The sequence below is a fragment of the Cnephaeus nilssonii genome, assembly GCF_951640355.1.
Source record: "Cnephaeus nilssonii genome assembly, chromosome: 10".
Classification (NCBI taxonomy): Eukaryota; Metazoa; Chordata; class Mammalia; order Chiroptera; family Vespertilionidae; genus Cnephaeus; species Cnephaeus nilssonii.
This window is the reverse complement of record NC_137081.1, coordinates 83,032,861-83,104,949: the sequence shown is the minus strand read 5'-3', so window position 1 is coordinate 83,104,949 and position 72,089 is coordinate 83,032,861. Positions and strand designations below refer to the sequence as shown.

General features: G+C 40.9%; 1 protein-coding gene across 2 annotated transcripts; it reads right to left on the bottom strand.

Moving 5' to 3' along the window:
- Window positions 1-21,872: 21,872 nt before the first annotated feature.
- Window positions 21,873-49,479, bottom strand: INSIG2 (insulin induced gene 2). Of its 2 annotated transcripts, none has more exons than XM_079781924.1 (6): window positions 49,443-49,479; window positions 40,780-41,159; window positions 30,019-30,143; window positions 25,199-25,365; window positions 24,934-25,033; window positions 21,873-23,855 (listed from the first exon to the last, which is right to left on the bottom strand). In XM_079781924.1, the coding sequence occupies exons 2-6, from the start codon at window positions 41,021-41,023 to the stop codon at window positions 23,814-23,816; spliced, it is 678 nt and encodes a 225-aa protein (XP_079638050.1). In that variant the 5' UTR covers window positions 41,024-41,159; window positions 49,443-49,479; the 3' UTR covers window positions 21,873-23,813. The 2 variants fall into 2 exon arrangements, with proteins under 2 accessions (XP_079638050.1, XP_079638051.1); XM_079781925.1 differs by lacking the exon at window positions 49,443-49,479 and adding an exon at window positions 49,247-49,322.
- Window positions 49,480-72,089: the final 22,610 nt, after the last annotated feature.

Here is a 72,089-nt window from a genome sequence, read left to right as displayed (position 1 = left end):
GGTGGGTGCAGCAGACCCTGAGGAGGACGACCTGGAAGGCGCCAACGTTGAAGAAAGGGCGTAGGAAGCAGAGCCGAGGCAACTGGCAAAGGGTGAGCGGAGAGGAAGGAGGAAAACAGCGAGTGCCTGCCCAAGGAGCCAAAGCAAGCTCAAGGTTAAGGTTTTAGGTCAGACACCAAGAAGTTCCTCCCAACAGAGTCCTGAGTCCTTAAACCCAGGTTTAGATATCTAAATGATGGTGCTGTCCCTTGTGACTCGGTCTTATTTTTTTCCAGCCTTCATTTTCCAAGATTTCCATTTCACTGCCCACTCATTTAGTATGTTTAATTAATTTCTCAATATCTTGGTTTACTCATCACTGCTCCCTGCACACATAGACATAATAGGATGAAGGAGGAGGCTCTGCTGATTGGTATTTGTAATGTGCTGAGGCCGATGAATGAGCCGATAAGCACACCATCACCATCACCAATAATAATAGCAACCCCTATTATGAAATGAGAGTCTCCTCTCTTGTTTATTGAGCAGCTATTATGTACTAGGTGTTGTGTTATGAGTTTTACACACATGGCCAATAAACAGAGTAGAAATGACATTTCTCTTTTATAGAAGGAGAAACTAAGGCCTGAGAAGTTAAGTGAGCAGCTGGAGATCAGACAGTAAGTAAATAGCAATGGGGCTTATGCGTACTACCCACCAAGAGAAGAGTCTTCAGGCAGCCCTTTAAAATGTGTTTGCACCTAAACAACTGACTCTCTTGATATCCTTGCTATGGCTTATGGGGAGAGGAGAAGTTCTGTGTGGGGAGTAAAGAGTAGGGAGGGAGCAGAGCAAAGAAAACAAAGAGAATTAAGTGGACTCGGGTCAGGGCATTACTGCTCCCAAGTATTTTAAGTTTAGTCCTGCCCTCAAACACTCTGCCCCACATAGTCCCTTTCGGAAATGAATAAGCACACGAATGGTTTTCTTGCTTGCCAGAGAGATTTATCCCAAGAAAGAGGACATGCTGAGGCAAAACTTCCTGGCCAGCTTTCCTTAAAGAACACAACTTACAACTCATTTATTCATTTAACAAATCTTTATCAAGCAACAACTGGACGTCAAGGAATGGGCAAAGTCCTAGGCGTGCATGGCGGACATGATCAAGCACACCATCCTGTGTGGGGCAGAAGGGCAGAGGGTACCCTTCTTGAATTGTCTTTGTGGAGGGGACTTGAGGGTTAGAGTGGTTGGAGGGGAGGTGGAGGGCCTTTCCAGCAGAGGGGAGGCTTGAGCCAAGGCCTCTTGCTCTCACTCTGGGTTCTCTTTGTCTTGCAGCTCCAACTTCCCCATAAAAACTTGGGAAGTCTTGGCTGGCTGGAGCTCCCTAGCTGCGTCCCTCTGTAACTTTTGTACGTGTCTGCAGGAGCAGGTATTAGTAGGTAGCCCAGCCTGTGTCCCCTTCTAGTCTGAGCTCTCTGCAGGAAGGGGAGGAGTCATTTAGCTCCGTGTCCCTGGTGCCAGGGCAGAGAAGGTCTTTGATAAACGCAGGGCAGTGCCTATAGCATGCTGGAGTGGGTTTCTAAGGTCCCTTTAGATAGTCCTGAGCAACACGGCCCAATTTATCCACTTCACTGTTCCTTTCTAGGAAGGTAGCTGCGTGTAATAGAAAGATTGGACACTGCATGGGAGAATGTATTTGCCAATGTTATATCCCATAAGGGCCTAATCTCCAAAATTTATAGGAACTCATACATCTTAACAAAAGGAAGATAAACAATCCAATCAAAAATGGGCAAAGGACTTAAATAGACACTTGTCAAGAGTGGACATACGAAAGGCCAAGAGACATATGAAAATATGCTCAAAGTCACTAATCATCCGAAAGATGCAAATCAAAACAATGAGGTACCATCTCACACCTGTCAGAATGGCTATCATCAACAAATCAACAAATGACAAGTGCTGGAGAGGATGTGGAGAAAAAGGAACCCTCGTGCACTGCTGGAGGGAATGCAGACTGGTGCAGCCACTGTGGAAAACAGTATGGAGTTTCCTCAAAAAGTTAAAAATGGAACTCCCATTTAACACAGTGATTTCACTTTTAAGAACATATCCCAAGAAATCAGAAAGGACATATGCACTCCTATATTCATAGCAGCACAATTTACAATACCTAAGCTTTGGAAATAGCCTAAGTGCCCATCAGCAGTGAGTGGATTAAAAAACTGTGGTACATCTACCCAATAGAATGCTATGCTGCTGTAAAAAAGAAAGAACTCCTACCATTCGCAATAGCATGGATGGACATGGAGAGCATTATGCTAAGCGAAATAAGCCAGTCGGAGAAAGATAAATATCACATGATCTCACTCATTTGTGGAGTATAATGAACAACATAAACTGATGAACCAAAATAGAGCCAGAGCCAGAGAACCATTGAACAGACCATCAAACTTCAGAAGGAAGAAGGGGGGAGGGAAAGCAGGGGGAGGTAAGAGATCAACCAAAAGATTTGTATGCATGCATATAAGCATAACCAATGAACACAGACACTAGGGGGGTGAGAGCATGTGCTGGGGGTGGGAGTGGCCCGGAAGAGGTCAATGGGGGGAAAGGGAGACATATGTACTAGTAATACTATATGCAATGCTTTAAACAATAAAGAATTAAAAAAAAAAAAAGATTGGAGGCCAGGCTGTGCCAGAATGACTTGAGTATATCACTTAGGGTTTCGTTTTCCTCTCATCAAAGGCAGGTGAGACCAGCATTGTGGGCTTGGGACTACAGAGGACTTACCAAAGCCCACGAGCAGGATTGTTTGTGCTAAAGCAAGAGCAAGGTCAGCCTGCATCCTGTGGTCAAGATGGCACAGAGAGAGACAGTCTAGAAGGAGAGTGACAAGCACATTTGGTCTTTTTTTTTGTTACCTCTGACCTACAAGGGATTCCCTGGAAGCTTCATTTTTTCAACAAAAACACAGTTCAAAGTGCCTGGCATAGAATTCAATGGTAGCAAAAATAGTATTTGTCAGTTACAAAGAACTCTAATTTTCAAATGGCTAAAAGGATCACCTGGCTCCAAAAGAAAAACGATATAAGAGGTACACTGAGAAACTTGCCCACTCATGCTTGCCTCTGCCCCATTTCCCTCTCCTGCTCTCTGCCCCATGATCACCCATTTCATTAGTTTCTCAACTGTCCTAGTGTTTCTTTATGCAAATACAAGCATGTGTGGAATTTTGTCAAATGCATCTTCAGTATCTATAGAGATGATCATATGATTTTTCTCCTTAGATCTATTTTGATGAACTGTCTTTTGTTCTTAGAATAAGCGGCACTTGATCATGAAGTATTATTCCGTTAGTGTGCTGCTGCATTCTGATTGTTAATATTTTACTTGGGATTTATGCATCAATATTCATGTGTGAGACTCATTCATCATTGCTTCTTTGTACAGCGTCAGTTATCAATGCTATCTTTGCTGGATAAAAAGAATTTGGAAGTTGTTCTTCATTGTCTATCTTCTGGAACAATTTAAATAATGAGCTCATCCGCTCTTAGGCTTTGGTTCAATTTGCCTGGGAAACTTCTAGCCGTGGTGCTTCTTAAAAATTAATTCCTTTACAATTTCCTCTTCCTTTTTCTATGAAAATTAGCTTATTTAGATATTCTGGAATTGGTTTCAGTAAATAATATTCTCCTAGAAAAGTATCCACTTCTTTCAAATAAAGTTATGCAAAATTGTTTTTAAAATGTCTTTGCTTCCTGCATTATTTCCTTCTTGTTATTTATTTATTTGCTGATTTATTGCATTTGTTCTCTCTTTCTTGGTTTCTGAGAATGCTTACCTATTTTACTGATTTTGCTCCAAAGATCCAAGAATTCATTTATTTACTCTGTCTCCCCCAACCCCTATTATCCAACTCATTATTCCTTTTATTTATTTTTGTTCATTTTGCTTTCCTTGGATTTTTCTTTTTTTGCTAATTTTTGAGGTGATTCTCAGTTTCATTCCTTTCATACCTTGTACAACTATTTCTTTTCTATTTTAGCCCATGACATTTTCTATGAGTGTTGCTTTAGTTCTAGCCTCTAGATACAGAACATACTATGTAGTCTTTTCACTATTAATTTAATTTACAGATTTTTAAAATTCTGTAATTTGGATTTGTATTTTCCCTTTAACCCAGAAGTTGTTTACATGACAACTTCCTTAAAATTCTGATTTTTAATTTATTTTTAAGTTGACTGCACTCTGAACAGAAAAATGATCTCTAGTTTTGAAATGTATTGTGGTTTCCTTTGTTTATTGTGGTTGTTCCATAGCACTCAAAGCAAAAATATATTCCCTACCTTCAGGGCACATAGTTTGATTTATTTTCATCACATATACCTTTATGTTTATGTTGATGTTGTCTTTTGTGTCCTTAGTTAATTTAGGTTTCACTGGTCTGAGAGAATGTGTTGCCATCTCCTGAGATGTGGAAAAGCTGAGCAGGAGCCAGTTCCAGGGGAAGGGGGTGTGGAGAAATCATAAGGTCTCTTGGTGTCCATTAGATCATCTCCAACCAAAATTCACTCTTACCGTAAGAAAAGGGCTCCCTTAATTTGACCAAAGTCTATATATTTTTTATTTTTATTAGTATTACTTGAAAGGAGGAAGAATAAACTTTTAATTTAATCAGATAATTTTGTAGTTTTCTAACTTTTTCAGGCATGGATGTGGTTTCAGAAACCATGTTGGAAAAGCCAGTCCTTTTATATATTTCCATGGTTGGCAGGACAAAGTCCTTTCACGGGTTGGAGGGGTTTTAGATGGTGATGTTGCTAAATAACATTTTTACACTTACTGTGAGCTAAGATCTCTTCTAGGTGCTTGGATTATATAATGTCTTAGATTATTTAATCCTCACATCAGCTCATAATATCCTCATTTTATGGGTTAAACAGCAAATCAAGAGGAGATAAAGAACTTGCCCACATTCAACCTGCAATTGAGTAGCACAGTCAGGATCCCAACCTTAGTCATAATGCTCTGTTGCTCTTTGAGAGACCAGCTCATCCAGTGGTTTCATTTTAGAGGTGAACTTAAGTTGTTGAGTCAGCCAACAAACTACCAGCAAAGCTAAAAATAAAACTATATCCCTGATATTTGGACCTTTATTTAGAGCCTTCCCACCATACAGCACTGCCCCTCACTATGCATAGAAGCAATATCTTGTAATTTGCTAGATGATATGGGCTAATCGCTGAATACCAACTCCTGCTTGCCTAACTTCATAGGGCTGCAGGGCTAACACCACAGTCAATGCAGAGATGTTTTAATCTAGTGCTACCTAAATAGTGTATACACTTTTAAAAATAATTTATTTTTATTTTTCAATTAGAGTTGACGTAAGATATTATATTGGTTTCAGGTGCATTCCCTTGTGTGGGCTATGTGCCCCCACCTGTTGTAGTTAATCTTGGATTACTGTTGGCATGTTAATGAGAGAGATTGACCTAAGGCCAGTGGGTTGCAAAGACTGGCTGCAACCACTGTGGAGGATCAGCTGTGCAGAGGCCCATCCCATGGAGTAGGACTTATTTCAGTGGGTCTTTGGTGCACACTGAGTCTGCCCCTTGAGTGTGTTGCTTGTGGAGGTGCTTGGGTAGTGCTTCAATGTGATCTGAAGCTGTCCACCAGGTGCATGGGCTTTGGGGCCTTTCAGGAGGTGCAGGCCGAAGTCAGCCATCCTTTGTGTTCTGCCCGGGACCATGAGCTACAAAGCTATCTACAAATGGCTGCTACTTGTGCTGGGCTTGTAGGTGCCCAGGAGAGGCCAAGCTGCAAACCAAGGCTGGCTTCCACTAGTGCTGGGTCTGGGGCCGCTTAGAGAGGCTACAGGACACATCAAGGCCAGATGCTGCTTGTTTGAGAGATTTGAGGAAAGTCTGAAGCATGCAAGACATGCCATTAGTATGGAAAAGCCACTGGAAACAGCTTGGGTGGGCCCCCAAGTTGGTGGATCAGCGTCTCAGGAAATCACCAGGGTGGGGATAGCAGTGATAGCCAAGTTGATAAAGACTCAGATATGGTGCCCATCTGCTTGCTTTGTAGGAGAAGGGGCTCAGAAGAGAAACAATGGCCCCTGCCAGCATTTCTGTCTGGGAGAAAGCTGCCCCTCTAGCTCTCTCCCTGATGTCAGACATTTCAGTACCTCCCTATATGTCCCTTTTGAGCTGCTGCCCCAGTACTGGAACTCAGGGAGTGAGTTCGAATAAGCCCATGAGTGTGAGCCTTTTAAGAGGAATGTTTGTGACTCCAGCAGCCTCCATCTCCCTCAGCCACAATCACTGCTATTTTTATTATTATTGATTTATTTCAGAGAGAGAGAGAAACAGCATTTTTTTGTTCCACTTATTTATGCATTCATTGGTTGCTTCTTTTATGGGCCCTGACTGGGGATAGAACCCGCAACCTTGGTGTATCGAGAGAACACTCCAACCAACTGAACTACCCAACCAACCAGGGAAGGTCTTTTCCCGGCACTGAAACACTGGGATGAGGGGCCTGATGTGGGACTGGGAGCCCTCACTCCTCAGGGGGTACCTCCACCGATGAAATATCCCTTCCAATTTTTATCTACCTGTTCAGCATCTCCGCCCCTCCTACCAGTCTCCATGTGGCTTCTTATTTATATCTTTAGTTGTAGTACTTCTGTTCAGCTAGATTTCAGGTGGTTCTGAATGACGGTTGTTCTGTAGTCGAGTTGTATTTTTATGTAGTTGAGGGATGATATGAGTACCACATTTACCTATGCTGCCATTTTGACTGGAAGCCAATAAGGTATACTTTTTAATTCCTGACTAAATCATGCAACTAGAGAATAAGTTCACTTTTAATATGATTAAGATGTTAAAATGACAGAAAACTAAAATTCTACGTGGGATTAATCTTTCTTGGAGGCTGTATTTTTAATAGGCATCTCCCATGCACATGACCTTCATTCTTTGTTTATGGATCGTGGGTGTCAGGCGTGGAAACAGGCACTTTCCCAGGACAAGCTGAAACTAAAGATAGCCAATGGAAAAGAACACTAATCAATCCTTAGGGGAGAAGATGATCATTAAAAACCAACACATAAAGGGGTGAGTTTCACATATTTCTTGTATCTAAGCCCAGTTCTGAGAGCCTTTCTCTCTTGCCAAAAGTGATCTAACATCTCCCTACATAGCTTGGCTTCAGATGGCAAGATTTTTTTTTCTTCATTCCATACTTATTCCAGTAATTATGAAAAGAGAAAGTAGTTTATGACATTTGGAGGGAGACTGACCCAGTGTATCAACTTTACTAATAAAGGACATAATGGTGTTGGCAAGATAAGAGAATTTCATTCTGAAATTGTAAAGATGTCTTATCCCAGTGAAATTATTTGGCTTGCCAAAAATCAAAGTTATATAACTTGCTAGAGCAGGGACCTAAGCCAAATGACTAGATGTGGTATTCCCATACAACTCCACACAGAGCCTTTCAAAAACTCAGGTTAGGGAACCTGATTCTGATGCTAGAGTTAGTGTTGTTCCACTGGCTTCATTCATGATGAGCCAGCAAGATGGGGTCAATAAACAGCCCTGGAAACCTGTCCTCTAGTTGTATGGAATCTCTATGAAGAACGAGAACAGAAACACTGATCTTTCTCTCAAATGAGGGCATCAGGGAAAGATTTGTCCCACAAACTGCCTACTTTGGGGTCTGCAGCTGAAACTGCATAAAATGCATTCTTATCACCTTAACGAGCAAATTGATCTTCCAAGCTTTCCAACCTAGAATTTGGTAAATTCCAAATAAGGATAATTGCAGATGAAAAATTGGGATGAATTCCTTGGAGACTTTCTCACCTTTCCCGATTTTCCTAGTTTTCAAGAGACGTAAATGATTTGGTTGTGGCCTAGCTCAGGTTCAAGGGAATTGTTTCAATGGTGTCTCTGGGCCCACTGACTAAATGTTTTTATTTGCAAAAGAAGAATCTATTTAGAAGGGGGGGGGGGGGGGTGCAATTCATGCTTTACAGCATAGGTTATCAGGAGCCTCCTCTCCTACCAAGTGAGAAAGTTGAGCTGGGAATTGTCTCACTTGGTTTAAATTCAAGTCATAAATGACAAGGTATCTGATAAAAGTGATGGAAGTGTTAAAAAGGGTGAATTTTGCATGAAACTGAGTGTAGATATATTCTGAGAACCAAACACCCTCAGAACAGCAGGTTTCCTGGGGCCTCCAAGATCACTGAGTTCAAACCATACATCAAATTGCTCCAAATAATCTTTGAATGCTTTAAACAGGCTTCTCTTCCTATTGAGGAATACAAGTTATCTGTAGGACATCTGTAATTTACATATTACCCAGAATCCATCCTGACCCAGTAGAGGGAAAACTACCACACTATCTTAGTTTTGGTTATTTAGTTAAAAGAACAGAAAACCAGTGAGTTTAAATCCTTTTTTATGGCATTTATTGGAGCGGAAGCATAGGTTTCATGGGAAGTAGGAAGACATCAGATGGTTTTTCTCTCTCTTCTCTTTCCTTATAGTCTCTGATTCTCTCTATAATTAGCAACTTTCTCCTGCCTTTTCAACTTCCACTTCAATATTACTTTTTGGCTCTGATAGAGGACACCTTTATATATATATATATATATATATATATATATATATATATATATATATATATATATATATATATCTCCTTATTTTTTTCATCATATCCTATCTTCTCTGTGGAGAACCACCATGGTGATTGATTTGGCATTGGACCTGACCTGACCAGAGCCAATAGATATGATGAGACTTTTGCGGAGACTACTGAGAGATGGATGTGGATGGGAGAGCATCTGAGGTTGGAGCTGCCTACACCAGTGGTCGGCAAACTCATTAGTCAACAGAGCCCAATATCAACAGTACGACGGTTGAAACTTCTTTTGAGAGCCACATTTTTTAAACTTAAACTTCTTCTAATGCTACTTCTTCAAAATAGACTCGCCCAGGCCGTGGTATTTTGTGGAAGAGCCACACTCAAGGGGCCAAAGGGCTGCATGTGGCTCACAAGCCGCGGTTGCCGACCACTGGCCTACACCATCCTGCCTCTGTAAAGCCCAGACAAATGCCAATACAGCAAACAGAGCAAAGGGATGAAAAGAAGCTGAATCCTGATGTCAGTTTTTACAAACTGAATCCTAGCTATAATGTGAAGCCAGTCCTGCTCTTCAGTTTCATGAGCCAATAACATTCTTTCTTGCTTAAGTCATTTATGAACCAGGGATTCTGTCATGCATAACCCCTAAGATCCCAACTGATAGAGCTACGATAGGTCAGTAGGCTTCCCACTGAGCTAGCCAATCCCATCCCTCCACATGGCCTGTGCCTCTAGTCTCCTGATTGGCCTAGTTAGGAAGGGTGTGGTTAGGGAGGAGTGAAGTTTAATGTGGTATGTAGGACTATCCTTTTCAGATATAATTGTAGGGCAGAGGGAGAGGAAATAATTAACCTCTTGCATTTATATTCATTAATTAGAGTCCCCACTCTGATAATTAGCCTAATCATATTTTTTCTGTCTTGCCTTCATAAAGGTTATGAACTTTAAAATATAAGGAATAATATGCAGCAATTACTTCCAATTTCATCAATAATGTTTGTGATTTTTTTCATATGCAATTCTAATGGGAATTTAGAAAATAATGTGTCTATTTCATTATTATTTTCTTGTGGACATGCTAACAACATTTTAATGTTTTAGCTATGCCAACTTCAATTTTAAAATTGAAGAAGACAGAGTGGCTTGGAAGTTCATATTTAAGTCATAAATGAAAATGTATCTGCTGATTTACATCTTACTTTCTTCATTATGAGAATATTTAACCCAATTCCTTGATTATAAAATAGCTCCACTTTAATCTCATGATGGAAATAATCATTCCCCACACCTCTCTTTTAAGAAATCCAACTTATATCAGCAAAAAATAGTGATTCTCGGGCTCAGAACCTATTGCTTAGCCAAGAGTTGTACAGTGAAGTTGTTCGTTGCTCCAAATGAAATTTAAAATTGCTTAGGAAGGGGAAGGGCATGATTTTCACATTATGTTTAAGCTCCACAGCCCATTTCTTAGGAATAAGCCAAGTTCCACCAACGTCCTCCTGTGCTGACATCACAAGCAGTGCAGGTGCAGCCTGGGGACAGTGCGGGCTGGCTCCCTCCCCAGCCGTATTCTCCTGTGTGACATGGGCAGGTTACGTTTGATCTCTGTAGTTCTGTTTCTTTACATAGAAAGGACTGGCTTTATACCTTTATAATCATATTTACCCCATGGTTTAAATGGGTTATTAAATCAGGTGGTATATGTAAAGCATATAATAGATACTCAATGTTATTTACTAGTTGTAACTTAAGGTAACAAATAATTGTCCTTCATAATAGAAACATTCATAATTCATGAGTGTTCATTGCCTACCAGTTGTCAACATTGCCGTAAATCTTCCATAGTTATAAAATTAAATCTACCTTGTTCATGAATTGAAATGTTAATGCCCTGTTAAAGCGACTAAAATGTCTCTTTCTGCCACTAATTGGCTCTGTGACCAGGGACGAGCACTCAACCAATGCCATTTGCAAAATGACAAGACTGGGTGGCCCTGGGTGAATTTAGGGTCCCTTCCAGCTCTACCAATCTTCTCTGTGAACCTTACAATTCATTAAGTGGCTATGTGACAGATATGAATCGGCATGACATCACTGCATCCTGACACTAAGTGAATCCGTAGTCTTCTTAGAAGAAAAACTGCTGCACTTTAAAACCAGTCTCCCAAACAAATATCAGCCTCAGAAAAAGAGAGAGAGAGGGAGAGAGAAAGAGAGACAGGTGCTAGTTTAAGAATTCACATGTTCAGATTTCATAATTTTGAAAATCTCTAAAAATTATTTCTCAAAATGTAAAGATGTGTTTGTGACATAGGTGTAGTTAAAGCAAAGTGCGCTGCAGGGCCTGGTCGACACTTACCCATTAGGTTTATCATCTGCTGCACATGGAAAGCTCCAAGCCCAAGCTGTCTCAGTTATCAGAAATCCCAATGACTGCTATACGTCTATTTTTCTGAAAATGCACAACAGACTTGTCTAATTAACCATTCCTTTGGTATTTATTTCGAAACCAACCGCACATTTCTTGGCCTCTTCACATACAAATAATGCCAACTCCTACACAGTTCCATGGAATTCTTACTCAGTTCTCACTCTGCCCAATTTTTTTATCCTCCCCTCCATTACCTCATAAATGGTGAACATTTCAGAAATGATGATCCCATTAGAAAGAGGTGTCTACATGCTCGTCTGTAAGGCATTGGAGGAAAAATTCAAAAGATGCCTTCACCCAACAGTAGGGAAAAGGGCGCATAATGAGGTGTCTAATGGACACAGCAACAGAAGACACTGCTGTGTGGGAAGAGCCCGGATTCTCTCTGGCAGGTGGCACGCAGTGCATGCTGCTGGCTGGGCAGTTCTCAGGGGCTTGCTCCATTGCAAATGCAGAAACAATAAAACTGCTTATTGATTTTCTAAGAGATCTGTAATTAAGTATGACATTCTAACAGACAAAGGTTTACCAGGGCAGAACAGCCGGATTTAAGGGGTCTTATAATGGGATACTACTTAATTGATACAAATGTCATCCCTAGGATGGCAAAACTTCAGGGCTCTGACGTGTGTGTGTGTGTGTGTGTGTGTGTGTGTGTGTGTGTGTGTGTGTGTTTATGTCTGTGACTACACACATGTGCACAATTAGTTCTAAAGTGTTAAGTGGCGTGTGCCCATTTGAAATTGTATCAAGCTTAGAAAGGCAAAGGTCGCCCCCTTACATTCAGCTGCCTTGGGCGAGCAAGAAAAATATCTGTCAAGACCCAGGTCTCACTACTAAGGCTGGAGTTGAAAAATGCCCTCCGAATGCCTTCAAGTCAACATTAGCTATGACAGAAGCAAGACTATTATTTAACAGTAGCAGCAAATGTCAAAAACAAACTGTGCCTGGCGTTTTGACAAGGCGCTATTGAAAGAGAAGCACTTCTTCCGCACTTGTGTAACCGGGGAGAACTTGACAATTACTATCCTGAGGTCTGGTAATGGGATGCACGGGCTGCTTGGTGGTTTCCTTCTGATTCAGATGAAAGGGGTAGGCAGGTGGCGGACATGGGCAAAAGGAATCCGAACCGCTGGGGCCTCAAGGAGAGAAGTGATGCGTTAGAAATCGGGCACCTTAAGGCTAATTAAAATGTAACTCTTCCTCAGGACACTGCACTCTCACGGTGGTGACATTGTAAAGTATGAGGACAGAGCCATCATCCCTCGTCAAAAAGAAGATGCTGACAAAACCTATCTCCTATTCCCCACTCCTTCCTTCCCTCCGGTGCCCTCCTGCCATCGGTGGCACCTTGCCTTCCCTTCCCGGGAAAACACCCCGTCCCTCCTGGCCAGACCTCCAGCCCAGTTACCAATTCCGCAGCATAACGCCACCAGCGACCCTCCCTGGGACCAACCTGGGGAGAGCAGCTGGCCAGGTGGCAGAGGGCGCAGTGGGCCCAGGCGCTGCGCCGCCTTTCACTTGGACAGAAACATCCGGAGGATCCGCACAGAGGAAATGCTAATGTGCTGGCTCACACCATGCTCTGAAGTAAAGAAGCAGCGGCAGGAAGGAACTAATATTCCACTGATGTCCGTTTACATATTATCACATTTAACGTTACAGCCCTCAAAGAAAGGTGGTAGTGTGTCTCCATTTTACAGAGGAAACGCTGAAGGTTAGAAAGCTGGGGAGACTCGCCCAAGTAACTCACCGGCTGTTCAGGTCTGGAGTCGATTCCAGGGCCGCCTCTCTCCCGACTCTGCCCAACTCCCGATCACATCGTGATCAGCCACTGGCGTTCTTTCTCAGTCGAAGTCTGATACGGACGTTAATCGCAGGAATGCTGTGGACTGTGGTCATCGGCCAGCCCCGACTTGCAGGCCGCCTAAAGGGAACCCCAGGGCCGATCTGCACGCTGCCTAAGCAGAAGCACGTCTAATTCTAGGCTTCATGGGAGCCAGTGAAATCCCCCAAGAGAAGTAAATCCCCTTGCAATTCCTGCCTCCCGCAGCCTCCCCCACTGCCATCTTCACCCCTTCAGAGTGCGGCCACCTGTCTGTCTATGTGGTTTCCTGTCCTTCCCACCCAGAGAGCAGTGCCCTCCCTTCACAGCCAGTCAGCACCTGTGCCCAGCCTTTCAGAGGCCGGTCCTGACCAGCGTCTCACTCTCCCAGACTTCCACCCACACGCCCATCTGCATGGACCCCACAAGGCCAGTACTCGAGTCTTACGGGGCACATCCAAACTATACCACCCGGCACAATAAATCAGACTCTCTCACACTGAACTTTTCAAAAGGTCAGAAGTCAAAGCCTGTTTGAAAAATTTATCTCCTTCTATTCTGTCCGATTTCCATATGGGACTGTGCGTGTGGAGGCTGCAGCGGAACATCAGTTATGGGGAGGCGGGAGGCCAAGGCCCGGCATTCACCGAGGGCTGAAGTTGCTCAGCTTTCTAAGAATGCTGTCATTAATTTCTAAAACCCAGACTCCATAGCATATGTCTGCGAAGTCAGGGTGTATGTGTGTCAGCAATGCCCACAGTGCCAAGTCTCTCCTTTCAGCGACAGCCTTGGGAATGTGTTGGAATTGCATGTGAGAAACCACATGCAGGAACTTGCAGAGACGGTACAGTGTGGGGACAAGGGGAGTCCTGGGTCACTGCAGTGAAGTCAAACCAGAGTTTGAAACCCTGTCCTGCCATTGAGAAAAACATCGACACTGGCAGCTGTAAACTGGCCAACATCTGCAGCATCTGCAGGGGTGGGGTGGGGATGTTCGTAGGAGGCACCAAGGAAACACTTGAGTCATTCCTGCCCCTCACTTCTCCTTTCAGAGGTAAAAAAAAAAGAAAAAAGGCGATGAGCCCCTTCCTTCCTTCCCACCACTCCAGGACTGGATTACAGTTTATAGTTTATGTATTGTAAAGACTGTAATTTTAATTTTACCACCTAAAACTATACACAAATCACTTAGGAAGAAACATATCCTCCTAGGAAAGAGAATGCTACAAAACACCACACCAGGTGTGTGAGACATTACGTGGCTGCCATGCGTGGTGCTCCTGTCCTCGGGGAAGGCCTTACACATACCTGTCCCCTTGCAGTGAGTTTGGGGCCAAAGGAGCAGAACTAATCCCAGCAAATTTTAAAGATCACTAGTTTATTTTTTCTGGGATAAAATACTGAACCTTCTCAACTTTGCTACATCCTATATAACAAAAGCCTAATATGCTAAGTGTCTGGTCATCCGGTTGGCTATTCAACCAATCAAAGTGTAATCCTATCTAATAAAAGAGAAACATGCAAATTGACCGTACCTCCGCTACACCCACAAGCCACGCCCACAAGCCAATCAGGAGCGAGTATGCAAATTAACCCAACCAAGATGGCGTTTAATTTGCATATCCAGGCGCAGAGCGGAGACTGGAGACAGTAGAAGGAAGCCAAGCACTGCAGAAGGGAGCGAAGCTGTGGAGAAGCAAGCAAGCAGGGTGGCGGCAAAGGGAGGGAAGCAGGTGGGGCAGGGGAGAAGGGAGGGAAGCAGGCAGGGCGGCGGAGACCACCGCAGGAAGCCCTATTCTTGCAGGAATCTTCCTGCAACGGGCCTCTAGTATGCTAATAATATGCTAAGGCCCCTCAACCGCTTGCTATGACATGCACTGACCACCAGGGGGCAGACGCTCCAACTGATAGGTTAGCTTGCTGCTGGGGCCTGGCCAATTGGGACTGAGCGAGACTGGCCAGACACGCCCTGGAGCCCTCCTGCAGTCCCTCCCTGGCTGGCCAGCCTCCCACATCCCTCCCTGGCCCTGATTTTGCACTGGTGGGGTCCCTTGGCCTGGCCTGCACTCTCTCACAATCCGGGACCCCTCGGGGGATGTCAGAGAGCCGGTTTTGGCCCGATCCCACAGGCCATGCCGAGGGACCCCACTGGTGCATGAATTCGTGCACCAGGCCTCTAGTATTTTATATATAACTTGGAAAGAGTTACTTCAACATATGCTGACCTGCTTTCTCTTGTACAGGCATATTGACACACACTAGATCTCAGGCATAGAAAATTCCACAGAGATTTGTCTTTACACAGATCTTAAACATCACCCTCTGCGTGTCAGTCTGCAGGCTCCCCAAGCCTGGGAGCAGCCGTAGCCAGCTGCTCTGGTGTGATGGGGGGCGCATCGTCTCTGTAACGCGATGCTGGAAAACCCCAAGCTTTTGTAGAAGCAGAAAGAATTGTTTCAAAACAGAACTGCCACTGTCACACTTTGGTTGAGCAGACATTCCCAGAAGATCTAGGAGTGACATGTGATGAGTATAAAGGGAATAGAAAAGAGTTTCATTCAATGGCAGAAATTCCCAGGGAATACATTTTAGAAACTTTTCTTCTAAAACAAACAGACTTAGCCCTTGAGTTCTTTCTTTCCTCTGTCTACTCAATTGCTCATCACAATGAATTGTCCAGGATCACATACAAGTTTCTTCAAAAACTGTTTCTGGAAGAGACAAATCTTGCAAATGGAACAAGCTCATGGAAACAGTAGTGCCGGGTGAATTTGTCTTCAGAGCAGGAATAAAACAGATTATTTTTCAAAGGCCGTGCTTTTCCTAAGTGCTCATTACGTTTAAAGCCTCCCCTCCCCCCGCCCCGGGGAAGCCTCAGCACCTGAACAGTTACAAGCCCTGCCATGAGAAAGCAGAACAGGACAGTGGCACCAGCACACAATTTCAGTTTGGAATCAAAACTGCCCCTTGTTCATGGAAATCCCCCCAGAGGCGGCGGCAGAGGCACGGTGAAAGGGAAACATCACACATACTAGTACATGGCAATCAGTTTTGACACAGGGCTCATCAATAGCCCAGGCTTTCCCAGGCACATCATTATCTATCTGATCTGCCAAATCTGATACTTAACAACATTGTCTTCAGAACAGTTGACATACCCTGGAAAGTCTGTCTTGTAAATCACAAAGAAAGATGACAGGTCTCACAGATTTCATCAGTGATCAAAAAGAAGGGAGGCATACAGGAACAGGCACTAGTATACTTACACTTCCTGGCACAATGAACTCAGTGAGCTAAACGTATTTCGGGGAGGGGGAGGGCAGGAATCACCGCCTCAATTTTTATTGAAACCAAGTAAGAGACCACTGACTTCACCTATTAAACTCGGCTCTCAACTAAATGGACTTTTAGAAATGTAAAGAAATATGAACAGGCAGATGGCATGATTCTGTGGTATAAAGAAGTGGTGGGGAAGGCTGAGTCGGGGCAGCAGACTCATCAAGCTGTGGCTCCTCTCCCCTATCCTAAATCCATAGAATGAATAGGAAAATGCATTTTTTTAAAGAAAAGAAATCCACAACTATTCTGCCAAATGAGAAGAATCCTCCATAGATTAGACACAAGAACTCCCTGAAAGCAAGAAAACACTGAGAGCAGATAGATGGAGAGAAACTGTAGCCCAAGACACTCAGGAGAAGACTGGCTAAAAATGAAGCCAGGGACATTCGAAGCTCAAGGTGGTTGGTGCCAGGAGCCAGAAATGTCAAGGACAAATGATCTGGCAAGTTTGAGCAGGCTCCTGCGGAAGCAGCTCTCTGGCCAACCCTCTGCACTTCTACTGACCCACCTTGGACTAGGCAGCCAGCACCGGATCTGCCCGCCAATGCTAGAGTAAGTGTGAGCACTAAGGTCAGAGAGGCAGGGCAGTGTGCCCAAGGCAAACCAGGCCCCTCACACACAGAGACAAGGCCAGTCAGGTTCATCCTGCCCTTGCCCACAATGGTTCTTTAAAAAAGAGGTTAGAACTGTAGAATGAATATCCTCAGAAAATACAAGAATGACAACACACTTACACACACACAAAAGAGATCTTGAAAATTAAAATTGTGATCACTGAAGTTAAATTCAACTGATAGTCTGAACACTGGATGGATACAGTTGCAGAGCAACTCATGGAGCCAGAAGATCCACTTAAGCAATTCTTCCAGAATGTCGCACAACAGAGAAAAAGTAAGGGATACACAGAAAACAGAAACAAAAGGTCAAAGATCTCTTAAAGAAATTTTAGTCCTAGCCAGTTTGGCTCAGTGGATAGAGCATCAGCCTGCAGACCAAAAGGTCCCGGGTTTGATTCCGGTGAAGGGCACGTACCTCGGTTGCAGGCTCCTCTCCAGCTCAGGCCCTGGTCAGGGAGGCAACCAATCAATGTGTTTCTCTCACATGGATGTTTCTCTCTGTCTTTCCCTCTCTTCCACTCTCCCTAAAAAAAAAAAAAAAAAAATCAATGGAAAAATATCCTCGGGTGAGGATTAACAAAAAACAAAAAAGAATTTTAGAAACAAAAAAAATAGAGAAAGTAAACAAAGGAATAAAAACATTGCCCAGAATTAAAGAGATGATATCTGACTGAACAGGATTAATAGAAAAAGACCCACTCCTAAATATTCTGTGGTGAAATTTCAGAACACCTAGCACAGTGCAAAAAGACTAAAAATAAATAAATAAAAGGAGGTAAAAAAGACTCTTATTAAAACCTCAATGCAGGCGACCTCCTTAGATTGCGCTTTACTTTATGGCGCTTCACAGATATTGCATTTTCATCCATACTGAGGCAGGACCTTCCACCAACAAAAAGATTATGACTTGCTGAAGGTTCAGATGATGGGTAGCATTTTTTAAGCAATAAGTATCTTTTAATTAAGGCATTTACATTGACTTTTCAGACAAAATGCTATTGCACACTTAGTAGACTACAAGATAGTGTAAACATAACTTATATGCACTAAGAAACAAAAAAATATTCATGTAACGCGCTTTGTGATACTGGCTTTATTGTGGTGGTCAGGAACCGATCCCGCACTACCTCCAAGGTCTGCCTGTACAATCAGAGCATCTGGGTATTTCACTTACAGGTCATGAGACTACAGATGAGCCCTTCCTTTCCACCTGACCCGAGTCATTCCAAAAACACTGACACTAGTATTAACAGTCACCCAGGCCCTGGCTCTCTACTCCACTGCTGTTCATCTCCACCCACTTCAGTGAACTATGTAAACATGGTTGTTAAGATCACACCCTGGACCTCAAGATCTGGAAATGTTGCACTGAATTCCTCTCTGACTATGAGCTCCAAACTTATCAACCCTCTCATTAAAGAGGGTTTTAACCTCCTTAAGACTTGCCCTCCATTTACCTCACCCTATTCTTTTGTGCCATCAGGTCAGTTCTGCTGATTCAACTTCCTTCTCTGATTTGCCTGGATCCCATGATAAATCTCTTGATCTTTCATTGAATCCAACATTAATTTTTCACATAGCCTTGTCTACCAGTGAATCCCCAACTAGAATCAATTTACTTCATCATAATTGGCTTAAATTCCTGGGCTACTGAGCCCACTTAGATGGGCACAACCATGTCAATTGGCTCCAAATTGATCTGATCTCTAATTTCACCTGGGTTCTCGATGGCCTCAAAACTGTCTAACAATTCTTCATCTCTAGTCATTTCCTGTGTCCATTCTTCCATAGATGTTTCCAAATCTCCACCATTCTTTCAAGATCTCTAGCTGCCCCCAGTTCCTGTCACTTGCAATAAATGTCTTACTATATGATCAGGCTTTTCTGAAATATATTTTGTAAGTTATGTGTATACAATGAAAATATATTAAATTCTTAAGATAAAATAGGTTAGTAAAAGCATTTTTCAACATAAGATCTCACCTCCGTTCTCTAAGGTAATTATTCCTTCTAACTGCACTTCATACTACCAGTTGGGCTTTGCTTGAACCACCTTCCTGCCTTGGCTTTATCCATACCACTCTTCCGCTTTCCCTCCTACTTCTGACCACACCCCCTTTATTTCCTCCACTGGTTCCACTGCCAACATGCCAGTATGCCTCAGACCTCCTCTTTTCGCTGTAACATGCTCCCTGGGTGACCTCATCCACTCCACTCCCACAGCTTCATTTATTACTGCCACATGCTGACGACTCCCTCATTTATATCCAATAACCCTGACTCAAATATCCCACTCTTTATGACTCATCATTCCCAGATGTCCCCTCCATATCTCAACTTCAATACACATCCAACTCATTATCTTTACCCATTCACCTACTTGTCTGCATACTTCTTTTGGCTTTCTTTCTTGGGAAAGAAAGAAAAATTAGGTTACCTTTAATACTTCTTCTTCCTTAACCTTTACACTCCAGTCACTAAGTTCAGATGATTTAATCCAAAATTTAACTCAATGTGTCCATCACTCTTCATTTCCAAAGTCACTACTCATCTCCTCTCTCTCACCCTCCACCTTATCTTATATGCATTACACCAGTCATCAGCAACCTGGGCTGCACATTAGAATCACCTGGAGAACTATAGAAAATCCTAATGCTTAGGGCACACTCCAGACCAATTATATCAGTCTCTGGGGATTGGAGCCAGGCATCAGCATATTTTTATAGGTTCCCATATTATTCCAATATGCAACCACATTTAAGAATCTTCCAAAACTGAAGACATGAGCCCACAGATTGAAAGTGCATACCAAACACTAAGCAAGAAAAATAAAAACAAATCTACAACTTAACAAGTCAACATGAATAGCCTTGAAGATAAAAAGAAAGTCATGTAACAGTTCCTAGAGAGAAATACAGATTATCTACAAAGGAAATTACACCAGCAGCAGACTTGTCATATTAGATGACGAGACAATGAGTTAAAAATCTTCAAAGAGCCCTGGCTGGGTTGACTCAGTAAATAGAGGATTGGCCTGTGGACTGAACGGTCCTGGGTTCAATTCCAGTCAAGGGCACATGCCTGGGTTGTGGGCTCGATCCCCAGTTAGGGGCATGCAGGAGGCAGCCGATCAACGATCTCTCATCGTTGATGTTTCTCTCTCTCCCTCTCCCTTCCTCTCTGAAATCAATATATATATATTTTTAAATCTTCAAAGAGATGGGAGTAGGGAGGAAACTGTGAGCCTAGAATTCTATGGCCTGCTAAATTGTTCTTCAAGAATGAAATAGACTTTTTCAGACACACAAAGGTAAGACTCTACTGTTCAAAGGCCATTACTGAAAGAATTATCTTGCAAAGAATATACTCCATTATGCAGGTAAGTGAGCCAAGAAAACCAGAGAGGTATTTAATGATGCTGACTAAGTTTAGATTCTACCTAGAAAATACAAGATGTGTGAAATGTATGCATCACTCAAAGATGTCTATGACCTTAAAGATGATAATGTAGTTCAGTGCAAACAAATTTTATAACGAAAGTATTAGCAGGGTTCTGGCTAATTTTAATTGTTTTCTTGTGTAGTCCCAGTTCAGCTCCTCAATTTCTATAACTTTAGATAATAAAAGCAAGAAAGCAATGCAATAGAGATCATCATTTCACCCAGGCGCTTGTGTTGATCTCAGCTCCAATTGGAGACCCGGGCAAAAACAGGGTGGAGAAGACTCAAAACAGGATGAAGATTGCTTCTGGAGTAGTTGTGTGTGTAGAAAGTTATGTAGGACCTAGGACAATAATCCACCCAAAGGTACGGATCATTGCAGAGGCGAGACCAACTGTGATTAGTGTAGTGTATGTCAGGACGTAAATACATAACAATATGCCTTTTCTTATTAAGGGCAGGCTTGTGTGTAACTAAAATGTGTGGCCAACATATTATATAACAAAAGAAAAGTAAATCTGTAAATTATCAGAAAAGAAAAATAAACATTTTATATAAAATATAAGGGCACTTACAATGAAAATCCATTACTTTTCTAACTCAGGTTTACAAAATAAAGTCAACCTGTTTTATGTTGTGACCTGCTAAGAGGACATAAACACTTGGCCCTTTCAAAAGATAGTGGTCAAAGACAAAATGTTGATTTCATGGCTTGTTCTCTGTTCTTAACTGGAGTTGAGTCTCCTTTCATAGTCTTCTGTAAGTGGTGGTAGTTTGGCAAGATTTTCATCAGGAAATCCAGCTGCAATGCCCGGGGCTGTGGTTGCTCAGTCTGCACCTGACAAAGGCAGTCTACACCAGAGATCACTGTATTCTCAGGGATGACTTTACATGTATTTAGCTTGCACAAGCCCCAATAATGCAACCACTTGTCAATATTATATTTTTGTCTACATATGCTTTTGATTCTTTAACATTATTATCTCCTATTTTCAAGGCTTGGGAATAACAGCCAACTTCCTGGGTTTGGGTTCTGGATCTTCAGTGTTAGGAGTGATACTATCAGGGTTGACTTTATTTTGTAAACCTGAGTTAGAAAAGTGATGGTTTTTCATTGTAACTGCCCTCTATAATTTATATAAAATGTTTATTTTCATTTTCTGATAGTTTATAGATTTACTTTTCTTTTGTTACATAAAATGTTGGCCACAAATCTTAGTTATACAAAAGCCTGCCCTTAATAAGAAAAGGCATATTGTTATGTATTTACATCCTGCCATATACTACACTAAATAAAAATGTAGATGACAGAAAAAAACAAAAAGCACTGCAAATATAACAATGTTAAGATGTTTACTACTTACTTTTATTCCAAAAAAAGATGTACTATATCTAAATACTTATCAAAATTTCAAATCAATTTTACTTTTGTCATATCTTTTCATATTTTCTAGATGATTTGAAAATAATTTAAGAACCCCCAAAATGACATCATTCAATTACTGTAAAACTAAAGTTAATTTCCTTTCATCATATCTTAGTAAAATCAACAATACATCTTAATTTTATTAAATTAATCCTCAGTACTATATTCTATGAGTTAACACAAGAAAGAAAAAAAGACTCTTAACCAAGAATATAATTATGTATTTAATACACCTTGCTTTTAACAGCAATATTCAAAGTAAACACATAATAGACCTTATAACTTATTAAAGATTTATAGTGCTTACAAAGTTGATTCTAAAAATATACTTTTGTTCTAAATGAATAACATTATCTGGAAGATAGAATAATAAATTATAGTAGTATGTTAACTACCACTATAGTTAAGATTGTTTACATTTATTCAATATCAAATCCTCTTAGGATTTTAACACTTTCAGCCTTAAAATGTAAAAAGCATATTAAAGTTTGGCATACAAGATCTCAGTCTGACAGCAATGGTTTTATATCCAAAATTTTTTTTTTAAATTTCTAGTTAACATGTCAAAAGAGCATGGGCACATGCACATCCATATACATACACACATACATTCTCTCTCACTCAGTTCAGCACATACGTACATACACAAACACAGAGTAAGCAGAAGATTTCATTCACCCTTATTGTATCAGAAAACTGCCATCAATTTCAAAACTAAAAATTGAGGGAAAAGTTAACTAAAAATATATTCAAGCCATATTTAAATGATTCTAGTTGTGTTAAAAAATATGCACAAAATTGTTATCAAGATTTCTAACATGAATAATATGCCATCTCAATACATTCTTAAACAGGTTTGAACTATTCACTAATGGGCATATGAATAGATAGGAAATTATGTGCCCATCCATTCCCCAGATGGCATTCCTCTGACAATGACCCAGCACAAAGAAAGGATTTATTTTATACAGCCCAATAGATTATGGAACCCAAGAACGAACCCAATAGAATTAGAAACTTCATTAAATCTGTTTGGGATTTCTTAGGTGTTCCATGTGCAAAAGCAGCAGGATTCTATATTGCGAATGATAGTTAATATTACTCAACACTTTGTGGCATTGCAGAAGGTCATTTTGTATTTCTATAACATACATTTATTCTAGGTAAATTCCCCAATGGCCTTTACTTTTAATTACATATACTCTTAGATTTGGAGGAAAAACAATTTAATGCTGATAGCCTTTTCTGCTCATCACTTTTACCTCCAGTAAAATCTGCCAAAACAGAAAATTACTCTTTGGACTCTCTCCAGTAATGCAGGTTTGAAAAATGTTCTATGGAAGTTCATCTTCATTATATATTAAAACGTCCAAAGTTCTCCGAAACAACATTAAAATATAGGGTTGGGCAAAAGTAGGTTTATAGTTGTGAGTATGTGAAACAGTTTATTCTTTTATTATTATTTATTAATTATTGTATTATTTTCCATATGAACAACTGTAAAACTACTTTTGCCCCACTGTGTAGAAAGTAACTACACATTAGGGCACCCATAACTCAAACTGCTGTAATTAGAAAAATAAACAGGAACAACAGTAAGCGAAAGAGAATATACCAGTTTTCCATTTGTTTTTTGGCTTTCTTCTTGTTTTATTACACTAAGTTTATAATTGTTCAAAGCATTCTTATACTCTGCATGACAGTAAGAGAATATTTTGGCACATCAACATTGTGATACAATATATGGTATGTTTAAAAAATTAATTTAAAAATTTCATCTATTAATCAACATTTTTAATGTAGTGCATATATATCTTACAGTTATTTAAGTCAAATACACAAGGTTTGTAGCTGATTTACAGAGGAAGCAATCACAGATTGCAGGAATATATGTGTGTGTGTGTATATATATATATATAAATATACATATACATATATATATATATATATATATATATATAAAACAATCACAGTAAAAACTGCATCCTGGCAATTTTACAGTCCGTAGTTTCATTGGTATATCTATCATTTACATGCCCTTTTCATCTTGTTTTTCTATACAAAAAATATATTTTTGCCTTCTTCATTCCTGATGAGATTTTTCTGCGATCACTTTACATTCATACTGCAAAATTGAAAAGGTTAAAAGATTAACATGTAAAGGTTTATTTTGAAAAGCAATTTAAACTTAAAAGATCTAAAAATTAATTCTTTATTAATCTATGCACATTTTATTCCTCAAAGAATCTCAGAGTTAGACAACTATTAGGATTAAATGTGACAAATGTGATAGGGGGAAAACTTCACATTCTAAAAGTGGAGGGACAGGCAAAAGCAGAGGAAAGATGAGATTTTCGTATTACAAGCAAATAATGACAGTATATGATTCAGATGAGTCCTAGAATATGAAAGAAAGCAAAATAGGTTTCTTTGAGGGCTCAGTAAGGTGAATCAGCAAAGGAAAGGTCACAAACTTAAGGATAGAACTGACACTTTTGACTTTGAATTAAGGTAATATTTTTTTCAAATCACTTTACAATTTAAAGGAAAAAAACTATTACATTAGCAAAAACTTCTAGTCAAAACAATACTAGTGTTTTAAAAGTACAACTATAAAAATGTACACCCACAATTCAAAATAAAGGAAACGAATGCACTTAGAATAATTGGGTAGATTATCAAAAAGACAGCTTCGTAAACCACTCGATTCTCCTACTGATTAAAGTAGCAACCATTTGGTGAAACTGGTATGGCCTATGAATGTTACTCCCGGACACGTGCCACATATGACTGGGGTTATCAACAATGTCCCTTCCTTCTCAAGTAAAATGATCAAACATCTTGATTTGCTGAAGCTAATTCTAATTTATGTCATTGTAGCAATGTCGTTATTAATAAAACCTCCTTTCACTGTTAAAATTGTTCCTTTCTGAAGAGTAGAAACCTACAAACTAATTTACAAAAAGGATGGAAGATAAATCAGATCACCATAACACATTTTAGCTTTCCTATCCATGTTTGCTTCAACTTTTAATATACTTATGATTAAATTCTTCCAAATGATTTATTTCAATGGAATCGCAGAGAGAAATCAAAGAATGCTGTCTTCACAAATTACTTTCCCTTAAAGAAGGACTGTCATTTGGAGAAAACTTGTCTTACATCTCAATAACACAAAAGTGATTAAATAAGCATCACCTTACCATTGCCAGTTGTCGACCAATATTTCCCATTGTTATGCCTCCAGCAAAAAATATGCATGGTAACCAAGAGCGAACATAGAGAAAATCTGGAGAAGTATACCTAGAATAATAGAAATGTTTTTAATGGTACAATACTTATTTAAATAATTACAATAGAAATAAATTGCTCCTCAGATTAACGTGGCTAATCCAATTTTAAAATCTCAATCTGAATTCCGTTACCATTTATCTATTTTAGCAAACAAGCACCAAAAAGAACACTTACTGATAAACACCATTATAGACGAGCAGTTGAGTGACCAAGGTTGCCAAGAAAGCAATTCCTACTCCAAGGCCAAAACCAGTTCGAGATCTATCAAAAGTCCACCACAGTCCAATGGAGAGAGCAGCCAGTGTGAGAGACAACTGTATGTTGTTATCAAAGTCCACTTTCTGAGATCAGTGTTAAAGAGTCATCTTAAAACTTATAACCAAATAATATCATCTGTTCATTTTTCTAAAATCAGACATGCTACTATTAAAAAGGGAATTGCTTATTCTACAGTGCATTCAGTCTTTTAATACAATGTATGAGATTAGATGGGATTAAAATTATCTCTGGTATTTACTAAAGACACACAGAGGGCATGATATTTCAATAGATACTACCAACGTGTAATTCCTAAAAAAAAAAAAAACACTTTATATACATTCCCAATTATAAGATCGGACCCATTATATGAGAACTGCTTTCTTTGCTAAAAATGTTAACAGGAAGCCTCAGAACACAAGATTTACTACAGAAACACACTTTTAATAAAAAGAAAACCAATATTACTTCTCAAACAGGTTGAGAGTTAGTTGAGAATCATACAGGAACTCGAAAATAGAAGAGCTGACAGCTATTTAACAGGGTGCACATTCTCTATATGATTTACTGGCAGACACATTTTATAATAATGCAGTTCAGAAACAAGAGTACCAAGGACACAGTATCCCTTTCTATTATGTCAACTGTTCTAGTTTTAATTTGTTGAGGATAAAGCCTTGAAGTGAATATTATCTTGCAACCTGCCAAGCTATTTTGGTGCCTGAGACATGCTGGTATAGGACAGTTAGCACAAATGATATTTTATTTCCATCACCTACTTAAGCGTCAATTCACCAATGTACAGCCCTTTTCTATTCTAAAATCTCTGAGCAAAATGCAGCTTTACACATTCAATTTTCCCATTTCTTTGCTAGAGGATTACACTAAAGGAATGAATTTCAAGTATTATTAAAAGGACATTATCTATGTCCCAAAGGCCACATCTTGGCTCTATATCCAGCTCCCCATGGGAAGACTACATATCTTGTCAAACTGGCCATGCTGCAACTGGAGAGAAGAAAGCAGAAGTTCAAAAGATCGATCTGAAACCATCTCCTACTTCCTTTAACACCCTGCTATTTACCCCCTCCACACACCCTCACCCAACCAGCTGGTATCCTGAGCACAGTGTGCTTACTTCTCAGATGTTAGAGGCCTCTCCTTCGAGGTCACTCCCTGTTGAGGCTAGATTTATCAAGAAACCTCCAGGTTATGAGTATGCTTTCTGAAAAAGTTTTGCTTATTCTTTAGCGACTTAATACCTCAAACTCCATGAAGGAAGCTTGTGAGCTCTGATTTCTCTATGCAAAAACATTCTTGTAAAGAGTAGACTTTGACATTAACTGAGTTCTGTCTTGCTAAGTTAACTTCATTAAGAACCAAAGCAAAATAAGGAGGCTTCTATGGTAAACAGGTAAAACATCAACCTTAAAAACAGCACCATGTGATTTTTATGAAGTCAAATTAATTTAAGTCTATGCTATAAATATGTAAACACTTTATGTTTGGCTTAAAGGAGGTCCAGCTAAGACTGCCATGTTTAAGTATTTGATTGAGAGAGAAAGAAAATAAAGACCAAAGCGTTTAAATTAGATATATAAACATTTTTAAATTCTAGGAAAAGGCTATTTAAATTCCTCAACTTAAAAGTAGTTGAACTGTCTGAGATGAAAAGGTCTAGTCCACCATATAGAGAGCATTTACACACTTGTGGAGCTCCTGATAGGAGAATGAACATCCCCAGGTTGGAGTCAGGATCTCTGGGGCCTGGTCTCAGCTGTAGGACAGCCTTACAGTATGAAAGACTTGGCAAAGCACCTAACCTCGCTAGCTTTCATTTGTGTTATTTTAATAAAGAAAATGTGAAACTAGGCGATTTCTAAGTTTTCTTCTAGATACGACATTCCATGAGTCTATCTGTTTAAGCCCTCCTAATCATTAAGTTTGTTTGCTATAAAATCCTAAATATCAAAAATTTTCCCCAAACTAAAAATGTTGCGACATTTTTTAATACTAAAGGAAATGGAAAACCAACATAATAACAGCCACTGAGAGCCTTCCAAATCCACAGACCTCCAAAGGCCAGAACACTGGGAACAGAAAGGCAGATGCAATGTGTTTTTAGCATAGAGGACCTTGCTCTTTTCTTGGTTCCTCTTCCCAAGCTTCTCCAAAACACCTCAATACTTTCTGCAAACGGCATAGCAATCCAGCTGCCACATGACCCACCCTCTCTCTATAACCAACTAACAGCCCTGAGCCCAATGCAGTTACAAGAGGAAATGGTGGGCAGCGTGAGTCATACTTCCTGCTCTTCCCAATACCACAGGCTCCACCACAACCATTCTGTAAGCAACATCTTCTAGAAGAGGGAAGACTCAACTAGCATTTCCCAGATCCTCTTCTACAAAGGAAAGTTGGGGTAGGGAGAAGAAAGTAGGGAGGATGACAGAATGAAAGCCTTATGAGGGCAAAAACTTTTGCTCTGGGGGTAGACATTTTTCTCTGAGTGGTAGAAGGGAAGAAGGGAAATACTAGGTGTACCGGTTAACAATGCGGATTTTGTAATCAAAGAAAACACGATAATTTCAAAAGAATCATCAAAAGTGCTTTATTCAAAGTAATGTCCATCGCTAGCTACACATTTTCCCATCTTTCAGGTAATTTGTGGATACCATACCAATAAAACTTCTCTTGTTTTGAGGCATACCATTCAGAGACCCAATTTTCCACTTCTTCATAAGTTTTGAAGTTCTGCACAGAAAGTGCAGGTGCCATCTATCGGAACAAGTGGTAATCTGAAGGAGCAAGGTCTGGTGAATACGGCGGGTGGGTTAATACTTCCCAGGCAAGATCTTTTAACGTGTCTTTAACTGGTTTTGAAGTGTGTGATGGTGCGTTATCATGAAGCAAAATTACTTTGCCGTGTCTTCTGGAACATTCTTATGATCTTTTCACAATCAAAGCGTGGTTCAAATTGATTATCTGTTGTCGGTAGTGATCAGTATTAATGGTTTCACCTGGTTTTAGAAGCTCATAATACATCACACCTTCCTGATCCCACCAAATGCAGAGCATTGTCTTCTTTCCAAAGCAATTTGGCCTTGCAGTCGATGTTGATGGTTGACCTGGATCAACCCATGATTTTGTGCATTTGGGATTCTCAAAATAAATCCACTTTTCATCGCCAGTCACAATTCGATGCAAAAAAAGACTTTCTTTCATGCCGTTGAAGCAACATTTTACTGATGACTTTTCGGCTTTCCATTTGTCTTTCGTTCAGTTGATGTGACACCCATTTTCCTTCCTTTAAAATCTTTCCCATTGTTTGTAAATGATCGGAAATTGTTTGCTGAGCAATATTTAATCTTTCTGCAAGTTGTTTCTGAGTTTGACACGCAGCTTCATCCAATAATGCTTGTAATTGTTGGTCTTCAAACTTTTTCCTTGTCTTTCACATGGAAATCATCACTTTTAAAGCATTTAAACCAGCGTTCACAAGTATTTTGAGATGGAGCATGTTCACCATTAGCTTCCCGAAGTATACGATAACTTTTTCTTCAAAATAATGAATTAAAACTTCCCGCAAATACTCTTTTTTTGGCACGAAATTTGACATTTTTAAGCGTAAAAATATCTATGATGTTAACACCTTCAGCAAATTTGATATATGAAGTTTTGAAGCTTATTGTCAATACAACAAAATAGCATACATATCAAATCGTGTAAATATATATATATATATATATATATATATATATATATATATATATATATCAACATATGTGTAACTCCATCTATTGAAAAAAATCCGCATTAACCGGTACACCTAGTACAAGCTATTTGTCCTTCTAGCTAGGACACTATAAAAATAATCATTAATCACTAAATGAAATGTCAGAATTCTTAAATGATCAAACTGTAAAAATATGTCCCTGGCCTGGCTGAGTGGCTCAGTTATTGGAGTGTCATCCCATACACCAAAAGGTTGCAAGTTCAATTCCAGTTAGGTCACATACCTAAGTTGTGGGCTTGATCCCTGGTCCAGGCATGCATGGGAGGCAGCCAATCGATGTTTCTCTCTAACACTGAGGTTTCTCGCTCTCTCGCTCTCTCCTCTCCTCTCTCTTTAGATCAATAAACATATCCTCAGGTGAGGACTAAGAAAAGAATACACACACACACACACACCTCTTAGGGGAAAATAAGTTCTTTTGACCATGGTCTAAGCTGTATATTTCTATGATGCCACCTTTAAGAACATTTATGTGGTTTGCTGGTGTTGATCAAAACCAATAAATAACAAATGGTCTTTTTTTTAATTATAGGTTCTTGAAATTCAAAACAAAAAACCAGCACCTGAAGCCACCACAAGTCTTTACTGGCAAAACTTAAATGAAAAAAGAGGAAAGGAATCCTTTGAAAATTTACCTGTTTCAATCCTAGATTTACCAAAACTGTATGTAAGTAATTTAGTAACCTAACTTAAGAAAAACATGTAAATGTTTTAAACATGCAAATTTTCTAAGTTATATGGAAAGAATGGGATTTAAATGAAAGGCTAAATCCCACACATATAGATGCTACTGTGATGTGTTGACAATACGAAGCACATTCTTTTATGACTCAGTGGGCATATCACAATTTGACAACAATGAAGTTGCAAGGGGCCCTTAACCTTTGGTTTGTCGGGAGCTGCTTTGTTATTATGCATTTCATTACGGCAAAAAGGATACAGCGCTGGCATGATTTATACCAACAAAGACGGCTACGCACCGCATTACACTGGACCACTCTCTTTTAAATTTATGTGGTTCTCCTAGATGCCTGTCAATGCAGGGGTATAATAACCCAATCACCGCTGCAGGAAAAAAAGAGAAAAAATTATGTTATCTCCAATGTGATACTGGCGAAACTTAAGCTAAGAGTCACTAAAACCACCATAAGCATTTGAAAGATTCTTTAAAAAAGCTCTTCAAGTTACTTAATGTCAATTGCTGATATTTTAAACTTACCTCCCAAAAGAAAAATAAATGAGAGCACCACTGAAGCATTATAAATGATTGTAATATAATAGACACAACACTACTTCAGTCTATGATTCACAATTTAGCAGAATGGACTAGATTCATGCTACTTTTCTAATACTAATGTCTCTGAGACTTGAGAAGTATCAAATCATTTGGCAGCTAAGCAATGTTCTCTCTAAGCTATATTACCATGAAACATTCTATTAAATGCCACAAATCTACAGAGAAGGTAGGAAATAACCATGTACAACAAGCTCACCATACACACAATATTCTGATAGCTATGGCTGACCCGTTCCATAGATCACCTTTGCCCCTCTAGCTTCTTGTCTCAGTCTCCTGCATCTAGCCCTTGATCTGACACTCCCTTCCACCCTGGCCCTCTAATGAAACTCTAGGTCTTGTTGTCAAAGCAGAGTAACTCACAACAGAACTACATATAAGACTCATTCTGCACATAAAAATGGAGGAAACATGGTCTATAACAGTGGTCGGCAAACCGCGGCTCGCGAGCCACATGCAGCTCTTTGGCCCCTTGAGTGTGGCTCTTCCACAAAATACCATGGCCTGGGCGAATCTATTTTGAAGAAGTGGCATTAGAAGAAGTTTAAGTTTAAAAAATTTGGCTCTCAAAAGAAATTTCAATCGTTGTACTGTTGATATTTGGCTCTGTTGACTAATGAGTTTGCCGACCACTGGTCTATAAGAATTACATATTTTTGGTAAAACTTTAAATTCACTGATAAAATATATCATTTTAGTACACTTCTTTTGTAAAGACACCCTTGATTGCTAACTGTGTAATTAATTATTAATAAATATATGTAAAATGTCCAAAATTGAGTATCAAAATATTCTCACACAATTTTTAACTTACTTGTCAAACCTCAACTTTTTATTCACTTAGTTGAAGATTTGAAATGCTTAGTCATTTTTAAAAAAAGACTTTTTAATGAACCCAAGCTTTCTTTAACAAGTTATAAGGAAAATGTATTTCCACCGATTAAAGTTAGCAAAGCAAAACTGCTAGCTATTTCCTGTTAATCTTCCTAAAAACAGAATGCTTATGCTCACTAGGAAACAAAGACACAACTGTCACATCAGTTGAAAAGCATGTTTAAAATGTCTCATACTACCTTTGGCTTAGCATGAAACTGTTGTACCAAAATCTGTGTCCCTGAGGGTCAGAAGCTCTCCCTGGCCTGATTTTGGCTACCTATACCTCACAAAAGATGCATTTGATCATCAAGGAAAATGGAAATCAATTAGTATCAAAACTCACAGGCCAGCAGAGCAGTGGAGCAGTATGAAGAAGAGGCTGCAATAATGTATGCATTTTCTAACCCACAAAACACTTAAAGGTGCCCTTTTGAGTTAGACCTTTGCTGACTATAGATGGTTCATAGACCATCAACAGATTAGCAACAAACTTCAGTTAATGCAGAGGTGCAAAAACTGCTAGTAAATTTAAAAGTTTTATATTATAACAGGTCCTTGAATAATGTCACTTCATTCACTGTCATTTCACTGCAACATTATAGGAGCTTAAACTCTTGTTTACATCAATTAGCCTATGATAGACTGAGTTGTCTGTCATTTCAATTAAAGTTGCAGAACCTATGAGGACTTCAAATGAGAACTTACTGTATATTCCTATTTAAAAGGCTAGGCTCTAAAATCCTATAATATTTTCAAATTGACAGCATTTTCAAATTTTTACAAAATTAAAATGGCAACAAGTATGCCTAGGAGTTGAAATGTATCTAAATGAATATTATCTCTTTTTTTTTTCCTTAAGGGGTCATGAAACGAACAGCTCAGATGTCATTCCTCACTCTCATTCTTGCTCTTTCTCCTCCCTTTGCCTATTGCTAAGTAAAATCAACTAAGATCAGGTATTTCAAGTCAATTTTCCTCAGCAGCTGATGCCATAGGTAAAGAATTATCACACAGAGAAGACCGATGTGTGTGCAAAGATATAAATAAGTAAACAGACTATATTTTTATGCATGTGATGTCAGACTCACAAGTGAGAGAGAACTGAGGAGAGAGAGCAAAAACACAAAAGGAATTTAAACCACCATGCTGCCAACCTTGGGATCTGGCAGTAAAAATCAAATCCATTGAGTATGCATGGTTTTCCATTGCTCACTGCGAGGGAGAATTCAAGGAAGCTTGTCACTTCCCATTACATATCTTCTTTCTTTCCCTTTAAATAAAGGCATGGCAGAGTCTGATAGCAATGGCTACAGCACAGTGAACCTCCCTGTGTCAGAGCTCAGCAAAGGCAGTTCTGGTCTTCTTTCCCTCTTTCTCCACTTTCTTATTTCAACAAGAAAGATTATTTTATAAGTATGCCTGTGTAAAATCATAGGCAAACAAGTCCTGGTTAACCAGATGGTTCTCAGATGCAAAACCGTATTTCTTGGGATAGCGGCATACCTCATTGTATTGAACTTTGCTTTATTGAGCTTTGAAGATATTTTTTTCCAATTGAAGGTAAGACCCTCCACCAGCAAAAAGATTACAACTCACCTCAAGCAAAGATGTTTAGCATTTTTTAGCAATAAAGTATTTTTAATTAAGTTATCTATATTGTTATTTTAGATATAATGCTGTTACACACTTAATAGACTAATGTATAACATAAACATAACTTTTATATGGACTGGGAAACCCAAAAATTGATGTTACTTGCTTTATTGCAATATTTGCTTTATTTTGGTAATTTGGAACCAAACCTGCAAATCTCCAATGTATGTCTATATATTTATTTCCCAGTGACTAGATATAGCCTATCAAGACTATAAACAAAAAGAGTTTGTAAAACACCAATATTATCATCACTTTTACATGGTAATGTGTTTAATGCAGTGATACACTAAAAGGAATAGTTGAATCAAACATTTTTCAAAGAAAAGGGGCTAAAAAAAGAAAACCACTGAATGAGATATATTTTCATGGAAAATGATTATAGGATAGGCAGTGTTTTCATGCAACAAATAAGCTCCTACACTGTATCTGGTTCTTGGTATTTGCTGGGGATTTAAAAAGAAAAAAAAAAAAAGAGGAGAACCAAGATGGCAGTGTACATAAACACCTGCACTCTCCGCCTCCCACAACCACATCAAAATTACAACTAAAATACAGTACAACCATAGCACTCAGAACTGCCTGAAACATGGCTGAATGGAAGTCCTGCAACTAGAGAAGGGAAGAAAGCATATTGAGACTGGTAGGAGGGGCAGAGGCACGGACTAGATTGGTCCGACACCCATATGTGGAGTTTTTTAATTGGGAGGAATATCTCTAAGGACTCCCATGAGAAGCAGGGGGTCCTAGCCGCAAACCAGACCCCCATCCCAGGGTTCCAGAGCTGGGAAGAGAAGTCCCCATAACTTCGAGCTATAAAAACCAGTGGGGATTGTGGCTGAGTGACATGGAGGCTGCTGGAGTCACAGGTGTTCCTCTTAAAGGGCCCACACACAAACTTACATGGTCTCGCTTCCTCTGAGCTCCAGTGCCAGGTGGTGGCATTGGGGGAAATCCAAGGACATCCGGGGAAGAACTAGACTGCCTGGTATAGGGGGAGGAACTCAGGGATGGCTTTCTCCCAGACAGGGGTGCTTACAGGGGTCATCATTCCTGTGCTGGAACCTCCCCGTTGCAGAGCTGACTGGAAGCCATATCTGAGTTTCCATCAGTATGACCCACACTGTTCCCTCTGCCCTGGTGATTCCCTGAGATGCTGCCCCATCAAATTTGCAGCCCCACCCAAGCTGTTTGCAGCTGCTTTTCCATATGAATGGCCTGTCCTGGCTCAGGCTTCAGACTTTGCTAAAATATCTCAAACAAGCAGCAGCTGGAGTACAACATGTCCCAAACCAATCAATAAAAGGCCCAATACTTGGCTCCAGCACCAGCCTGCCTTGCTTCACAGCCGAGCCTCACCTGGGCACTTCCTAGCCCAATACAAGTAGCACCCATCTGTAGACCTCTCTGTAGCTCCTGATGGGTGGCCCCAGGTATTGGCTGGCTTTGCACCTCCCAGGAGGCCCCTAAGCCAGTGCAACCGGTGGACAGCTTCAGACCATACCAGATTACAACTCTACACATTCACAAGCAACACACTCAAGGGGCAGACTCAGTGAGCACCAAAGCCCTACTAGAGAAAGTCCTGCTCCACAGGGGTGTCTCCTGCACAGCCACTTGGCCTGAAGGTCAATTCCTCCCAGTAAGCCAACAGCAAACAAGGCTAAACTACAACAAGACTGCACACACAGCCCACACAGGGGTGCACCTAGAGTGCCCAGCTCAGGTGACTGGGGAGACTGAGCCACTGGGCCCTACAGGACACGTAATACACAAGGCCTCTCTACCAATTCCAGAAAACATAACAGCTCTACCTAATATATAGAAACAAATACAGGAAAGCAGCCAAAATGTGGAGACAAAGAAGCATGTTACAAATGAAAGAAATGGAAGCAAGTAAACTACTGAATACAGAGTTCAAAACAATGGTTACAAGGTTACTCAAGGATCTTAATGAGAGCTTCAAGGGACTTAATGAGAGCTTCAAGAGAATAATGAGAACATCAAGGGACTTAGTGAGACTTTCAAGGATCTTAGTGAGACTGTCAAAGACATGAAAAAGGACGAAACAGAAATGAAGCATACATTAACTGAAATAAAGAATTCTTTCATAGGGATTCAACAGTAGAAACAAGGGTTCTGAAAAGCAAATCAACAATTGGGAATATGAAGAAAAAAAACACCCAATCAGAAGAGCAAAAAAAAAAAAGAAAGAATCCAAAAATATGAAGATAGTGTAAGGAGCCTCTGGGACAACTTCGAGCTTAACAACATTCGCGTTATGGGGGTGCCAGAAGGAAAAGAGAGAGAGCAAGATATTGAAAACCTACTTGAAAAAAATAATGACTGAAAATTTCCTCTACCTGGTAAAAGAAATAAACTTACAAGTCCAGGAAGTGCAGAGAGTCCCAACAAGAGGAACCCAAAGAGTAACACCAACACACATCATAATTAAATTGCCGAAAGTTAAAGACAAAGAGAATCTTAAAAGCAGCAAGAGAAAAGCAGTTCATTACCTACAAGGAAGCGCCCATACAACTGTCAGCTGACTACTTACAGAAACTTTGCAAGTCAGAAGGGAGTGGCAAGAAATACTCAAAGTGATGAATAGCAAGGACCTACAACCAAGATTACTCTACCCAATAATGCTATCATTTAGAATTGAAGGTCGGATAAAGAGCTTCACAGACCAGAAAAACTAAAGGAGTTCATCACCATCAAACCAGTATTACATGAAATGATGAAGGGTATTCTTTAAGAAGAGGAAAAAGAAGAAATAGATTTAAAAAAATATGATCAATAAAATGGTAATAAATATATAACTATCAACAATTGAATCTAAAAATCAAAATAAATGAACAAGAAATCTAATGAACAAAATAAACTAATGAATAAGTAGAATTAGAGGCATGGAAACATGGAACAGACTGAGGAATCTCAGAGGGAAGGGGGGTGGGGGGCAAGAAGAAAGTAAGCAAAGATCTTATATGCATATATGCATTACCTATGGACACAGACAATAGGATGGTGAAGGCCTGGGACCGGGCAGGAACTGGCTGGAGGAGGGGCAATGGGGGGGGGGAGGGGGTAGAGGGGAAATCTGTAATACGCTCAACAATAAAGATTTAAATTAAAAAAAAAAAAGAAAAAGAAAAAAAGAGTAAGATATGACCACATTCCCAAAGTGACCAAAGCAACAATTAAATACAGTAATGTGTTTAGGGATAGCACTAATAGGGCCAGTGAGGTCTCAGTCTTCTCCTGGCATGTGCTGAGGGGAGGAGAGGTGTCAGGAAAGCTAGGGTGACAGGAAAGCTTCACAGAAGAGGTGATCCTTGAGGCAGGAGCATTTAGCAGGTAAATGGTGTGAAAAGAGCTTTCTAACCAAAGCATTTGGGAACAGAAAACACCAGTATCACCTGGAAACTGTAGGGGTTAGGCAGAAAGGGAGCTCAGCATCCAGAAAGGCTCTGAGGAAGGTAAAAGTAGACAAGGGCCATATCATAGAGACTTTATCCTGCAGATATGGGGAACCAGGAAAATAATGCCATCACACCTGTATCTTGGAGGGAGGCTGAAGGGTGATACAAAATTAGAGGCAGGAAAAGAAAAGACCTGAAAATGCCAAGCAGAGTGGTTGAGGGCTTCGCCCAAAAAAGAGACAGAGGAAAGATGTAAAACTTGGAAACTGGATGTGCGAGTTAAAAGAGAGAGGCAGACTTGTAGGGCTCTCCAGTAATTGGGTAACTGACTGCATGGCTAAAGGGGAAAGATTTATTTTTTTCTTTTTAAATTAGACATTAGTTTCATAAGTATGAACACAATCTGGTAACTTGTGATTTTTGAGTCAACTTCTCTACTTACTTTACCCACATAATTATAGTTGTCTTTTTTCTATTTATTATTCAGAAAGATTCCTTTATGGTCCTCAATAATGTTGAAGAATTTTCTAACTCCAATTCTAATGCCCTGCACATAAAGAAGTTAATCAACTCCAAACACTAATCATTATTAAGCTAAAAACAGAGAAGCAATTTACCAGAGTTCTCTACTAGTTGGCCCTCCAGAGGCACTAGTAGCAAATTCTCAGCCCTATGTGTTATACAGAAAGGTAGAAATAACCAGGGACCCTTCTGTTTACATGTAAAGAATGGGGGTTGCAGAGACCCTCAGTCTGTGAATACTAGTTGGACAGGAAAATCAAAGGACAATAATCAAGTTTTTTTTATTTAAGATGGTGAGAGCTTAGAGAGCTTTGAAAATGCATACCAACACATACACAAAATACATGCATGCTACGTACACACGCAGAGTCATACACATGATATTTCTTACATCATTTATTTTTTCGTAATATTTTCCCTAAAATTGGGGGCAGGAGGAGGCAGCAATTACACAAGAATTCATTTTCCATTTTTGGCAACTTCTCCAAATCTGATATCTTACCCAACAAAACCAGTAGCAGAGGTGACTGAAATCTAGATTTCCTAATGCCTCTACTTTCTTTTGCCTGGGTGCCTCATAGAATGCACTGTTTTCAGAAGAAACAATTAAGCAAGAAATGCAAATCCCCAAATGAAAGGGTGTGATGTTGAGTTTGTAAGTGTGAGAAACCTACTGGCTGGGAAAAGGAAGGAAAGCATGGACAAAGTGAATGAAATGTAGTATTAACATTTAGAAATTTCCTTTGTGGCAGAAGTGCCCCCATCACCCTGTTCTCCATAACAGAGGTACAATAAAACCTTAGTTAAGTCCTGCCCAAGTCCAGAAGGTGCAACACACGCCAGTGCATTCCACTCCAGCTTCGCACTTAGGAGGCTGGAGGCTTTGAAAAAGGCACCCTGAGTAGAGGAGGCCTGGGACATTTGACCTAGCTGCACCAGTCACTGGCTCTGGAACCCTGGGTCCCTTAATATCCTCTTATCATTCAGCTTCCTCATCCCCCCAAAATAGGCACAATGCTCCCAAAGTTGGCCTGCAGGTCCTTGGGGTGGAAGCATGTGTCTGGCACATTAGTAGACATTCAGTAACTATTTCCTTCCTCTGACTTTCCACTTGTCTATTCCTAAAAGACATGTTCTTCCAAGTCACCAAAAGCTTCTATTGGTGGCCACAGAGCAGTCACATGATAGTAGAAAATAACCAAGAACTAGTAAAATTTGTTAGGAACACTTTTTCTCTTTTCAGAATTTTTACATGATACAACAGAGAATGATGAAATATAATTTATACTGTCTTCTCTTTGTTTGGACTATTTACCTATTCTCTCAGAGAATAATAATAACCCTGTGGAAACTAAGAACCATCACCTTTATAACTTCTCTTTTGATGTGAATGCTATAATAGTGAGACGTCAATAAATAAAGCACACTGAAGCCTCACCATGACAACACACTTCCACTCATGTGATGGAATTATGTAATTGTCTAGTTAGTTTCACCAGGACATTCAAAATGCCTTACACCTAACTTCTTACCCTTCAACCTCCAGTTTTGGATGTAAGTCAAGAAGTATCTATATTACACTGTAAAGTATTCATGTATATTAAGTATGTGACACCAAGCAGACATTCAAAAAAAGCAATTTTCTCCCTCATCAGAATTCCCTTCTACTACACAATTATGTCTTCTATGACCTTATTATATAAAATACTAGAGGCCCGTTGCACGAAATTCGTGCACGGAGGGGGGCTGTCCCTCAGCCCAGCCTGTACCCTCTCCAATATGGGACCCCTCGAGGGATGTCCGACTGCCCGTTTAGGCCCGATCCCGGTGGGCAGTCGGATCCCTAAACGGGCAGTCGGACATCCCTCTCACAATCCAGGACTGCTGGCTCCCAACTGCTTGCCTGCCTGCCTTCCTGATTGCCCCTAACCGCTTCTGCCTGCCAGCCTGATCACCCCCTAACCACTGCTACCAGCCTGTTTGCCCCCAACTTCCCTCCTCTGCCGGCCTGGTCACCCCTAACTGCCCTCTCCTGCAGGGTTGATCACCTCCAACTGCCCTCCCTTGCAGGCCGGGTGCCTCCCAACTGCCCTCTCCTGCTGGCCATCTTGTGGTGGCCATCTTGTGTCCACATGGGGGCAGGATCTTTGACCACATGGGGGCAGCTATATTGAGTGTTGGAGTGATGATCAATCTGCATATTACTCTTTTATTAGATAGGATAGAGGCCTGGTACAGGGGTGGGGGCCAGCTGGTTTGCCCTGAAGGGCGTCCCGGATCAGGTGGGGGTTCCCTTGGGGCATGGGGCGGCCTGAGCGAGGGGCCTGTGGTGGTTTGCAGGCCGGCCAAGCCCCCTGGCAACCCAAGGGGAGGCCCTGGTATCTGGAATTTATTTTCCTTCTACAATTGAAACTTTGTAGCCTGGAGCGGAGCCAAGCCTGGGGCTCCCTCTGAGGCCGGCAGCCATTTGTGTTGGGGTTATAATTGAAACTTTGTTGTCTTAAGCAGGTGGGCCCGGCCAGGGTGTGCGGAAAGCTTTGCTTCCCCTGTTGCTAGCGGCAACCCTGGCCTGCTCTCTCAAGCTCCATTCTGCCGCCATTTGTTTGAATTTGTTTACCTTCTATAATTGAAACTTTGTAGCTTGAGTGGAGGCTTAGGCCTGGCAATGGCAGGCGGAAAGCTTGGCTTCCTCTGTTACCTAGGAAACCTTGCTCTCTGTGGCTGTAGCCATCTTGGTTTGGGTTAATTTGCATGCTCACTCTGATTGGATGGTGGGCGTGGCTTGTGGGTGTGTCAGAGGTATGGTCAATTTGCATATTTGTCTATTATTAGATAGGATTATTAATCTATTAGAATTAGTCATTAAAAAAAGCTAAACAGCTACTCATTATGACAGATCAGCGTCATCACTAAGGCTTCTGAAATGCTCCACTTTATCCATTATACACTGTCCACCAAACAAAACATACAACATGAAGCTTTTAACTCGAACAAAATTATCCTGTCAGGTTTTTATCTACTTCAAAATGAAAACCATAACAAACCCTTCAAACCACGCCTTCAAACCAAACAGTGGTGATCATCATCAAAATAACCTAAAGTAAGACTTACGTGAGATGGGTTGAAGATAGAGGAAAAATTAAGAGGTTGAAAGCCTCATCCTGAAGGGAATCAGGTTTTTAGGATTACATTTTTGAAAGACGTAGGACAGATAGAAATCAGACACAAAAGAGTATATGCTCTATGATTCCTTTTGCATTACATTTTATAACAGGCAAAAATAACCTAGTCATGGAAAGATCAGTGGAAGCCTGAGGCTGGGGGTGGGAAGTACACTGCAAGAGGGCACAAGAGAATTTGTGGGGAAAGGCAATGTTCTATAACAATTGTGGTGGTAGTTACATGAATGCATGCATTTGTCTAAACTCACCAAATTGTTCATTTAAAATAGGTACATTTATTATATTTAATCTAGAGGCCCGGCGCACAAAATTCGTGCACGGGTACTGTCCCTAGGCCTGGCCTATGATCAGAGCCATCTTCTCCAGCTGCCCACAGCCAGCCCTGCCCCCCGCCGCCACCCACCCCTGGTTCCCCATTCCCTATAGGGTGATCGGTGCCTGACAACCAGGGGAAGGGACCGAGAGGTTGGCTGTTCCCACTTGCTCGCCAGCCCCGCCCCTGCCGCAGGTGGCCATCAGGTGATCGGAGACTGCCAGCTGGGGAAAGAGGCCAAGGCCTCATAGTGACCAGTCCAGCGGTCATTCTGGTCGTTCTGCCATTAGGGTCAATTTGCATATTACCCTTTTATTATATAGGATTACACCTCAATAAAGTTGAATTTTTAAAAAATATGAATCCAGCCCTGACAAAATCCACACTCATTCATCCCATTTTCTTCCTAAGCATTACAGAAATAACCTGCACATACCTGAAGCTGTGCCACAGCACGGTGGCACCCACCATGCTGAAGAAAAGATGCTTGCAATCACATCAGGTGGGAAAAGCGTCACATTTCTCTGAATCTGAAGTAAATTTAACACTAATGCCAGAAATACTCCAATAAAAAATAGCACTACTCCTCGAATCATCAAATTTACACTCCAGCTCGTTACAGATGAGATGTAAGGACCATGCTTTTTGGGCCCAGGTGACTCTGTCTCTCCTTCTGCCATGGTTTCATAAGTTCAGTAGGCCAGCAGGAAAAAAAAAAAAAAAGGCTTCCCAGCTGAAACGACTTGTCTGTGAATCAAAGCAGATTGGCGTTTCAACAGAACCGCATCTTGCCTGAAATAGGACCTACCAGAAATCCTGCAAGAGACAAAAAAAAAAATAAATTATTATGGGTCTAATAAATAATTACGTAATTGTCCTGATTTCAACAGTAATTAATGTAAAAGGACAAACAATGAAATAACAATCTTATATATTTATTTAAATTAGTTACTTACTGAATAAAAAAAGTTTTAAAAGACATTTTTATATGAATTATGTAATTTTTAAAAAGTATAATACTTAACACTTAACTAGGATAGAATATGTAACCTAAGAGACTTAAAATTAAAATAATAGTAAGGACAGCTTGCTCCACATCAGAGAAAAGGTTATATGGGATACTTCCATTAGAATCTGGAAGATCAAATCTATTTCTCCTACCTAAATATTTATACTTTACAGAAAACACACTAATTTATACTTTATAGAAAATGAACACATTCTGACTGAAAATCTTGAACTATTCACAATAAAATGTGACCTGTTCATGAGGACAACCTTCAGTGGGGAACAAAATGACATGTCTTAAAGTTTAATGCTTATATATTTGAATTTCTGCACAAAAGTGTCTTAACAAAAGCAGACCACCACTCAGTCACCTACATATACACCAAGCACAGAAACTAGACCTGACCCTTCCCTCCAGAGCCACAGCTGTCCCACCCCTGCCTGGACCCAATCCACCTTTCTTGCAAGCATGGGAGCTTTGGTGAGAAAGCTGGAGTAGGAAGCAGAAGAAAGGAAACGAAGAAAATGAAGAATGACCTAGATCCTAACGAAGAAGCTAGATTCTAATGAGTATTATCCACATAGATCCTGACTCCTAAAAGCTAGATCTTTGCTAGTACAATCAGTAAGTATTTGTTCACTCTAACCAAAGTTATCTTTCCTTTGTATTTAAGACAACACTTGAGGCTTTCTATGAGCTGCTCTAAGCACCTGACTTATGGTCATCGTATAACTCTCACAATAACCTAAAAGGTAAGTGCAATTATTATATCCATTTTACAGGTGAGGCAAAAAAGAGGTTAAGTGACTTAACCAAGTTTATACCTCTAACAAGAGGGTGAACTGGGATTCAAATCCATGCCGTCTGGCTCCAAAACCCTCATCCTAACCATGGTGCTCAGCTTCCCAAAGTGTTGCATATTCTTCTGTGTTTTCTATGAATATAACTATATTTTTTAAATGGGAAAATACTATACAATTTTTATAACTTACTTTTATCCCATCCAACAATAACATATCCTGGGCACGATCAGAAGTCAGCACATAAATGATGTTTCCTTTGAGTCTCAAAGCAGTTTATTTAAAAGGTTAGGATGACACATAAGTAGCTACCTTATAATAATATGTATAACTGCTTTATGGATTATAAACTTTTTATATAGGTCTTATTCACTACCAAGTCTCCAGTGTGTCTATATACCCAGAAAGGTGCCTGCCTAGCCCACAGTGGGAGCTCTACATATTCATATTTGTTTAATGAAATTGGGTTAACTCTTTTTGCTTATTTATTTGTTTATCCTCACCTGAGGATATTTTTTTCCATTGATTTTTGGAGACAGTGGAAGGGAGGGGGAGAGACAGAGAGAGAGAAACATCAATGTGAGAGAGACACAACGACTGGTTGCCTCCCGCATGTGCCCCGACTGCGGACAGGGATTGGGCATACAACCAAGGTACGTATCCTTGACCGGAACCGAACCCGCAACCCTTTAGTCTGTGGGCCGATGCTCTAACCACTGAGATAAGCCACTTAGGGCTGGATTAACTCTTTTTGAATCAAACTACACTGGGTTAAACAGGCCTTTTGAAAGGCAACTGAACACATAATCATAATTTAAACTATATTTCCTCTGAGTTTCCAAGTTCCAATTTACCTTACAAATGAGCTTTGGAATAAAACTCATGTGTAAATTGAGGGGAAGGATACTCACTTTAGAAATAATCAGCATGAAAATGAGAATATTCGTAAGTACCAGCAACTTTCACAGCTTACCAGTGTCATGTGATAAACACAGACAACAGACTTTGTTTATTGAGCCTCTGCCACACCCAAAGCCTGTGCCCAACACTCAAGGGGTGAATTCTGTCCTCAAGCTAGTCCTCACAAACCTACTTAGTCTACAGCATAACTAAGTTCTACAGCTTAGAGGACTAGAGAAAACAGTACATGTTACAGCTGATTCATGGGAAAATAGACTCTAAACGCCAGTTGAAATTGCCCAGAAACATTCCCTCCTGACCTGGTCTTGCAGACTAGTCCTTGCAGTAGTATGCAGCATGTCTGCATGTCATGTGTTCTAGTCACTTAGCAAGGTGTTCAGTAGCTACAGAATTCTTCTTCATCTTCTTCTTCATCATCATCATCATCATGACTACTGATATAGCACCCATTTATGGAGGGCCTACTCCATGACAGCATAGAGTAACTCTAATCTTCAAAATAATCCTAAAGGTAGGTGTTATCATCCTCATTTTACAAATGAAGATATTAAGTCAAAGAGATTTAGCAACTTGCTTATGGTCACCTGACATACAATATTAGAAATGGAATTTTTCCTTACATCTGATTGATTCCAAAACACCTTCTCTTTCCTCTAAACCTGAGTCCCATTCTAGCCTAACTCCTCAGGCTTCTCTTTTGGCATCTGGATCTATAGAAGAGGATGACTGAAAAGATGGGTATGAGGCAGGATAGTAAGAAGCTAGGAAAATTCCTAGCCAAGTGGAATGGGGAAACTGAGACAGATGGCTGATTCAAACCAGCCTCATCCAGCACCCTAACCCACCTGTGTCCTCCTCCCTGGCACGACCACTCACTTAAGGATTAAGCCCTCAGCGTAATGAAATTCTGACCAGTCTCAATAATCTTAGCAGCAAAGCCTTGGGTCTGCTGACCACGTAGACAGAGTTTTGGTCAAACTAGAGATAATACCTAGGCCTCAGTTGTGTTTCAGCTACAGGCCCAGAAAAGCAGCAAAACCAGATGAAGCAACGCCATGACTAACATTTGGACCAGATGCAATGACTAATGAACCCCTACCCTAGCACTGACCCTAGAGACCAGGATCCTGAAAGGACACAACTGGAAAGCTAATAAATATTCTACTGAGATCCTCCCCTGAAACTCCCCTAAAATGCCCACCTTTAGAAAACAGACAGAAACCCTTAAGACAAAGGACCCAGTATGCTCTCTCTTTGGAGCATGCCTGAGCCTGCCCCCTCCTTTTTCCCTCAGGTATGCACCTTTGCTTTCTTCCTCCTAAGCGCCAAGGCCTTTCTTTTGCCTCTAGAAGTTGTTTCCTGATCCACACAACCCAGCTAGCTCACTTCTTCTACCTCTGTGACTTTCTAAATGAACTTCCTATGCTAGAGCTCCTGGCTCTGAATTCTTTCTTTGCCAAACTCAAGCTGCTGCTAACAGGTAAATATTAGAAAACAATCTCAACTATAATATATTCTCAAGGTACCAATGCCAACGTAAGTGGAAGACTATATAATAACACAAATAGAGTTTTGGTCAAAACTCACCATGAGAATAAGTGTACAAACACCTTGAAATTTTATTTAAATGTACTAGATTGAAGAGTAAAACAAATGTTTTAAAGGAAAAAAATCATATTGCCAACTTAACATACTGCACTAGACCAGTGGTCGGCAAACTCATTAGTCAACAGAGCCAAATATCAACAGTATAACGATTGAAATTTATTTTGAGAGCCAAATTTTTTAAACTTCTTCTAACGCCACTTCTTCAAAATAGACTCGCCCAGGCCGTGGTATTTTGTGTAAGAGCCACACTCAAGGGGCCAAAGAACTGCATGTGGCTCGCGAGCCGCAGTTTGTCGACCACGGCACTAGACCAACAGCTGACTCTTCACTTCATAAACTTCCAGTAGACACAGCAAACCCCCACTTTTGCTGTTAAAACAGCTACTAGAGGACAAAGAATATTCAGTGGACTCTTGAACAATGGGGGGATAGGGGTGCTGATGCCCTTGCAGTTGAAAATCTGTAACTTCTGCCCCTGCCCTGAAAACTTAACTAAATTGGCTCTCAGTATCTTGGAGGGACTGGTTCCAGGACTGCCCACAGATATCAAAAGCCACAGATGTTCAAGCTCCTTATACAAAACTAGAGGCCCAGTGCACAAAATTCATGCATGGGGGTAGGGGGGTTCCCTCAGCCCGGCCTGCACCCTCTCGCAATCTGGGACCCCTCGGGGGATGTCTGACTGCCAGTTTAGGACCAATCCCACAGGGATCTCTGCGGGATCGATCCTAAACTGGAAGGTGGACATCCCTCTCACAATCCAAGACTGCTGGCTCCTAACCACTCGCCTGTCTGATCGCCCCTAACCACTCTGCCTGCCTGCCTCATCGCCCCTAACCACTCTGCCTGCCTGCCTCATTGCCCCTAACCACTCTGCCTGCCTGCCTGATCGCACCTAACCACTCACCTGCCTGCCTGATCGCCCCTAACCATCTCTGCCTCGGCCCCCACTGCCACAGCTTCATCCAGAAGGACATCCAGAATGATGTCCGGAAGGTGGTTCGGCTGTCCGGTCTAATTAGCATATTAAGCTTTTATTATTATAGATGGCATAGAACAATGCATAGTTGGTCCCCACATATGTGGATTCCCAACCATGGATTGGAAATTCACGGAAGGCTGAATTCGTGGATACAAAAGCAGAAGTACCAAGGGCCAACTGTATTTATTGGGGGTTGGAGGGAATTCCGCATATAAGTGGGCCCATGTTGTTCAAGGTTGAACTGTACATACATTTTTAACTGCTCTAGTAAGTCATTTGTTTATGTTCGTGATTTTTTTTCCAAAAGGGAATGACTGGCAAAGGATATTGCATGTACAATAAATAATGTTTTTAAGAGAGCAAAATAACTAGTTTTAAAACTTATTTCAGTTGTGGTAGGCCCCATCTCACAGTCACTCACCAGGGGTTGTCAGAGCTTAGGCATTTGGGACTGGACAATTCCTTGCTGTGTGGACCTGCCCTAAGCATTGCAAAACACTTCCCTGGCTCATGCCCACTAAATGGCACTACATGCTCTCTCCCCAACTTGAGACAATTAAAAATGTCCCTACACATTTCCATATGCCCCCAGAGAGGCAATGCTCTCCGCTGAGAGCCACTGATTGCTGGAGACTCCTTCCTCATTCTATTTCAAGGCTGCCTGAGACTTTCTAAACTGTTTAGCTTACTCTACCACAGCTGATTATTCAACCTTTCCTGGTAGTGCTGGTTTATAGCTTCCTATTTCACCCCAAAAGTTCTCTTTATAAATAACATGACATTTGTTTGATGTTTATTTGAATGAGTTTTTAAGCTAATTTTTACAAGTCCAAAAATCTAATTCCGTGACTACATAATAATACAATAGTGCGTATTTACTATAGGCAAAAATAAAAGTTAAAGTGCTTGAGAATCACAGTATCCTAGAATTTAAAAAATGGCAGGGAAATTGGAGATCATCTCTTTCAAGGGATATGTGAGCCTAATGCAAAAAATAAAAAAGGTGTGCATATGTGTATTTTCCGGGAAGAGAGTTCCACAGTTTACATCAAGTACTCAAAATGTCCACGAACCAAAAAAAGTTAAGAGGCAGTGATCTAGCTGTTCTCTCATTTTACTGGAGAAGCAAATGACACCTAGTGTGGGCAAGTGAAGTGACAAGATCAAGACTGTTCCCCTGGATCCTGCTACCATAAACATGTAAAGTGAACTCCTGGAAATGGCCAGACTCTTCAAAGACATAAGAAATTCCACTAGACCGTTCATTCCCTACTGTGGAACACTTAAAATTACTAAAAAGGCATGTTGTTTATAATATTAACCACACACTAGGGGAATGGGTTGTTTTAAAGTGAAAGCTCATGTAATAAGTATCCCCTAATTTGTTTGTTTTAAAGTTTGGTTTTCTGATTATGTGTTGAAATTATTTTCTTAAAACAAAGAGTACCTATACCTTTAAATATTACTCTTACATTAATGATAAATTTGATTCTCCAAAATTAAAAAATAATCTATATTTGAAAAATTTAGATCACTCAAGAAATAATTTGCTGACCAGGCAAAAAGTCTCTGGTATAAAGGTACCCTTTAGAGAATAATAACTCAACAGATCCTCAACAATAATAACCTTCGTAAATAGGCAAGGTAATCTCCATTTTATAAAATAAAATAGGCTAAGTAACTTTCTGAGATCATAAAATTATTCTGGTTAATACCAAAATAAGCTTTTTATTTCAACAACTCACAAAGAAAAAACTTCCACAGGACATGAAAAATTCTACCTTGAACAACACAATGCAAATAGTTTGGATAGATAAGTAACAAATCATCAAAACTGAAAAGACATATGACTACCTGTTAGTGGATTAATATTACTTCTAGATGAATAAAAGAGGGTTAGAAGTGATCCTGGGCTTTGTGAACGAAAATCAAAGTTGGTATTTGCCACTGAAACAGTTCCAGGCAATAGGCAACGGAAATCACACACACACACAAAATCTCCTAGTGACCTTAAGAGCCATTTGCATTCTCACAATTACAACCACCCCTGAAACCAAACAAGGTCCTTCATCTTCCAATCACACAGCATGTTTGCTGCCTCAGATTGACCTGTCCCTTCAGGTGCTTAGGTCACATAGGCTACTAAATAATAAACTGAATTACTACCTCACATCTTTTTTATTCGTCTGCTCTCTTACTTAGAATGGCATTCTCAACATAGAATAAGCATTAACATTAGGAAAAACACACTTAAATCAATGAAAAAGTTTAACTCTCCTTAAATATAAGCACACACATGTGAGTCATAAGCTAAAGTCTTCCAGGAAGAAAACCATTTGCCTTGAAGACACTGAAACTCACCTTTCCACTCAACATTAAAACCCAAACACAGAAACTATTAAGCAAGCAGCATTCACATCCCATTACTGCTTTTAAATGTCAAATCTCAGTCTCTAAAAAGGTCTGCGAATAATGTTCTAGTAACAATAAAAACAACTTGTCTTTAAACTACTGAATTACCTTTTATCCTTTCCTTTTCAGCCCACCATATGGAAAAGCAACAGTTGTCAGTTTAAAAAGAATCAACCTGTTCCCCAAAGGTACACGATTCACAGCTTGGTCACTTTATATCAGGTATCTACTGGGAACCCTAACAAAACACTCTACACAACGTAATGTCCAGAGAAAGAATGAAGGTGGAAAATAGAAAGAATAATGGCTAATTTTTATTTCTGTGGGAACCCTATTAGCGGCCGCATTCTCTTCACTCATTTTCACAAAGTGGCTTGCTCTCAAGGCCAAACCCAAAAGTTGGAGAACACAGACTAGCCACTGCTTGGCTGCCTTCATTCCTCCTGCACCCAGGACTGGGGCGTCTCTTCCGAGCAATCCTCAGCCGCCCTGCAATACTGATCCTGGCCAGCCACAGCTGCCAAGTCCATCCATTCCTTTCTAAAGCATTTCTTCATCAAGCCTACAACATAAGTAAGCTCGTCAAGGTATATTTTCCTAGACTATCTGGCTAAGACCATACTTCAGTAACTTTTTTTCCAACACTAACTGGACATGGGTCCTGGTCACTTTTTTAGCACCACTTCCCTGCCTCCCCCCCCCCCCCCCCCCCCCCCCGTCATCCACACTGCTTTCCTTTTCCGGATTGCTAATCCCCATTGACCAACTCTTAAATCCCATGGTGATAGTTACCACCAACGACTTCTAGGTCTTGACAAGAGTTCTCTGGCATACCCACACACCATCTCCAAAGGTTTCCAATTCCAATCCAAATGCCAAAGTCCCACTCCTCAATCCAAATCAACACAGCTTTTGGTGAATTCTAAACTTACTGCAATATCCACCTTGTGGGACCCACCACCCTCCCACGCCTGGGTCTCCCTGGTTACAAGCCTCCCAAAGCCTGACAGCTCTATGCTGGACAGCTCGCCGACCTCCACCCCCATCAGATCTCCAGGGTCGTCCATCCCGCCGTCCTCCAGCCTCCTTTCCTCTCGAACACTCTCCCAATGTCAGGAGAGCCTCGGCCTCTCATAAGACCTCTCCCCGACCCCGCCGTCCCCTTCCGGACCTCGCCGACCCTTCTTCAGGTGAGCGGAACCCCTCGCCCTTCAGGCCCCATCCGCAGTCCTGGCTCCCGCACTTGCCAGCTGGGTTCCTAGGATGCAAAATCACCAGCACTTCCTCTTCCCGAAGGCCACCCACTTCCTCAGACCACTTTCCTCAGCACCGAGGCACTGGCGCTTCGCGGGGGGACCCCAACTCACCCCCGCCTCCGCCATCTTCTGGGACGGCCCCGCCCCCCTCCACCTCTTCCTTTTCCCCTCCCACAACTCGGCCTGAGCTCCACTGCGCCTGTGCGGCCGGCGCTGACGCGCCCAAAGGTCGGGGCAGAAGAGCTTCCGGTTCTGACCAGCGTAGTTAATAGACCCGCGAGTCGGGGCAAAAGGGCTTCCGGTCTGCCCGAAATTAGCGGCTGTTTGTAGGCGTGGACAGTCTAGTAGTGGGAGGGTGCCAGATCAGCTGTTGTTTGCTGACCAGGCGATCAAGGGTTGTGACGAGTGCCCAGACCCTGCGGGCGGTGTGAGAGATCCGTGCGCTGACACACGCACACTCTCGCACACTCTTTCGAAGGAGCAGCTATCAGCGTGCCCCTCTCCTCGCAGCGGAACCCGGAGGGCTCTGGAGCCAGGCCGCCGGCTTCTCCCGCCGAGGATGCTGACTGTACCTTTGTGCTTTTGCTTTACTCATGACCTTTTTTCCTTCCCTACTGTCATCATTTCTTTTAGGAGGACACAATTGATACTTTTTTTCACCTCCATTCCACAGTACTTTATGCGGTTTTCATTGATAATCATTCACCAGGTTCGGCCACGTAACACGGTTTCATAGGAAGAGCTTGAGAGGTTTACAGCAAAGTAGAGAAAATACAGAACCATACAATTTATCAGAAGCAGTATTAAAATATGGATGTGGTCAGATTACAGTGGTCTTGGGGAAAGTTTTCAATGAAATTTGGGCCTAGAGTAATTGCTTAAGAGCTTTGCAGAGGATTGTCAATTGGTGAAATTTCTTTTTTGTTTTTTACTTTGAACTGGTAAATGATAAAGTGGATTTTTATGTTTCTGATATTTTTCTATCGGTACATTTATTTATGAAAATTGAAGGAGGAATTAAATTGCAACAAAATGCATCCAGGCAAGTATTTATATGACCTTTCTTGTTTTCTCTAATGTTTCCTATAGCTCTTAAATTTATCTCTGTAGGTTCTTACACTACAAATAGTGTGTGTGTGTGTGTGTGTGTGTGTGTATGTGTGTGTGTGTGTGTGTGTGTGTGTGTGTGTGTGTGTGTTATATCTGGGCCAATTACACTGAATAGATGAGGAGTTTAAAAAATAAAAGAGAAAAATCACCCAGAAAAGACAAAATGTCCTGACACCAAGGCTCTCTCTAAAGCAATCTGAGTCTTTTTCATCCCACTCATGTCTGTCTCCCTGTCCTAGCTTTTTCAAACACTTAGCAACTGCCTCAAGAAAAACCTTATGGAAAATTTTAGCCTCAATGGCATTTATTTTAGTTTAAATATCTATTGATTGCAAGGAGGGACAAGAGCTAAAAAAGTTAGAACTATGTGGCACTGGTTCCCAAGTTTCTTACACCCAGTGCAGTCATTCCTACTGCAGTGTAAGGCAGAGTACAAAATCCTTAGGAGAAATACAAAGAGCTATTGTCCTCTTCTGGTTAGGTTTGAGGACAGTACTCGTGCAAGATGTAGTCTTTCAGTAGACATTGAGGGTAAGTAAGCAGATGTAAGGAGGAAGTGCATTCTGGTGGGAGCTCAGAGTTGGAAAAACATTGTGTGTAGACCCTGGAGTATGGAAGGATGTATGGTGAGATGTGAGATCTGCATGTCAAGTTCATGAATTTGTACTAAATGTTTGTTATCATGAAAACATTAAAATCTCAAATTAATTGATTCCAGAAAATGAATTGTCTAAGAACTTTGAGAAATCAGAACAATTTGGATTACTTTGAAGTTGGTGTGATGTGGTCAATAGAACATTGGTGAAGGATTCTTGAAACCTGGGGCTACGACAGCAAGTACATATTCATGTCCAATAAACTTGTTTTTTAGGCTTATTTACTCATTTATAAAATGAGGGATTGGTCTAGAATATTTCTAAGCTCCTCTGCATAGGCAAAAATATCAATAATTTGATATATCTGTGACTTCAGAGAAAAGTTTCTTCCATTAACCTTATATGTTGTTTGGTCTCCCAACTGAATGGGCCAAGAGGTAAACTACAAAACAAACAGAAACTGTTTTCTTGGCTAATACAAACACCCACAGTTCATTTGCCTTGTTGAAGTGAGATATTGTTAGATTAACAGAGTTGCCCAAGAGTTCATTACTAAGCCTTTAGTAAGCTTTTGAGAACCTTGGACTTGGATGCTTTCCCAAATTAAAAACATCCAGAAAAAGAAAGAATGGAGATGTTCATCATCTTTGTAGCACTTGTCTCGATTTAAAATTGTATCATATAAAATTGTATATTAATTGTATATATTGTATGTTTACTGTGTGTTTCCCCAACTAAACTGCAAACTTCACAAGAGCAGGAACCTTGTTTTGCTTTCCTCCTGAGGTCCAGTGCCAAGTGCCTGGCATGTGCTAGATGTTCAGGTGGTGGCTGTTAAGGGTATGAGTAGATTAATAAATGATCCATCCTGTAATCTCAAAAAGGCAAAATTTCTTCACCTTTTGTGTCCCTCACTCTATGTATGCCCTTATCAGAGTATCACAACAAAGACCAAAAACAAATAAATAGGATTGTCTCTAGTGTTTGGGGAACTACCATGGTTACAAAAGTATTTTTATGAAGCCTTCTTAATATAACTGATATTTGTCCTGAAGTATCATAAAGAAGTTTGTCTGAGAATCTGCATTGTCCACTATGGCAGGCACTAGCCACATGCAGCTATTTAAATTAATTAGAACAAAATTAATTAAAAATTCAGTTTCTCAATCCCACTGGCTACATATCAAGTGTATAATAGTCCCACATGGACGTTTCTATCATCACATGAAGGTTTATTGGAAAGTACTGTATTAGATGATATATATAAATTTAGCTTTCTCAAAATACTGACAAGGTAAGGAAAAGAATCACAAAGTAGAAGTGAAATAAAATCATTACCTACCAACAATTTGGACACCTAAAATTTATAAGGTCTTTTAGCACATTGGAGGCAGAATTGGGTAATGCAAAGGAGCCCAGTGACGAGTTTTACTTTAGGAGCAGTTTGAGTTATGGCAATCTAAGCCTTACCCAGTACCAACCTCTTCCAGAGGGGCGTATCCATTTCAAAAGCCAGTTTGTTTTTTTGGCAAGAATCATGAATAAGTGGCTTGTGGAAAGTCTATAGCGTGTTATGTGGGCCAGGTTATAAAGAAAAACCCTCCTGCTGAAAACAACATGTTTGTTGGAATATAATTTAAGTATCATCAAAGAGCTGAAAAACTAAAGAGAGATTACCAGGCCAAGCTTTAAGGGAAAGTAGGGCCCTAGAGAAGTAAGCATAGGAAAGAAGCCACTCTTGCCCTAAAATTTTTTCCTGATTGGAAAATATTGAAATTCTGTTTTGACAGGTTTTTTAGACAAGAAGACAAATATAAAATCTTTGGGCCTGCTAAACTTTGGAGTCAGAGGCCTCAAATTTAAAAGGTGGGACCCCAAAGAACAGTACCATTGGCATAAGAATAATATGGAGCAATACTACTCCACACCCATAAGAGGGAATGAGCAAAGCAGAGGGAAGTAAAACCTTTTTTTAAAAAAATAAGTACCTATGAAAATGTACCACAAGCTGGCCCTCAAGCAAATTCGCATTCCAAATTCAACCCATCTCAGTAATTACAAAAACTTCCTGTCTTTAGTTTTGTTTAAAATGGCCTCATACTGATAGAGTCCATAATGCCTGTGATGTGAACCCTTCTAAATGCTGTGTCCAGTCTTATACAAATACCTAGCCCACATTTAATACATCTGTATGTTTCTTTAGTAACATTCACCTTAACCAAGTCCCCAGCACTTCTCACTTATTTGTCACAGACATAAAACTGCCCTTTTATATTTTCATTTCATCAATTTACAAATTTTATATTACATTATGTAATTACAAGGACCCAACTGGCAACAATCACAACAAACTCCCAGTGGGCACACACCTAATTGCTGGGCCGGACGTGCATGGGGCAGCTAGCCCAGGAATGAAGTAGGCTCTACCAGGGAAAAGAGGCTGCCCTTTTACTTTAAGTGCAGGGTCTTCTTACCTTTTGTCAGTGATGTGAGATGGACAAGAGAGGCTCACAGACAGGATGGATTTGCCCAACGTTTAGGGTCAAAATAGATATCAGATCTTTTGATTACTAATCCAGTGCTTTTTTTTCTTCTTCTTCTTTTAAGCAGATCTAAGGACCATGCTTTACTTTTTTTAGGTCATGGTAAAATACATTTTTTCTACTGTATTAGTTTAATAGACTCTGAGATGGTAATGGGTAATCCTTGGTATATTTGTAGATAAAGTTTTTATACATTTCCTTAATAATATGCCCATAATATTCAATATAAGTTATTTATCATTTTGTAACTCACTATACTGAAGTCAACCACTATTCAGTAGGAGTTAACAGATGTGAGGGGATTTCATAATAGGGATACTTATCTTCATGGATATAAATTTATTCAATATTTTCTGCAATTGCAGACCTGATTTTAATTTTTTAATCAGTGATAAACTCTATACCACATCCAAACAAACTGAAAAAAAGAGAGTGTGTGATGACAGTCACAAGCAGACAAACTAACCTGAATTCTCAGGGTTACATTGCTGCAATCTGTGATTATCTGTAAGATCAACGCTGGTTACTGAAAAAGAAAAGAGAAAAAAAGGAAGGGAGGGCGGGAAGGAGGGAGAGATGGAGGGAGGGAGGGAGGGAGGGAGGGAGGGAGGGAGGGAGGGAGGGAGAAAGAACATGGCCAAAGAGGGAGGCTGGATGGGGAATAGGAAGGTTGAACCTCCACAGCCCTGAAATGCCCTTCTCTCCTTCAGTGAGAAGGGCATTCACCTTTTAGGGGTGACCTTGGTGTACACCTTTTGGGGTGCTTTTTGGGTCTGTAAGGCAACAGTGATGACTAAAGTCAATAAATGGAATGTATATAAAGTCAATGGTCCCTGTAAGGCTTGGAATGTATTGTCAGGCACCAAATAAACTAAACAAGGCTCAAACAAGGTCACCGTGGATGAGCAAGCAAATGCAGAACAATTCTAAGACAGAGTCACTGAGTTATGAAACACCAGGGTGAGAAGACAATAAGGAAGATTGTGGACTCTAAAGTGTTTGTCAGAGAGGCAATCATAGAGACCAAGAATGAAGAGGCAACACTAGTTATTATTACAAGGGCCCATACAATTTGAGGTCAAAAATGCAACCAGTGTCCTGGCTATGTGGTTGAGTGTTGTACCATATACCAGAAGGTCATGATTTCAATTCCTGGGCAGGGCGCATACCTAGGTTGTGGGTTTGATCCCCCATCAGGGCGCCTGCCTGAAGCAACCAATCAATGTTTCTCTCTCACATTGATAGTTCTCTCTTTCTCTCTCTCTCCCTTCCTTTCTCTCTGCAAATCAATAAAACATATCCTCAGGTGAGGAGTACAATAAATAATCACAGCAAGGTGTTCTCTAAGAGATTTATCTCATGCTAATTTACCACACTGTTGTTGCAGCTCTGTGACACTCATTCTGATTTTCCCAATGATATGTGTGTGTGTGTGTGTGTGTGTGTGTGTGTGTGTGTGTGTGTGTGTGGAGAGAGAGAGAGAGAGAGAGAGAGAGAGAGAGAGAGAGAGAGAGAGAGAGGAAAGAAAGAGAAAGAAAGAAGAAAGAAAGAAAGGAAGGAAGGAAGGAAGGAAGGAAGGAAGGAAGGAAGGAAGGAAGGAAGGAAGGAAGGAAGATTGGCAAAGCAGAGGCTTTCATCTGATAATAGATGAAGGGCACAAATGATCAGATAGTTGAAAACTTCCCAAGAGCAATGTGAATAAGGATAGGTAATGTGATGGACATAAACACACTTATAGAAATTCCTCTGGGTTTATATTTTAGATTTCTTCTGAGACTCGGATTTGCCAAAAACTAACTAACAAAAGCATTTTCCATAGTAATAAAGACATTATTTGAAGTGACTTTAATTTCCTTGGTATTTGATAATCATTGCTTTTAAAATTTATTTTTTACTTTTTATTTTATTTTTTTCCATCACCATTTATCCTCTCTATGCCCTATTCTACCTTCACTGCCCCACCCCCTCCCACGATCACCACACTGTTGTCCATGTTCATGAGTTCTCTCTCTTTTTTTTTCTTTTATGCTTAACCCCTCCACCCCATCCCAATGTCCTCCCAACCCCTGAGCTGGAGAAGCATTGTTTGTGTGTGTGTGTGTGTGTGTGTGTGTGTGTGTATTTTATTTATTCATTTTTGTTAATCCTCTCCTGAGAATATTTTTTTCATTGATTTTGAGAGAGACGGTGGAAGGGAGGGAGGAAGAGAGAGAGAAAGAGAGAGAGGCTTCAATGTGAGAGAGACACACTGATTGGTTGCCTCCTGCATGCACTCCAACCAGGGCAGGAATCAAACCTGCAATGAAGGTATGTGCCCTTGACGGGGAATTGAACCCAAGATCCTTTGGTCCATGGGTCGATGCTTTAACCACTGAGCAACACTGGCCAGGGTGAGCATTGCTTTCTTTAAATAAAGGCTAGGAATTAATGCTGTAATAATGATTAGAGAGAATTAAAAGGACTTAGATTTTTCTTTTATTATTATTATTTTTACTAGAGGCCAGTTGCATGATATTCATGCAAGAATAGGCCTTCCTTCCCCTGGCTTCACTCCCAGCTGCCCGGGAGCCAGCAAGTCCCCACTCCCGGCCCGCCCAGGAGCTGGCAGGTCCCAGCTCCCGGCCCACCTGGAGCCAGCAAGTCCGTGGGAGCCAGCAAGTCCTCGCTTCTGACCTGAGCGCGGCTCCCGTAGTTCCCTCCGCCCACCCGCTTCCCCTCATAGCAGGCTTCACGCCTCTCCCTGCAGCTCTGTGCCTGCATATGCAAATTAACCTCCATCTTTGTTGGGTTAATTTGCATACTCACTCTGATTGGCTGTGAGCATAGCAGAGTGATGGTTAATTTGCATGTTTCTCTTTTATTAGGTAAGATTTTTTTTAAATATATTTTATTGATTTTTTTACAGAGAGGAAGGGAGAGGGATAGAAAGCTAGAAACATCGATGAGAGAGAAACATCGACCAGCTGCCTCCTGCACACCCCCTACCGGGGATGTGCCCGCAACCAAGGTACATGCCCTTGACCAGAATTGAACCTGGGACCTTTCAGTCCACAGGCCGACGCTCTATCCACTGAGCCAAACCGGTTTTGGCAAAAAAGGACTTATATTTTTCAAGAGCAGATCTTAAATTATTTTTAATATTGAAGTATGACAGAACCATATACAAGGCATTCCAAACTGAGAAACAATATGTGTAGCTCAGTGGTGGCCTGGAGAGTCCTGGTGATGCTTAATATTCTCAGAGGGGTTGTCAGACACTTCAGCTCCAGTAAATGCTGTAGCTGCTGTTATTTTAAAGATCGATACAGCATCCTCTCAAAGCTCAGCTCTATTTTAAGATGTCTGGGGAAGTGGAAAAGCATGTGGCCTTTTTAAAACGAGGCAGATCTGGGTTCCAAACCCTGCTCTCCATTATCAGCTGGAGATTCTTGGGCAAGCTACTTGACTTCTCTGAGCCTTCGTTTCCTCATCAATAAAGTACTTCCTATTGTAAGGAATATGTCTGATAACGTCATAAAAGGTTATAGTTTTGTGGGTATTATTAATCACTTTGCTATTCCTGACAAATGACCTTCCTCTTTCTATTGAATGCCTCCAGGATTAGGAATTCCTCACCTCGAGGGAACTGCTTTCATCTTTACAGAGCTCCAGATATGAGAAAGGTTTCCCAGGGGTTAGCTCTACTCAGCTTCTTTGCTGCACCCACCCTTTGACTCCATTTCATGTGACAACCTTTACATTCTTTAATCCTCCTCCCACTCTGCGCTCACCACAGATTCTTGTCCTGGCTAAATATACCCCATTTCTTTAGTCATTTTCTGTATGACAGGTTCTCCACCCCCTGACCATAATTGTTATTTTCTGCTTGACATACTTTAATCTGTCAGTACCCCTCCATAGGGTCACTTCCAGAACAAACAGCAGAACTGCATCATCACATCCTTTGTTCTGGATCCTTCCTTTAGCACAACATCCCATCACGGTAGCATTTTTGGCAGCTTTAGCCCACTATTAAGTTGTATTGAGTTGTTAAATTTAAACAACTCTTAAATCCTTTTTATGTGCACAAACCCGCATTTTCTCTATCCTGTTCTTTTATGCTTGTGGGTAGAATCTGGGGGGTGTTTGTATTTTTCCATTGAGGTTGAGGGCTGGATGCCTAAATAAAAGGGTTTATGATTTTCCTGTTGAATTCCTTCATCTTAAACCATGTTCATAGTTACTACCGATTGAGATCTTTTTGGTGCAGATTCATTCTACCATTCAACATAATGACGAGCCCTCTCGGCTTGTGTTACCTGCAGCCTGCATCAGCATCCCATCATGCCCTCAAACTCTAATTCCAAGTCCTTAATAAGCATTTTGGATAGTGCAGTGCCAAACACAGAGGCCGGTGGTGGGCTCCAGAGGCAGTCCTGCCTTTTGGTTCACAGAAATCCGTTCATCAGAAAGAACTCTGTTTACTATACACCCAGCTCATCTTGAGTGATAGCATCAGACTTTGATACACTCATACAGAAATGCAAGCTAACCATTTCACGTTCACTAACTTATGCTGACTTCTTTGCCAGCTTGCAAATCATGTCTTTAATGATTTATTCTAGAATATTCCCCAGATATTAAGCCCATCTCCTAAAGTTCACAGAACTCACCTTTGTTTTGAGAATAAGACATTTGTCCATTTTCAATCTTCCTTTATTCTCAAGATTCCTCAAATTATTGACAGTAGTTCCTCTATTTTACCCCAAAATTTTGTGTCAAGAAATGTACCTCATCTAGGTCATGAGATTTATATGCATTTTGACCACCCAATGCTTTCTTACAGGTTCCTCACCTGCCTTATTTTTTAAAAAACTAATGTTAGTACCACTCTTCCCCTTCTGACAAACTTTCAGCTGAACAAAAATAAAATAAAGAAATTAAAGCCCTGGCCTGTGTGGCTCAGTTGGTTGGGCAACAGTCTATACACCAAAGGTTGCCTGGTGTATCTAGCCTAGGTTGCTGGCTAGATGCCCGGTAAAGGGCGTGCAAGAGGCAGCCAATCAATATTCCACTCTCACATGGATGTTTCTCTCTCTCTTCCTTCCTCTGTCTTTAAAAACCAATAAAAACTCTTTTAAAAATAGGAATAAAGCAATTAAGGGGTTCTACTTTCCTCCTCTTCCCTTTTAACATTGTAAGTATCAGGCTCCCTAAACTTTAGGCACATTTCTATGCCACCTGTGAAAATGTGCCTCGCATGATTCACCACCACGTCAGTCCCAAATCACTTCCATTGTTGTGTTCATAACTTCACCCTGTAATAATGCACTCCACAGTCTGACCTGTATCCAGTCTGACCCTATGACTTGTTTTGTATCTTTTGATTCCACTTCCCTCCTTAGACCTGATACTTCTCCTACTTTGACTTTGCTCCTTGCACCTAAGCCTTGCCTATATTCCTTTGTCCTCCTAACGGTAAACGTCCCACCTCAGCGAATGGGCTCTTTCCTTTGGGCGATACTCTTGGGTCTGACATTCTCACCAGGTGTGTGTCCTAGTTATCCACTGCTGGGCATCAAACCAGGTCGCAGCTGCATCACCTTTAAGTCATATGGCATCACGTCTACAGACTCTGTTGATAGCTGACCACTAAGGTCGGCCCAGATTCAAAGAGAGGAGACATAGCTGGCAGACAAGATTTTAAAACACCACCTGATTAATGAAGCCCAGCTGGCCGAGCCCAGGCATCCTGCAACAAAGGCATTTGCTACTTGTTCTTCCTTCTCCACATAAGCGTACAAAGCCTTCTTGATTGCTTATATTTTTCATACACCTCCCTTCATTCTGGACATTAACATCTAACATTCTTACAGGCTTATATTACTGTTTTATCTCTGAACATGATTACTTTTCTGTTTGCTGTTTGAATTCATCAAAGAGTGCCCTCTGAAACCAAATCAGTTTATTAGGAGCTCTTCCATTGCCTCCATCCCACTGTATTGCCGAAAATTAAACTTTGAGAATATTAAATTCCTTTTTTAGCTTCCTTATAAATAGAATGCTACCAATCCTTTTCTTCTCTGTCTGCATAACACACTTTAATATATACAAATACACACAGTAGATGTTTGCCTCTTGTTGATGCTTGTCATCCCTTTCTTTGGGTGAATGACCTGATTAAGAGTCAGACAGACTTAGATTTTAATTCCCATTCTCCCTTACTAGCTATTGGTGTAATCTGAAAATATTGCTTTACTTCTTTAAAAATAGCAAAATTTAAGTGATAAATAGGATGTTAGTGGATTAAATGACAGATTAAATAAAAGAGTACATGTAAAAAACTTAGCACATAATAGGCACTCATTAAACAATAGCTCTTAATATTATTCATCTCTTATCCTTTTAGCTGAAAACTGCAACAATCTCCTCCATTCTGTACCCTAATTCTTCATAAAACATCACCTGTCTATCTGTATACCAGGTGACTTCATAACATCACATGTTCTCTGTGAGCTGCTGCCTGGTTTTATCAGCAAGTTTAGTAAGATCCACTAGCAGTGATTCTCAACCTTTCTAATGCCGAGACCCTTTAATACAGTTCCTCATGTTGTGGTGACCCCCAACCATAAAAATTATTTTCGTTGCTACTTCATAACTGTAATTTTGCTACTGTTATGAATTTAGCTCTAGAGGCTAGAGTCATGGCATCACCCATTTTTCTCTTCTTTTGTAACCTGTCTAGCCCTTACGAAGGCCAGAGGTGCACCAAGATGATAAAAACTGTCCCTATGCTGGTCAGTTGAATGTCAGAGCCAGGACATGCCCCAAATTTCTTCTCTGCAAATAACTTTAAGACACCTTCCTACAGAGAACCTGGTGTGGAGGAATGCTGCTTGTCCAGGTGATTGCATTGCTTGCAGGTGTATAATTAGTCACTAGTCTGTGTGTAAATACTCTGTCAATTGCTTTATTTGTGAATGTGAAAAGCTCTTTAGGAATACACAGTATTATAGGAACCAGGCTGAACACAGGAGATAAGGCATTGTGGAGAGAGAACAAGTGAGTGAGGTATCAGTGTGTGTCATGTATCCCTCTGAGGGACGAAGCTTATAGGTTCTCCCCCCGCGCTTTCTAAGAACACCGACTCCCCTGGGTGAATAATTTATAGGACAAATTACCACTCTTCTGGGTACCAAAGCCAGCCATAAGCTGAAATTAAATTAAATCATAAAGCCCTACAAGAAACTGAGGGAAGAGTCAGAAATAAAAACCAAGGGAATCCAGAGCTAAGCATGAAATATTAGAGTCAGTGCAATGTCCTTGCCTTCCTGTGCTGATGAAGGGAAAACTGAAAACCACCCTGGAACAGACTTAAAGGACCACCATCAAATATCCATTGTTAAGTACTTGGCAGTGGCTATTGCAATGATTTCAATTCCAATGGGGTATTGGAGGGAGGTAGGAGAGAGAACACTAGATCAACTTCAAGTCCTTGTACTTCAGCTAAGTAGCTGGGTGACCTTGAGCGGGTCACTACCTAATCTGGGTCTTAGCTTCCTTTATCTATGAATTGAAAAAGATAAAATCAGAGTTTGTGTTTCTAAAATACTTTTCCAAAATATTTGTATTAGCTCAAAAGTCATAGTGCTTCAGTTAAAACATGTATGACGTTTGCCTGCTAAAATATAGGAAGCTAATCTTTTTTTCATAGCACCAGCCCTAGTATCACCATTAAAAATCCCTTACACTCCTTAGTAAGGGACCAGGAGACATGAGGAGCAACCTTAGAAATATCGAAGTTTTGTGCTAAAACACTGTGTCCGCACACTTACTTCCTCCAGCGGGAAATGAACATTTACATGGTTTAGAGGGGTGGACCCACCCTGTGTGCAGGAGTTAATCAGCACTTTAAACACCCAAGATGGGCACCTGAGAAAGGAACTCAGCATACCTGTGCTAAAGTAAAAGTCCAACCACCTAGCCTATATCAACAGAATGAGAACGGATTGTGAAAGAGCTCCTTTGTTCAATCAATACAAAGCAGGGACTTTGGCAACGCTGGCAGCTCTCCTGCTGCCAACGTGGCATGTAGCTCTAGAGTCAAGGAACCGTCTGCAAAGCAGATGGTTTTTTCTAGGGTGCTGTGATGTTGAGAGACCTGGGATATGTCCGAGGTCCAGCCCTCAAGCTTATCATCATCATCCCGGCTAAGCCTTACCAGGATTTACTGCCATGACAGTTTCACAAGAACAAGGAAATTAAATCATAAAAGGCAGTGGTCCTTTTCCTTGATAGAAAGCTGTACTTGACCTCTTGGCCTACATGGGTGAGGCCTGCAATAAAGGCCAAATATCAGGAATGATCACCTACGTGGTGGTACCCAGAACTTTGAATTTCATGATCCAGTAAAATTTCAAAGAGAAAGAGAAGGACCATCCTACGGGCCCTGGCTGGGTAGTTCAATTGATTACAGCGTTGTCCCGATATGCTAAGGTTGCGTTCGGGTTCAATCCCCAGTCAGGGCACATACAAGAATCAACCACTGAATACATAAATAGGTGGAACAAAAATTGATGTCTCTCTCTCTCTCTCTCTCTCTCTCTCTCTCTCTCTCTCTCTCTCCCTCTCTCTCAAAATCAATAAAATTGATTAAAATTGATGAAATAAAATTCTTTAAAAAGACTATTATATGAAGGCCAAATTTGATGCCATTACTTCATGAAATAGAAATATCTACTATCCATGATCATTTTATAAAAGGATATTTTAACAGTAAAATTAAGGAAGGACACTGCTTACAATTACTTTTCAGACATATTTACTATAGTCCTCTTTACTTTTTTAGTAGTCATGCAGCAGTGTAAACTTCCACCTGGACAGAATGGTTCTCAGATCTGCATTTGGGAAGCCCTGCTCTTTGTAAGATAACATTAGAACTAAAAAGCCTCTTTCTCAACAATTGCAGTCTAAAATTTTCTCAAGGCCAAACTTTAAGCCCCATTTCTACTTTGACATTTTCCTGATTATCTATGATGGTTATGATGGTACTACCCACTGAATTCTTATGGCACTTGTAATTTTAATATATAATCTCCACTTTCATTTTATGGGGAAAATTTTGGAAATTTAGAATGTCTTATAGTTAACAGGTTCATTTTTAACTAAAAACTTTAAAAGTTTTATTACTAAGTTAGAGAACCACAAGTTAGACATCTCTGAAGAAGATCCCAGCTTAGGAAAGAAAAATACATATATAGAATCTAGAACAGATGAATTATCCATTACTCAAAATGCATCTGAAGTTGGCTAAGGCCTTTTAAGTTTGACAGTATAGAATCCAATATATTTTCATCAGTAAAGTGATGTGTTGAAAATGCTCTAGTTTACATTAAGAAAGTGTTACTAAGGCTTTGATTTCAATACTGTTCCTTCTCTTCACCAAGCTAAGTAAGCATCAGGACAATTGTTCCCCTACTTCTTTTTCCAAATGATCCCATATTCTCATTTAAATAGAATAACTGAATTCAATGCAATAGAAAATTGTCTTAGGGATTATCTAGTTCATCCCCTTGTTTAACAAATGGGGTATCTAAGGCCCAGGAAAGTAAAGTGACTGGCCCCAAATCCCAAGCAGATCAGTATTAGAGTTGGGATTTCTACCTTCATGTATGATCTTGTTGGTATTTAAAGTAAAATAGTCTTATATCCCCATAACTTCTGATTCCTTGAAATCACCACATACAGGCAGAAGTTTACTTTCAAAGTCAGCCAGGCTCTTCAGAGTTGGAATTCTGCTTTTCTTTGGTTCTCTAACTGCAATTACCACAATCCTCCATAGTTAGCAATATTAATAAATCTATGTGACAACATAAGAAACTTCCTTCATTTTCCTTTTTAGGACTAATGTTTACTTTTTTAAATTAAAACCAAAGCCTTAACCTTTCCACTGAACTACATTTTTTGAAATATCTTAAACATTTTTAGATGTTATTATCAAAACCACTCGTCCCCAAACCTGGAAATAAAGACTCCCATTTCTGAAACAAATATACCATCTGACCTTTGCCAATTCTCTCAACTTCTCTGGCCACAAGTTTTCACATTTGTGAAATGGAAAAATTATTCTGAATAGAGACTGAGGTATTGGAAGGTTCGGACCATGCCTTTTAATCTTCCACATGTTACCGTATAGAGCCTGGTCTCGGGCTCTGCCCGTGCAGACGCTCAGGAAATGCTTGCTAACTGAAGATTTTTATGAGGGCTGATAGAAAGACAGCATAAATGCAAAACACGGCTTTCCCCCGCCCCGAGTTACCCAGGAGCATCATTCTCATTCAGAGATGACCACATTTCAGAAAGTGGGTCTCATAAAACATACAGTTTAATGAAGCCATCTGGGAAGATGATCGTCGTATAAATGCAGGATATTGATATTATCTGGCTACTTGGGGAAATACCATGTAAATGAAGGAACAGCCCAGCTTCATAATTCAGATCAAGCATTGATGTACAAGGTCTTTGGATAATGGACTTTGCAAATCTGAGGCTACTTTTCTCCCCGCCTTTACAATTGTGCTATTTTTGCAGTAAGATTTTAATTGTTGGAAAGCATCTTTTTTAAAAAAAACACAAAAAAAAACCAAGAATCTATCAGTGTCAACTGGGAATCTTGAAACAGAAATTTTACATCTGTCTTTGTCAGTGTTTTTTAGCTTCTCTTCTTTTGAAGCAAGAAATGATGCAAACACACTGGCATTTCTTTCCTGCTCCAATAATTATGCAGAATGTTGTTCAGTGATTCAGCATCCCAGCTGACTCCGCTGCTTTCTTTGTGTTTTGACTCTTCTGGCAGGAAGCTGTGTGCTCCCCCTGCTATTGTCCTGAAGACTCTCCCGGAGAAGCCACTCAATGATCTGTGCTCCTTTTTAACCAATGCCACCCCCTTTCTCTGAGAGACACCTGCTAAAGCACTACCAAGTTCAGACATGCTAGTAGTAACAAAACGGACATTCGGCGGGCTTTGGCACTCTGTCTTTGATGTGGTCAGGGAGGCGTGGAGCACTCCTTCGGCACTTATGATCTGCCCTACCTTTGCTGAAGGACGTCCTAGCATTGAGGCAGCAGCTGCCCCCCTGTGTAAACCAAAGATCCCCTGGGCTCCTCACAGTCTTTGTAGGAAAAAAATGGGATCCAGTGTTTGTTCCCGCTTTCCAGAAACTCAGAGTCCATTTGGGCCTGGCTATTCCCAACCTCCTCTCTCACCACACACTCACCTAATACAGTCAATCCCAACACTCCTCCCATTGGTGGCTGGATTTGTGGAGGGTGTGTGTGTGTGTGTGTGTGTGTGTGTGTGTGTGTGTGTGTGTTAGGCTGGCTAGTCCCAGGGGCCACACAGAGTGTTCATCCAGTGAATGTGCATGGTGGGGAGGGAGGCGGGATGGAGGCAGAGAAGTTGTTCTACAGTTTTTGGCCGGCTGTTGACTGGGGTGGGATAGATAGGGAGCTGGCGATATTTCCTTGATCTTTATTCCTCGTATAATCACCGAAGAAACTAGTTCTCCCACTACTCATCTTCTTGCATCCCTAAACCACAGTCTGGCACCACATGTGCCCAGAGCTGAGGGCCAAGGCACATGCCCTACGTCCCAGGGACTAATGTGCACACCTAGAAGCAGAGTGAGCAGAATCTGCCAGCCCTTTTTCTCCTTGTGGCACTGTCACTGCCCATGCCTGATGGAAAAAGGATATTCTGGCTTCACCTTATAATGGGAGGTCTGAGTGCTATGGGCCCAACGGGGTACAAGGCAGAGGGTACAAGAAGGAAGAAAACCCAATTTGTGCCCTCAGAGAGTTCTCAGTCTGGTAAGGAGCTCATAGTAAATCTGATTCTATGGATCTGTTAAGATTCTCAACATTATTATAAATCTTAAGAGCCTCCCAACGTACTTTTCATGTGACAAAACGTTAGCTAAATTGCCACGGTAATGGCAGAATAGTCTGAGCATCCCAAGGGATTGGAACTCTGACTGCAGAGATAGCAAGTAGAGAAGCCACCCCATCCAAGAAGCTGACAGAAACATATCAACAACTGGCATGTTGAGAAAAACAGCAGATTTGCTGTAAATAAAACATATATCCTGGGGAAAGCCTTTTAATTTCTCATAAAACATTAGGCAATTATGGGAACTAAACATTTATTTTTAAAAGGTGCCATACATTCATTTTAAAAAGGTGTCATTACAGAGATAAATTAGTCTCTCTGATAGCCACATGTTTTCTTAGCATTGAGAGACAGGCTACCACAACATGAGAAGACAAGGAAGTGTGATGCAATCTTTTCCTTGAGTCACAATATTAGTGAGAAGATGAGGTTTTGTGCACGAAAAAATTAAAGGGATATTGATTCACACTGTAAAATACTTTCCAAACCTTTGCCTGATAGCTGAAGATTCTATGGAAGAAAAAGATGTATGACCATAACCAAGAGGTAAAAAATGGAGTTTAGAGGCTTTTTGTAGTTAATGGGGTGAGGGTGTGGGGACAATGACAAAGGACTTGAGGTTAGAAATCTGGGAAGAGCTGGTAAACTGTTTTTCTGTGCAACCTAAAAAGCATAATCCTTTGTAATGATTTCCCCCAAGTGATTTTCTGTAAGCATCAGAAGCATAGAACCAATAAGATTTCATACCCTGTTGCTGGAGTGTTTGGGAAATTCTGAGTCAAATATAGATTTGTTTTTAAAAAATAAATAGAAATTGTTTTCTGATTATTTTTATCTTCAGACTGTATGGAAAACTATAAAGAGAAGAGCAAAAATCTATATAATAAAGAGCCAGGGTCCTAACCACCAAAGGCTCGACCAGACCACTGCAGCGCCCAACCCAGCACTGACTGCCTAGGGGGCTGTAAACCAGACCCGGAGAGAGGCCTGCAGAGAGAGAGGCAGGGTCTGATCCATAGCCTCTGTGGCAGCCGTTGATCAGAACTTGCCTGTCTTTCTCTCCCGGCCTGGCCAACAGCCGGGCCTCCATTTCTCTCCAGGCCTCCACCCCGGCTGCTGATCAGCCCCGCCTTTCTGATCAGGCCCCATTGATAGGCCCAGAGAAGCTGACTGGCATAGAACTGACTAATCAGAACCAAATCTGGGTGAATGTAAGGAGTCAATGGCTGCCTAGGAGTTGGAGCTTTTGACACTGACTGGCATAGAAACTGACCAATCAGAACCAAATATTGGTCAACTGTGAGGAGCCAATGGCTGCCTAGGAGGTGGAGCTTTTGACACTGACTGGCATAGAAACTGACCTGGCCCTACTGACACCTTTCAGACAGCATAGGGACTTGGGCCTGGGAATGGAAAATTCTGGGTGGTCAGGAGGCCAAGTGGCTAGAAGGAACACAAAAATGTCACCACCCCTCCACTCCCTACTCAAAAACACAGAGGTAGTTTATTTGGTCTCCCTTCTAAAACTGCCTGCTTTAACTACCTGCTTCCATGAACAGTTGATCAAGATTTGACCGCTATGGGAGCTTCCTAGGGTAACGTAGCAAGCAGTCTGCCATCTCGCCCCCACAGCCCAGGTGGGAAGTAGTCACCAGGCAACTGCAGTTGGAAAATGAAGTCACCCAACCCTGAAATGGAACATTGTGCAAGGTTGCCTTTTTCAAAAAGCCCACCTTTTCGAGCAAGCCCACCTTTTCATGCAAGCCCACCTTTTCATGCAAGCCCACTTTGTCCCTAGATAGCTTTGTTCCCTGCTTATAAAAGCAGCCAAGCACAGCGAGCTCCCAAGCCAGTTCAGAGGACCTTCCTTTCCTCTGTGCTGCCTCCCTTGTGCTCAAGCATACACTTAATAAAATATGTCTGTAAATTTATCTGGGGTTCTCTCTCAATTTCTATCTTGGGGAGCCCAAGAACCTTAATGCTGGTAACACCTTGATTTTGGACCTCTGGCCTCCAGAACAGTGAAAGAATAAATTACTGTTGTTTTAAGCCACCAAATGTGTGGTAATTTGTTATGGCAGCCCTAGGCAACCAATACAATTAGCATTTTTATTGGCTGCATGGCATTTATTGTATTCCATTCCACATGGATGTACCATAGGGGCTATAATACAATGATGGGCATTGTTGATGGACATTTAGGTTCCTTCCAGTTTTTCACTATTACTACTAAATAAACCTTCTTGTCCCAACTATTGTGTACCCTTTTCTGTGGAGGGAATATAGCCTAATGATTAACAGCGTGGGTTCTAAAGCCAAAGTCAGACTGTCTGTATTCAAATTTTGGCCCCATCACTTACTAATTATTTCCCTGAATTGTAACTTAACTGGAGACTTGCTTTTACATGGAAAGTTTTTCCAGTGCCTGACATATGGTAAGTACTAAAAAAAAAAAATGCTTTTTATTTATGATAAATTATCAGAGCTGAATAATTCTCTCAAGATCAAAGAGATACATTTTCAAAAATCAAATGCAATTATAAAAGGCTTAGGAATAAATCTAATAAGCATCTCAGTTCACTTTTGTTCACAAGCATACACATTTTCATAGAAAAATTATAGTGCAAAAGGCTATGAATACTTAATTTCTAATATCTTTAACAAAACAAAGAGAGCCCTTAGTAATTTATTTTCATGGACTTTGAAAAAGCAATTGTTAATTGTTCAACACATTGATTTAAGTTTTACTACATCTAACTTCAACCCTGGTTCAGCCACTTTTTGATCTGGGGAAAATTACTAAATTTCTATGCTTCCTAGTTTTTCAGTCATATGCTGGGATAGTTATCTCAGTCTCAGGACTATTATAAGAGTTAACTGAGGTACTTTATGCAAAATGCCTCGTACCGAACCTGGGACATAGTAGAGACATAAAGTAGTGTGTTATTATTACTAAAAAAAATCTCTAAGAAAACTCTGAGGAATAATTTATTGAATAAAGAAGACAAATCTTAGATATTTGCAATTACTTCATGGATGAATAATAAATACATGTGGTCTACAAAGCTTTTTTATCCTGCACCCCTTAAAGAAAAACAATTGGTACCATGCACCCCCAATCTATACTAATAAAAGGCTAATATGCTAATTAGACTGGATAGACCAGATGTCTTCCGGACGTCATTCCAGACATCCTTCCTGACAAAGCCGGGGGTGTGGCTGGCCTGCAAACCCCCAGCAGCCTCCCGCCCAGGCCGGCCCTGCCCCCAGCAGGGACCCCCAGCCCAATCAGGGGCATGGTCAGCCTGCAAACTGCCCATGGCCCCTCACCCAGGCTGGCCCTACTCCCCAGCAGGGACCCCCACCCCAATCGGGGGCATGGCTGACCTGCAAACCCTCAGCAGCCCCAAGCCCAGGCCAGCCCCACCCCCAAGCAAGGACCCCAAACCCCAATCCGGGGCCTCCTCAGAGGAGGCCAGCTGGCCCCCACCTGTGCACCAGGCCTCTATACTATATAATAAATGGGTAATATGCAAATTGACCCTAATGGCAGAATGACCGCTGGACCAGTCACTATGAGGTGCACTGACCACCTCTTAGTTCCTTTTCCCGGCCAACAGGCTCCAATCTCATGATGGCCACCCACTGCGGGGGCGGGGCCGGTGAGCAGGCGGGAACAGCCAACCTCTTGGTCCCTTCCCCTGGTCATCAGGCACCAATTACCCGATGGCAAACGGGGAACTGGTGGTGGGTGTTGGCAGCAGGCAAGGCCGGCTGCAGGCAGCTGGGGAAGATGGCCCTGATCGCAGGCCAGGCCTAGGGACCATACCCGCACATGAATTTCATGTGCCTGGCCTCTAGTATATGTATAATGCTTATAAATTATAAACATCTACAGTGGTATTCATATGCATATTACAAAATTCAAAGTAGAAATTTCAGAGGGATGAAATAAATTTTTTAAAGTTCTGGTATTTTTTGTTCACACTCTAGTGCAGGGGTGGGGAACCGTTTTTCTGCCAATGGACATTTGGATATTTATAACATCATTCACAGCCATACAAAATTATCAACTTAAAAATTAGCCTGCTATATTTGGTCAAACATTTAATTATCTCACCCCTAATGCCTTGGCAAGGCCAGACCAAAAGATTTTGTGGGCCTATATGGCCAGAGGGCCATATGTCCCCCACGCCTGCTCTGGTGGATCACCTTAAACATCTCCCATCCTGGGTTCACAAGCTCCACTTGGAAAATCCCTGATGAAACAATCTTCTCAAATACAAAAGGGTATGGCGTGGGATGGGCTCAAGGATTTGCTGATCATCCAAGTGCACATGGAACTAACCAGCAAAATATTTCTGGAGGATGTGAATGCCTAGCTGTCTGGTACATGACCACTTCCTCATTTTTCCAGATTCAGTTCCCTGCCTGAAGCTTCCCCTGGCATTTCCAGGCAGAACTGACAACTGCTCCCCTTGGGTTCCCCTGTCTCTATGCAGATATTTAGTATAGCATCTATAACATTTGACTGCACTTATTAGCTTCGGTGACTCTCTCCCCATCTTGACGTCAGCGTCTCAAAGACAGGGATCATGTCTTATTCTTCATTGGTTTGCTAGTACTTGTTATATAGTAGATCCTTAATAAATACCTACGAGGTGAATGAACTGACAAAACTAGATAGCAATACAGTGTATAAAAATTAGGATGACCGGGAAGCACATGGAAGGAAAAAAGAAAATGCTATAAAATGCTAACTACAGCCTCTTCAACATGGAATTATGTTTCATTACATAGTAAAGTCTGACTTGTTTGCAGCAAATTTCACACCATTTCCCAGTGAATTCTCCAGACACTGCAACAGAATTCTTGGTTGCTTCGCTCCTCTGCACAGCTCTTCCTCTGCTCTGCGGAGGAGGGGAGTCGGGCCTGGATGGGGATGTTTATGTACTTGCTAATCATACGTTTGTGTTCCCTCTAAGCTCAGTCCTGCCTGCCAAGAATAGCTCAGGATGACAATCATTTTCATGCTTTCAGTCAAATAAAGGCTCCACTAGGACATGGAAGAAGGGAACAAAGCCAGAAGTTTAACATCAACAACACGGAAAAAGAAAAAACAAGTTTAAATATCCTGCTGCTCTCCCATCTCAGCATTTTAGTACTCCTGCTCTCCTGCAATTGGAATGTTGTAAGTAGGTTGCGACAGGTAGACTTTAAATAGTTACAATAAATAAGAAGCCGCAGTTGCACCCTAACTTACATCCCTCAGTAGTCATTTGAGTTTTTAAAGCTCTCTCTCATCACCCCCTCCCTATGCTAACTTAAAGCCACAACTAGACACTGTTAGCAACATTGATATCAACATCTGTTTCCTTAAAGCATTGTTTTCCAAAGTGGGTTCTATGAAATGTTCACAGATGCTGCATGGGAAAAGGTTCTGTGGTTAAATGTTTGGAAAACTTACAGTTATACAAGTTAAGCAGATTTCTTTGCAACAGGCCTTCTCATGTCCTTTAATTTTCCAATGTACCTAGTTGATGTCTAGGAGGAAGCATAGTCTGTACCACAGAACATCTGGCAGACTAGTATTCTGATGAATACACTTAAACAAACATCACCCATTTGACTTAGAGTTTGGCTTAAACTATGAGACCTTGTCATCAGAGACAGATATTCCGAGCTACCTAGGTCATTTGGGTTCGTGTGCGGCTGTTGACATCAGAGAGTAAACATCGCAAAGGAATTCTCCCCAATACTCAGACTCATTCAAGAAACACTCATTCTTCCTGTGGGCTGACATCACTGTGCCCTGGAGCCTGAAGTGGCAATCCTGCAGCAAGAGAGGCTGGAAAAATAGCCTGATGTAAGGGGAGCGACCTAAATCGGGTTCTGTGGTTTTAGGGCTATGCATCTCAGGGCCTAATTTGTGCGTTTAATCTCTTGGCAATTGATTGTCAGAAGAGAAATGCCCTTGCCTCTTGGGGTACACTAATAGAAAGCTCTGTGTATTTTTTACACAGAGCCTTCTATTATACAGAGCCTTTGTGTATACCAAGAGCATCACCTCCCTAACTCACTCCTACATAACCTTTCTCCTGCTCCTGCGTGAAGCTTCCCTTTCCACCCACTGTAACACTCCCTTATTGCTTTGGATACCCACACTACTTAATGACTATACCAGAGGTCAGCAAAACATGGTCCTCCATCCAATCCAGCCTGCCATCTATTTTTGTAAATACAATTTTATTGGAACACAGCCATGCTTCATTCCTCTATGTATGTCTATAGCTGCTTTCTCCCTACAAGAGCAAAACTGAGTAGTTGAGCCAGAGACCATATAACATGCAAGCCTCACATAATTACTATTTTTCTTTACAGAAAAAATTGCCACGCCCTGGCTATGCCATTTCTTCAGTACTTATCATACAGCCTAACTTCGTGTTACAACTCATATTTGCTGTTTTGTATGTCTTTTTCAGTTTTAACCTTTTAAGCCCACTAAGGGCAGGACCTATGATTTGTACTTTTTATGAATCCTTTGTAAAAAACCTATCTCAGAATAGTTTATCAATAAACACTA

Excerpts from the sequence above, each read along its gene's own strand:
- INSIG2 (XM_079781924.1), bottom strand. The coding sequence starts at position 41,023 with ATGGCAGAAGGAGAGACAGAGTCACCTGGGCCCAAAAAGCATGGTCCT. Across the intron at positions 25,366-30,018 it reads GTATAAATCATGCCAGCGCT|AAAGTGGACTTTGATAACAA; the intron begins GTATCCTTTTTG and ends CACTGATCTCAG. Across the intron at positions 25,034-25,198 it reads GTCTATAATGGTGTTTATCA|GTATACTTCTCCAGATTTTC; the intron begins GTAAGTGTTCTT and ends CTATTATTCTAG.